This window comes from Buteo buteo, chromosome 2 (genome assembly GCF_964188355.1).
Source record: "Buteo buteo chromosome 2, bButBut1.hap1.1, whole genome shotgun sequence".
Taxonomy (NCBI): domain Eukaryota; kingdom Metazoa; phylum Chordata; class Aves; order Accipitriformes; family Accipitridae; genus Buteo; species Buteo buteo.
The window spans coordinates 59489137-59561225 of NC_134172.1; the positions used below are offsets into that span (position 1 = coordinate 59489137).

The window sequence follows — 72089 nt, forward strand, 5'->3', positions numbered from 1 at the left end:
TCTCGTTTGTAGGCTGCCTGAACTGGAGGGCTCGATCCACATCACAGTGGATGTGTCATTAATAGTGTTTTAATGACCTGCCTTGACCCTGTTTTTTTTAAGGTCTTTATATACAAAACTCTTTAGACCCCTGGAACTATTGGAAAGGTATAAATCTGTTAAAGTGATAAAAGAAAAACTATCTGTGAAGCGTACATAAAGAAATCTTTACTAACATCAAAGTTCTAGCAGGTATTACTTGTTACATTGATATGCTTTGCAATATGACAAAAAACTGGCTGATAAAAAAATGGATGGAGTATAGAAGAAAATATGTCTGCATATATAGTCTTAAATATAGATGGTTGGGTAGACAAATGCATCTAATGACACAAATATCAATTTTCAGAGACTGTATCTTAAGTGTTCAATCTATATCAATCTCTCCAAATACGCACTCAATGCTTTCCAGTGCATGTTCTCTATTAGATGATCCATGAACAGCATTAGACAAAATATCTTGTGCAAACTGAGCTCGAATTGATTCAGGAGAGGTCACTTTTGCCACTTCTGGATCGGTTGGACCCATTAGTTGCCTCCACTCTTCCACAGCATTTTCCTTTGTTAAGATCATTACCACCGATGGGCCCCTGTAAAATCAATATAAGGAAGCTCTTACACTATTCTGAGATGCAGATTTAGCTTTGACTTAGGAGGTACCATGAAGGGTTATGATAAGCATGACGCTATCTGAATTTTGTTAAACTGTTTAAAATTTAAAATTTGTTTCTGAGTGTTTTGTTTAAGACAATATCCTATATTTGAAAGCCAAAAAGATTATGATGATCAGCTATTTGGATTTGGACTTTTTGTCCTAAAAATGATTCTCGCCCAATCACTTCTGAAGCAAGACAATGCATACTGTTTTATCAACAGCTATACTAACAGTATTATGAGGAAGATATTTGTCCTACATGGGAAGAACAAGGATTCCATCAGAAGTTAGTTCTTTTTCTGAGATAAAAATCCAAAATAATAGTCACTATCCATAAGTTTGGAAAGAGTTTTAAATCCTCCTTTTAAAGGAAGAGCATTCTGTGCTAGAAGCCACTAAATTTGCCAGAAAGAGGGACAGAGTGCAAAATCCTTAGCCTGCTTTGGACGTAGCATGTTTTGTTGGCAGTGTAAATTCAAAGTTTCATGTACACTTACATATCTCCGTATTGTATAACAAGACACTTACTCAGTCATACATGTCACTAAATGTTCAAAAAAGGGTTTTCCTTTGTGATCCTTATAAAACTGTGTAGCCATTTCATGTGTTAAAGCTTCTTCTTTAATCTTTGAGATGGTAAATCCAGCCTCTTTAACTTTTTGCATAATATCATCTAGGACAGTAACAAGCAAACTCATTCTTGATTGAAACAGTTTAGATGAAAAAAAATTTTAAAAGTTTAGATGCAAAAAACCACCCCAACTTTAAAAGTTTCAGAAAATACTAGATGCTTTTTTTAAAAAAATCACCATCACCTATTAAAATTCTACTTACAATATCAAACAATCATGGACAATATGACAAACCCTGCAACAGGCCTCTAAAATATACAGAAACCATTGTCATTGCACTAATCCAGCTCTATGCAGGTGACAAACCCAGACTGTTATAAACTATACCAGTAGCACTCACTGTTGTTTCTCACATTGGACTGAATGTGGACTGTAGTTGTAATGCTCTATCACACACCAGCTGGCCTGCTAAAATCAATCTGGATTGTTCCAAGAGGGGGAGAAAGACTCACAAAAGCCAGTGATGAATTAACATTGGAAAGGCTACTGAAATTTGTTAGGAGAGAAAAGAAGAATGCCAAGAAGAGGCTTTGGATATAAGGTTTAAAAAAAGTGGCAGCAAAAATCTTTAAGGTAAGATTCCAAATTGTACAGAGTGTTCCTTTTACTTTGACCTTTCCTCCTCATTCCTATTGTCTAATGGCAAGTTAAACCAACGACAGGAATGCATCTAATTGAGCAATGACCCCTTTTGAGTCAGTAGAGATACCTGTCTGAAATAAGTAACATGAATTTGGAAAGCCTCTCTCTTCTTTGACTTGGAAGGATGCTAGGCAGCTACTTTGCCCAAGTACCTGGCTTTTAAACAGTTTAACTTAGCTCTCTCACTTCAATTCACTGCCATTCTTGTAAAGAAAGAGCTGAAGGCAGCTTAAGCAAAGAAATTTGAGATCTCAGTATGAATTATGCAAGCCCTATAAAAGCATTTCTCTATATGGAAAAAATATTTCAGAGAATGAAAAGAATGCATCTAACAGGATTTACTGCAGTGTACATTGGTAATATTTTGTAGAAAATACATCAGTAGACATAGCCCATACTTTCTAGATCACTTACCTTTATGCTTTTTAGCAGCTGCAGGTTTGATTAATGCCAAAGTGTGCTCCTGAGGGAAGAAGAACTGTAATTCCTTCTGAGCATCATCAGGTGTAGAACTACCATGCAGCTGAGCAATAGGTATGTTGTTGACTGCATACTTTGCACGTAAACTAAGTCATTAAAAGAGTGAAGTTACTTAAAGGAATAGCCATTTTAAGCTTTAACTATGACTAGCCTTAACCCAGTGAATATAAATTAATGTTGATCTGGCGACTTAAGTGCTTGATGATCTCTCTGTAGGAGTAAGAAGCCTTCATTGTCTACAAAAAGAACAATCAACTTTTTAATTAACGACCTGAAATACGAATACCTTTCCTCCCAGCTCTCATCTTGTTATAATTCCAAGATAATACCTGTTCTTTCTTAATGAAACAGCACTTCTGTCAACAACAGCTAAGATGACACCGCAGCAGTTTCTTAGAACAATACAATAAGCAGGTAAAACTAAGATGTCCGTTTATAAAGTGTGTAGGAGAAACTTAAGCCACAAATAAAATATTCTGCTGATGCAAAGTTTTCATTAAGCTGAGAAAATAAGCATCTGTTCTAAAAAATAATGGTACTATTTCAAGAAAAAAAAAGAATGAGATATTACCAATATTATTTCTCTGACTCAAGAGATCTGCTTTCACTTCAATACCCTTTTTTAAACTCAGCTTTTCATTGTGTTTAGCAGCCATTATTTCTGAAAAAATGCTATAGTTTCTATGCGTAATACAACACTTCTTCCAAGAAAAGCTTAACAAACTACAGAAATATGTATCAGTTCCCAGATGATGGCACTATAGCTACACCAGTTGGAGTGTGGTGTTCATTGAGATGAGGAATGTGAAAGTAAATTGGAAGCTGTGAATGATGGTTTACTATTTTAAGTATTACCTGTTTGGATTTTCCTTCATAGCCTCTTCAACAGTCTTTGGGCCTAATAAATCTCTCCAGTGTGCTACTGCATTTTCTCGTGTTAGAGCAAGTATAAGAGTTGGACCACTGTGAAATGGAAAAACTGGCATTAAAAAAAAATATGAAACTCTCTGTAATTTGTAAAAGTAATTTGATTATACATAGCCCAGGCTTGGAAAACGAGCTCTTATACTGGAGGATTTTAAAACCAATATCTGTTTAAACAGGTACAGTCTGATAAAAACTTATGGGGCTTAAACATGAATTTAAATTTCACAGTTACTGAATGTTACTACAACAGCAAGAATGTTATAGAATTGGGTTATGTCTTTATCATTAGACATAAAAATGCTGATCAGCTCCAAAGTTTTTGTCCCAGCCATATCCCAACTTCCTCTAAAGGCAATATCCAAACATGATTTATTTTTCCTCCCTGAGGAATCCAGCACACAGCCTGGATGAAGATTTCAGAGCTTTCCTACAGACAACCTAAATGCAGCCTTCCAGAGCGGAGCTCAACTGGTTTCACCAAATCAACGGAATTTGCTGCTGACTTTGACATCATACATACAGAGATGGAGTAGCTAGTAATTTTTAGAAACCTCATTTATTTACCTGCTGTATTTGGGAATTACCTCATCTGCAGTTGTCTGATCCTGTTTTCAGTTTTACTAAACTCTCAGATACATGGGTATCTTGTAGCCATGTATCATTCAGGCTAATTAGTCATTGTGAAAATTTCAGTCTTATTTATAGATCCACATTCTCATTATTCATTCAAAGTACCTGGTCATTTGCTCTAGAAGGACTGGGAAGTAGTCTTGATTTTCATGCTCTTTGTAGAATTCACGTGTTTGTTCTTCAGATAGGATTATTTCTTTCTGCATTGCTATTTTGAAGCCATCGTCCTTTATTCTTTGCAGGACAGAATCTGTTTAATATATTGAAATAATGCTAAATTGCATCCATTCATTAATTTGCACATTTGCGAAGAAATGACATGGGCTTTCCAAGTATAATGTTAAACTTTTACAGGTGAATGAATTTCCTAATTGAAGAACAGAAAACTAACTTCGAGCAACTGCTGGAGGGCTTCAGTAGTTGCCTGGACACTCAGAATGCTGATGCTCACCTTCTTAAGGCTTTCTCTCACTTCAGAAACCTCAGTAGGAACTCCTGACTGAGAAATATGATATGTGTTACTATCACCAAGGGAAGGTCTAAGGTTTGAATAGGTGGATATTCATTTAACTAAGTCTTACAAGACCACATGTGTAAGTAAGCAGTATTTGGCACAAGTCAAAAATGACTCTATAATTACCTACACTGCAGAACTGCTGCTCTAAGCACCATACTAGATAACAATCAAGAAAATAAATACACAAGGAAAGGTCAAGATTGTAGTCTTTAAGATCTCTGTGTATAGGTTATTTCAAGTACAGAGGTCCTCAAGTTATAAATAAAAATGCTATCTAGAATCTAGGAAGAAATGCAAATATATGCCCGAGAAAAAAAGTAAACTTTTTTGGATGGAGCTTCATGCAAATGGGGTAGATTTTTTGGTACAATCTGTAAAATGCTGTCTGTGTAGACTTGCCCTTGTGCAGCACTACCTTGTGCAGCACAGAACACCCTGGGTCAGATCTTTTTCACCTTTCCACTGATCTACTTTGGACCTGCCATACAAGAATAATACCAGCTACTTTATTATGGTGGGAAGTATGATCCCCTATACTATACTTTTAAAATGCTAGCTTCTCTGAGAGGTCTTCTAGAAACATTCCATCCAAATATACAATCTAAAGACATTCTTGAAAAATCAACCAAAGGAAGAAAATAGCATTGCCAATTACATTCTCAATATATCAAAAAACATTAACCATGTAACTTTTTTCCTGACAAAGATTACTGTTGACTTAATGCTAGGGAGACAATATAACCTAAGAGCATTTCATTAATAGAGTTAGAACTTTTAAAAATCAAAATATGAGACTTTTTCTGTACCCTAGATAGAAAATGTAGTTAACACTTACGTCGTCTTTCCTTTAAGAGAGAAGGTCTAATTAAGGCCAAAGTCTTTTCAACTTTTTGGTCTGTCCTCTTTATTCCAAAATTTGGGAAAAAAAAGGCAAGTTGTCTACTGGCATCTTCTACACTGTCTTGCACATCACATATATTTAATATACTCTCAGTTTCATGGGTTCCTTCCAACCTAATGAGACACAAAGTAATACAGCATTTAAGTCACTGCATGCATTGTGTTAACAGTTGACTTCTTGAAGACATACCTTCTTAAAGTTTAGTGAAACATAAGAATAGAATGCCAAACTAAGTTTTTATTAAATTCAGATTCATGACTAATGTTTCTGAGAAGATAATTATTAATCTTCTCAAAAAGTGCCTTGTCATGTGCTATGAAAGAGAAATCTCAGCCATGCAGCTTTTCTAATTCCCCTCTAGCTTATTCAAAATAGTCTCTCTGTTTCATGAGACAGAATTACTACTGACAAGTGTACAGTGTATCATGAATGATCAATAAAAGGATTGTGCTTAATTCATGTACAGCATGATCATAAAAATGATAGCACTACAGAATTGTCTTTAACAGAGATACTTCTCATTGTTACTTGCCTGTATTTCTAAGGTTTATTTCGCTATGTAAATACAGTCATTCTTGGCCACTTACAGAAAATGCAATATTCCCCAGTTGTACTAAATTAATGCAGAAAGGGATACAGCAGACATCAACAAAAATATCAATTATTATGGCAAGTTCTTTTCTGGAACAGTATTTAAATTCATGTTGCTTTAAGTAAATCTCTTGTCTAAATATAAAACTCGATCCAATATTTGAATTCTTGTGAACACTGTCTTTATTGTCTGATTCTGTGTATGCAACTATCATCCTCTTTAAAATTATCTACAAATACTTGGCATAGGAGAAAAACAGACATTTCAAAATACCATGGTTGTGAACAGCTAATCCTTACAATTTTTTATGCATCTTGGGAGGGGGAACAAAACCCCAAACCGTCCCACTTGTTTGCAGGCTTTTACAGAGTGGTCCCAGGGAGCACAGCACAATTCAGGTGTCCCCTGTCTCCCTTGGGCCACATCTACAGCTTCCCAGCATACATAGGAGTAAACATGGGCAATGCTGGCAGTCACTTTGTCTGGGTGAACTAGTATGAAGTGGAATTGCATGGACTACACCAGCTTTGAAGTGTAGCACTGTTCCCATTCAAGGCTAGTTCTGAAACAGCAAGAGATCAGTGCCCTTTGCTTGTCACCTTTACCTAGGAAGCATGGAGTTTCTATGTTCCCACAGGAACTGTGATTGCATGGCTAGTGGTGGTCCCATGAAGGACCAGGTGAAGAACTCTGCCTGCTCCCTGAACCCTGTGAACCAGAGGAACATGAGCGTCCATAAGAATGTGCCTTGGTTTATGGTGTGCTCTGAATGCTGTAACTGAATCACATATACACATTTTCACTGGGAGTTACCTGTCTGGCTTCTCAGCCTCAGGCTCATCAGGCACACTCTCACTCGATTGATGTAGTTCTTTCCAGTGAGGAATAGCATCAGTTGCTTCTTTTTTAGTGATTACCAAAACGTGGCATGGTCCACTCATCATGAATTGAACAAAATCATCAAAATCAGGCTAAAAAACATAATTTTCCCCCAATGACTTGCTGGAACTCTGAGTTTATCATCAGAAATGAGACAACCATCCTGTTCAAATCAACTCATAATTCCTGTTCTAAAATGGCATTCACATATATTACTCAAAACCCTGTCAAATTGTTTGGGAAGTTTTTTGATCAATCATTTGAGGCAACAACATTTTAAAATGTCTAAAACAAAATTAACTGAGATAGAAGTCATGGAACTACACTAAGCAAACACCACATGTTCTTCCAGGTTAAAATGCAAATGACGAGAGTGAAGAGAATGATCTAGAAATTCAATGTGCTCAAATGCTATGCTTGCAGTAGCACATATAGTGTGACACAACAAACTGCAATACAGTTCCATTAATAATTTTTGAAGCTAAAAATCATGTAGCTGGCTGTAAATATAGAACACTGAGATATTTGCAAGACATTTGTAGGCTTTTCTTTCATTCTCTTTGCTGTGTTCTTTTCACTCCCTTCAGTTTCAACCTTCAATCCTATAAATGTACATTTTCATCAGCAAATAACTTTTGAAGCTGTTGTGAGTTTTTAATATTTTTTCCTTGTATGTCACCTTTTACTTCAATATTGTGAATTTCCTCAAATATCTTTTCTCCTTTTAAATATTTGACTAAATCTTTTCTTTACCAGTCACCCTTATCTGACTGTGTATGATACATTTTTCCTTTAATAATACAAGTATGAAATATTCACATGTATGCTTTCAATTCATTGCTTTTCTCTTTCAATTATCTTCATACTATGCATACACTTAACCCATTTCACAAGATGAACAAACTCGAAAGATACAGAATAAAAGCAAGTACAAGAACATTTAGTATGACATATAAAGGGAGTGTTTATACTGTTGTGTCTTCAAAAGGACACTTGCTCATGTTAGAAGAAATAGATGTGGCTATTAGATTTGGCTGTCCTGGATCACCCGGCTTCATCATTAAAAAGAAACAATTTCTGCTTCCAGTTATATCTGAAGGTCTATTGCCTTGAGTCTCCATTCTGTTAAAACTGGCAGACTCTGGACCTTCAGCAAGCTTGCAGAGTATTAAATTGGAAATAATTTTGCCCACTGAGCACAAAGGAATCTATATTCTATTTTGTCACATTAACATAATTATTTTTCAGTCTAAAATTACACTTAAAGAATGGCAAGTAATTGGCTCCTCAATATGCATAGGGCCCTCTGGACCACTTCTTATAGTTCATAGTAGTTTCGTTATTCTACCTGTCCTGATGGAGATCTGCTGTGGTGTAGTCGTGCTGCCATGTATCAAGCATTGCATGCTTCTCTGTCTTTGTTCCTCCCACATCTCCCTCTATACCTAACTAATCTCACATTTGGCTGCTGTTGTCATGAAGATGACTTATTTTTACCTCCATTTCAAAACTGCCTCTGTCTAAACTACAATCCCAGCTTTGCCAAAACCAAGCTCTTCATGACTCCTTACAAGCTCTCCCTGTTACTTCCTTTCTAAACCATAGGGCAGCCATCTGGTGATTATTATCAGATTTCTTTTTTTCCTCTGGCTTCAGCAGGAACCATCTTGTCTCACTCTCATTCATTTGGAATGCCACAAGAACATTTTCCCAGCTCCTTTTGATTATGCCAACCCTTTCATTGATCCCTTCCATTGGTCCTTCTAAAAATATCAAACAAATTAGTTGTCTGCATACAATTCCAGCCTCTATGTTACACAGATCTTAAATAGGAGAAGGTATAAATATTTGCTAAGCAGCTTTATTTTTGTGATTCAGATCCTTCTGTAGAGTTAACTTTAGCTATCATACTGCCAAAGCACTTGACAGTATCCAGGTGATAGTTTGCTAGACCACTGCCATTTAGAGGTGACCAATATAATTTCATTGTTTTCTTGAACTTTCTGTCTGTTCTTAGCTATTTGTTGTCCCCTAATATAGGATAGGGCCAGAAGAATAAACGTCAATGGAGATGCTTTCTTTTTCTGCCTGTGCATGTGCTTATTCCTAGTACTACCCCATGATAAAAGCTGTAAAGAAAAAAACCCGTAATATATAGTGCCACTTATTTTCTGGCTGGAAGAGTACATGTCAAATAGATACATACTGTCATATAGATGACACTGGATTTTGGTAACGTGCTACATTTCAGCACTGAACAGCCTATGTTTAGGGCCATGACTAAGGGTCATACACATTCTAATAACAGAAAGGACTACAAAATCTTTTGGTATTTAATTGGAGTTCAGTTTAATTCAGTTGGAATGTTAGAGTGCTACCAAGCCATATTTTTATGAATCGGTAAGAAAAAAAGAGAGATACTACCTCCTTTTTTCTGATAATATCTGCCTTTTTCTGTGTACAAAGTCTACATTAATTCAGTTCTTCAACATACTAAAAATTCACAAGACAGAGATTTGCGAACACATATAGCTACAATTATATGTTTTACCTGTTCCTTTTTTTTTAGTTTTTAGTTTGTTTTTACCTGTTCTTTATTCCGGGCATAGAACACTCTGATCTGCTCTTCAGTTAGCATTTTCTCTTCTGCTGCTTCAATGTCAAATCCTGCATCTCTAATCTGCAATTATTCAGTTATTACTTGGTGGCATTTGAAAATGGATATATACAAAATCATATGTTATTGTAAATCTAAAGATTGATTGACTTTGGAAGCTATCTTAAGTTTAAAATTCTCTGAAATATTGCAAATATAACTGCTACATGTGCCTAAACTGAAGTTCCAGCTTTTCAAAGCACTTCACTAAATTCAGGATTATAATGCTCACTAAGTTAATGTTGGTGAAAAATACAGTGCAGTTCGATGTATGTATTCCTTCAGTAGTTAATAATCCCTTTTATTTAACATTGAATAAACTCATTTTAACCATTGTGAGTGATTAACATGCAACCACTTCTAAAAATGTTGTTATAACTGGTATTATAATCATAGTAGTCATATAAATCTGTACTTGTCAACAGTTGTTGTATTAGGCTAAACTACTTGGCTTTAGAAACAGCAAATAAACAAAAATGAAATTTATTTTATGATTATCAATTTTAAGTTACATTACTGCACTAAATTCAAGTATGTGTAAGAGATTGACACTTACATGACTTACAGCAAAATTCATAGTCCACTGGTATGAGGTTTATACCACATACCGATATTTAAACAACAAAGGCACTGCCCAGCCCCAGTACTGATCACAGGCCAATATTAATCTGCTTACCAGCACTTTGCTCTTTAAAAGCCCCTACGATGCTGCTGAGTGTTTCCAGACCGCCTTGACAAGGCTGAGTGAGGAAACAGTACGGGTACACACCTCATAAGGCAGTATAAAGGCAAAGCCAAGGAGCAGCTGCCCAGCTCCAGCTAAATTGCTTTCAAGCACAGCCTGCTTTTTTTGCCTTTACTGAGCTTCCTTCCTTTCTGGCCAAGGTAGAGTAATTTCAGAAACAACCTATACAGCGCTCCGGTTTTCCTTCCTGCAAAAGTCACTGGCCCTGCCATAATCCTTTTTAAAATTAGCATAATTTTATCTTGATATCTAGTGTTATGAGGCATATTCTTTAACAGAAACAGTGAGAAATTCCTGTAATTGCCATGAGCATTACTATTGTATCATATTCTGGAAAGCAAAAGAATTTTTCTTTCACTGTGTGATGGCTAAAACAAATACTGAATTCTTGGATGCACCCTGGCATACTTGCTGGAATCACATTCTCCACTGCAGGAACAAATATTGCACTACTGACAAATATTAGTGTACAATTACTAGTGCACATGGATTAGCCTTATCATCTACACGCATATATTGTCACATCTGTCTGCGCACACACTCTCTCTTCCATAAGACACTGATTAGTTGATTTTTGTGTGCCTACAATTCTTTAAGATGCTATGTGAAGAATTAACTTCACCACCACAATCTCTAGTTCTTGTTTCTATTGTGATATGAGGGAAAAAAGACACTTTTCTGTTTGCAGATTTCATGTGTCACTGGTCGGCATGGTATAAATCAAAGTCACACCTCATCTACTGACAGAAAATATTAAAGCAATAGTATCAATCTGGACACCATATTATTTCAGGGCAAAAGTATAATGCTTTTATCATCCTTATCAGAGAAGCATTAACAGATCTTGTTCTAAAGCCTGGGCATAAATTAGGATCTACTTAATCTTACATCTTGCTACTATGCATCTTAACTAAATAGGATGAATGAATCTTTTCAAATTCTGTCTACCTTTTGTTTAATTTCTTCTACGCGTCCCTTTAAGACATCATCAGGTTTTATAATTCCAACAGAATATCTGACTACTGCTTCTGGAAAAGGGAAAAAATCATGTGTCAATGAATACATTTATCAAAATAAATACACAACTAAATTTTCCATTAGTTACAAGTGGGTTTCTCTAAATAATTCTCCATTTTAATATTGAGATGGCCAAACAGTGGTTCCAAAAAATAAGGGACTCCAGAACTTAAAGCATGTCTTGGAGTGCAGGACCATCCTTGGCCATCCCTGGAATCCACATTCCTGATGAACCACTGGTGTTTTGAGTAATATGGTGGAGAAATGGTTTGCATGCAGCTAGGTGTGGTAGAAAAACTGCAGTTTGAGATGGATGCTTTGCCTATGGAGCTCTGTATGTACATGAGTAGAAATTTGGAAGGAATGAATATTACTAAGGAAAATTCACTAAATGAAAATCTGTATGAATATTGGATATTTCCAGTAAAATACACATTTCTTGTCATAGTAGATGTTTGTTTCCTTCCTTGTATTGGGGATGCTGAAGTAACACATGCTTGCTAACACAATCTAATGTTTAAAACAACAGGTGTTCCTGGTTGTAGACATACTGTTACAACATCCGTAGCATACAGATCCCTGCAAAACGACAGAAAGCGGTCAGAAGAGAACATAAACTACATCATCTTTGCAGAATGTGAAGTGTACAGTTAAGCATTAGAATGTAATTCAATCAGATCCCAAACACTGTAGAAGAACTTAATGATAGCTCTAACAGAAACACCAGGCTACTACTTTGTTTCCTATACTAGAAAACACTCATAGGCACCTGCATGTGGTAAGGAAAATATTCCCACAAAATGTCAGTGTAATATGGCTTCTGAAGGATCCCCTAACCTCAAGCTGAACCCAAGCTGAAAACTCTGTTCCCTGATTTTGTTGCACATTTAGGTTCCATTGATTAGTGTGAAGTCTGTATATACATCCTGAAGGATTTCTGATACTGTACAACTAGATCTCAGAGGGTTTATGAGAAAAAAAATAGGCTAAAGCTGAGGTCAGGAATATGTCACTTGAACCATACAATAAAGAAGGCATGAAGAGGAAGAAGGGACATGACTTAATCCACGACTGTGATCTAATGCCTTCTTACACGAAAAAAAAAGGCAAGATCAAGAAGAAGGAGAGGATTGAGGAGTTTATTCCATCTCAGTGTTGCTGAATGGCATTCTGTGTATACATGAAGTAGTAGGAAGCTTCAGTAGCCACAGATAACAATAAGAATAGAAAAGATGTAGGTCCCAGCTCATGACAAACCTGAGATAAATCATAGACATGAAACTCACAAACAGGTTGGTGCTTATTTTTCCATCTTTTTGGAACCTTATCTTACTATTGTGAATTTATGGCCATATGTAAGTCTGTTCTTTAGCTCTTTAATCTGGTGAAAGTTAATTAAAAATAATCTGAGATACAAGGCATGCCATTCCTTCACAGATTAACTCTTCCAATCCTCTCAGGTTGCCCCCATCTTGGTATTCCTGCAGAACATCCAAGGGTTAACAAACACCACCTCAATAAAAGTGCATAGCTAACACAGGGACTGTGTAGAAGTGACTTTCAGGCATTGGTTTTACACAAGAAAATTTCCTGGCACATAGCACTGCTGCTATGTGCCAGGGACCTGAAGTATGAAGGTTCCCAAAGAGGGGGTTGTTGTGGTTTAACCCCAGCCAGCAACTAAGCACCATGCAGCCGCTCACTCACTCCCCCCCATCCAGTGGGATGGGGGAGAAAATCGGGAAAAGAAGTAAAACTCGTGGGTTAGATAAGAACAGTTTAATAGAACAGAGAAGAAGAAACTAATAATGATAATGATAACACTAATAAAATGACAACAGTAGTAATAAAAGGATTGGAATGTACAAATGATGCGCAGGGCAATTGCTCACCACCCGCTGACCGACACCCAGCCAGTCCCCCAGCGGCCATTCCCTGTTCCCACTTCCCAGTTCCTAAACTAGATGGGACGTCCCATGGTATGGAATACACCGTTGGCCAGTTTGGGTCAGCTGCCCTGGTTGTGTTCTGTGCCAACTTCTTGTGCCCTGGCTGGGCATGAGAAGCTGAAAAATCCTTGACTATAGTCTAAACACTGCTGAGCAACAACTGAAAACATCAGCGTTATCAACATTCTTCGCATACTGAACTCAAAACATAGCACTGTACCAGCTACTAGGAAGACAATTAACTCTACCCCAGCTGAAACCAGGACAGGGGTGAAAATACTAATGATGACAGTCCGATATCTTAATTCCTTACAGAAGAAAGCTTCCCCTCCATTTGATATCCTCAATCCTAGCCTCTCATATTATTAACTCAATCAAAGGAAGGTCTGTTAGTGCTGGACATACCAGATTCTTAATCAAATAGCTAAAAAGACATTTGTTCTTTTTCTTTCTATTAACATTTCTAAAATAAATCAAATATATTTACCCTCAGGTACAGGCTCCTCAACAGTCTCTTCCGATGATTTCTCTTCTAGGAAAACAAGTTCATCTACCTAAAGTAATAGCAAATAGAGTAAAAGTACATCACCAGTGCAAAACTAAAGTCACCAAACAGATTGTCAGATCTTTACAACATTTTTAGTTTAACCTAAGATCATCTTTGCTACCCTGGAAAGCAGGCAATTCTAAGAAAGACCTTGGGTTAGCCTCATTTTCCTTAACTGAGCTACAGTTTGTTAAAGTTTCCTTTTACTGTAAGCAGAGTTCTTTGATCTCCATTTTCACTCAAAACAAGCAATAAGACATGATTATTTCCCATGTCTGTATTTGTTCCATATTATGTATTGCTATTAAGTTATATATGAAAAATACTTAGTCCTGAAAGAAAAAAGATGACTAGAATTTTATGTGTTAGTGACATTTTGTCCATCTCTCCATTCCTTGCATTAACAGGCTAACCTGTAAATTTCTTAAGCTTTTATAAAGTACCATTTAATGGAAATTTCTAAAAAAACCCCCCCTCACATATGTCACTTTACTGTTAAGAAAAAAACACAAAACATTAAACATTACCAAACCCACTATCACAGGCATTTAGAGAAACCATGTAAGTGTAATAAAAATACTCATTTATATTTAAATATCTGTTTTGTGAGTACCTCGTCACGTTCCTTCTGTCCAGCTGCAATTTCCCTCTCTTCTTGCACTAGCTCTGTTATTTTCTTACTTATAAGAGGAGCATTTACACCTCTCACTATTGTAATAATTTTGCCGTTCTGTAAAAGAGAAAATAATACTCTTGGTGAGTTCTCATCACTTAGTTTACACATTTATTTAAGTTTTGGAACATGCTATATCTCACTATTTTTTGCAGCAACAGGACTACTTTCTATGCCCAATGAAGTGAATACCAAAGCTACTACTGCCTCTAATAGTTGAGGATGAACCTTTCTTGGTTTACTTTCTCCCTTCCTTCTTCACCTAATTGTCCATGTTTATTTCTAGGCTCACCATTAACAGTACAGTCAGAAGTAAATGCAAATACAGAATTTACTAGCTCTTAATTTCCGTAACATGGAGTTTTCTGTCTTTTTATTTGTGTTACGTTTTTCAGTGGGTGCTCTACCGCATTCAGGCGCACCATACTGAAGCTAACTACTGGTGATCAAAGATACTGCTAACTTCACTTGGCAGCATTCAGATTCAAACCTGAAAGTGTCCCAAAAGTATCGTTGTTCTTGGCCCCTAGTTGTGGGAATTCAAATCGTAGCACCCTGAAGTCAAAAAACCCACCGCCTCCTAAGTGAGCAGTGTTCTACAGTGGTGTCCTAGCAGAACAATCCTCCTGTATCCATCAGTGAGAGATGATAAATATATTATTAATTGTTGCAATTGCACAGGTGTGAGAAATGCAATTTTATTTGTTTCTCTTAAAAACCTGAAAGTGGCAGGAAATGTAAAGTCTTTTTCCCTGAGGGAAAGTGTGCATAAAATGGTCATTTTGGTGTAGGCACTTTATGTGAGGCAACCCTGGAAAAAACTTACATGGATTTCTCACTAAGTAACTACCAAAACTGTGGCTACCACAAATCTTCTGTGGCTGTATGTGCAGCAGCCACAACAAAAATGTGCTCGAGAACCACAGATTTCAGCATGGGAAACAGCCTCAAGTAAACATCTGATGATATGATCCTACATACTGTAAAATGTAAAGATCTGATTTATACAGCTTCACATTTCTTTTTATTCTACTGAAAAATTAAAGCAAAAGTAGGCAGCACATTAAAAGAAACTAATGTGATGTACTTACAACACAAAAAAGAAAGACAGGTTCACATTTATTCCTAAATGGTTGCAGAGTTGGAATGCTGTCAGCCTCTGCCTGAAGTCAGATGAAAAAGATTATTTAAAGTGTGTATATGTATGCATATATATACATACAAACCATTTGGCCTGCAAGAAAACTGCAGTCTTATATACTTTGGTGTTGCACACTCAAACTGCAGTCTTAAACACAACTAGCAGTCCTTACGGCACTTGCTGGTGATGAAGAAAGAATGGGTTTGGTAGCATGGGATTGGCCTCCCTTCGTATTAGAGCAGCTAATCATGGAAAAATACCTTATCCTAATAGTGTTTTCCCATGTAGGTTACAATAACACACATAAATGAGGACGTAGTCCACACAGTCTTGATGGAAGAGGTTATCCACTGTATTAAGTTCTTTGTAATGTGGCCAACTGTATGAAAACGCTTGAGATTATCTCTGAACATAACTGCCTGCTTTTCTGTGTATAAAAAAATACATGTATTTTCCACAAAAAATGCCTTGATCAGGCAATTGAAAGTTTTCAGTAACATGAAAAAGGATGCGCTTGGTCAACATCTGGGAGGAACTGAGTTTGTGCAACAAATCGATCTACTTTAAATATGATGTATACCTCTGATTTTATACTGCTAGTGTAGAGGAATATTTTTACTACTGCAGTTTTGTGATAATTTATTTTTCAACTCCCCCTTTTTGTTCTCTTAAGAATGAAATACAAGGGAATATTTGGGGAAAAGATGTAACAGCATTTTTCAGGGATGTAAGAATTTTAAATGTGATAATCCATAATGTGGAGACTTAAAACTAAAAATCATATAGTCTGGCTTTTGAATGTTTCTTCAATCTTATCAAGGAAAACAAGTTGTGGGATATTGGCTCCCTTTCTATTATAGCTCCTTCCATATTTATTAACATTTCTATTCTACCTCTAAACAAAGTCTGGCGAGGAGATATGCAGAAGAAGAGGCAACCAGGCCAAAATTATGATGACTCAGTATAAGGACAGTGAAATGAAAGCTCTGTATATGCAGACAGATAAAAAGATATATTTAAAATAAAATGTAAATAAAGTTCCATACAGAATTCACATCCTTACCACCGCAAAATGCAACCCATCATCTTCACCAAACTCATTCTTCAGTTTTCTGAATAAATTCACCACAGCTTTGCAAGGACCACACCAAGCTTGATACACATCTATCACTAAAATGTAATAATTTGGAATTACAAAGAGCTGACTTGTGGAACTTATAAAAGGAGACACATTTATGAGTGTGTTGGAACAGTATTGGGAAGGCGTTCACATGCATCTTTCAGTCCTCTTCTAGTCAATGAATGAATGCATCATGAATACATCAATGTATTCAGTGGATACATCACGGTTTCCTCTTTTATTTCAATTATTTTTGACATCAACAACCTACTTCACAGTACTGTTTGAGATGATTAATCCAAACAGCTACATTTCTCTCATATTCCTTTTCCTTTTAATTTTTCTTTTTCTCTTTCCACTGTTGGTTTTCATTCTTATCTAGATCTGTATTCTACAGGATTTTTACCTCCCTGAGCCCATGCAGATCATTTCTTTCCCATTACTATTCTTCTGTGCATATGATCCCATTACAGGTTTGTTCCTTCTACCCAAACACAATTCCTAGGAGATCCAGGAGACATTGTTATTGGACCAAGCAAACTGAAAACGGGATAATACACATCATAGGACATGCGCTCTCAGGAATGCTGACCAATTAACTGCTAAGTACAACTGTACAGTACTAATTTAGTCTGTTCAAGATTTTAGTGAAAAACTTCCACAAAAGTGCCCAACCCCCTACCATACAGAATACCATATTGGAAAGGTATTTCTAAACATTGGTGCATAACAGTGGATAAAATAATGGATAATATGATTTGTGAAAAGTATTTAACATAGATGACAGTTTATATTCATAACAGAATATATAAATTTATAAATATATTAATATAGCCTTTCTTTAAGAGATAATATGGCACTAGTCTAGATTTATGACAAGTATCTGTTAAAGACGATATAACTATGAAAAACTGTACATATCTTCATGAGACATTGAACTGTACATATCTTCATGAGACATTAAACAGAAAATAGTAACTGTTAGTACCTACTACACCTCTTGTCAGCAACATTTCATCCCACTGGTTTTGATTGGTTATTATGGCCTGAAATAAAATGAATTGTCATTTTAATATCTTAAAAAGGCAGAAAAAAAATATCTATTAATCTCTAGAATTGTTCAAGTAATTAGGATGTATACCTGGAACTGGATTTCTTTCTTCTTGCCTGCCATTTCCCTGTGATTGTAGGAAACATATCAAAATATGAAGCACATTTAACAGTTTTTTAAAAGAACATGTGACATGCAGAACTGATTTATATGGTTTTCAACACAGCACTGCCTTCTGACTCCCTTAAAAATTAACACAACTGAAGCCCCTACAACAATGGCAGTTACACCCCACGACAGACTTCTGTGTAGCAATATACAATTTATTTGCAAAACCCACATAGCACAGGAAATAGAATAAAATTTAGTTTCTTAATCTGTTAGGGTCTGTTGTGGTTTCAGCCCAGCCAGTAACAAAGCACCACGCAGCCGCTCGCTCACTCACTCCCCTGGCCCCAGTGGGACGAGGAGAAAATATAAAGAAACGCTCGTGGGTCGAGACAAGGACTGGGAGGGATCACTCACCACTTATGGTCACAGGCAAAAGACAGGCTCAACTTGGTGAAGAAAACAAAATCAATTTAACTTACTACAAGTCAAAACAAAACAAGGATATTAGGAAGTGAACCCCAACCTTAGAACACCTTCCCCCAGCCCTCCCTCCTTCCCACCTCAACCCCACTCCCAGTTCTCTCCACCTCCTCCCTGCGGCGGCGGGGGAGACAGTCCTTTAAGAACATCTCCAACGTGAGTCCTTTCTGCGGGCCGACCTTCAGTCACAGACTGCTCCAGCGAGGGCTTTCCCACGGCGTCCTGGCCATCTTGGGGGGCATCCCCCTGCTCCGGCGTGGGCTCCTCCCCGGGCTGCAGGTGGGCTTCTGCTCCCCCGCTCCCCTCCACGGGTTGCAGGGGCATCAACCTAGTCCGGCGCACCTCCTTCCCCTCCTTCTTCACTGACCTTGGTATCTGCATCAGTGTTCCTCTCACATTCCAATCCCCCCACTCACTGCCGGTTCCCCTTCTTAAATCTGTTCTCCCAGAGGCACTACCACCGTCCCTGGTGGGCTCGGCCTTGGCCAGAGGAGGGTCCGACTTGGAGCCGTGGAAGCTTCTAGCAGCTTCTCACAGGAGCCACCCATGTGGCCCCCTCCCCCGCTACCAAAAAACCCCCCATGCCACACAAACCCATAACAGGGTCTTCAAAATCTTTTGTCCTCAACAATTTTTCAAGCTTATAATTACTCTGTTCAGAATGACCACAGGGACCTTGGATGGGATGACAGCTGCTGTAACAGTGGACTGTTTCAGAAAAATACTGATTAAAGAGCTTCAACTCTAATGACATCAAATCAGGCTTCCTATCTTCTGGGATACATGAAAAGCAATGACTTACATGTGTCCCATAACTAAACTCCCAAACTGAACCCTGATGCATTCATCATTCTGTCATTAATAAAAAATGTCCTTCATATTTTTATTATTTTTTTTAATAGATAATAAAGTATGAACTGGGCAGGAGAACTCTCAGTTAAGTTACATATGTCGAAGTTTGACTTCAACTTCCAAATAGAGCTTGACTGAACAATAAATGTTATCACTGCATCAGCAGATCAAGTGGCGGTTTCTGAAGTTCTTGATTAAGATGGTAGTCTTTGTCTTGGGGAAAATGAAAGTGTCACCATGAATTTGACCTCTACTCCCACTGGTAACTGACAAGTCAACCAGCAAATACGTCCAGAGTTTGAACTATCCTGGCATTCCCACTGGAGCTGCTGCCTTAAGATCACAGATTGAGGCATAGTGGCAAATGTGAGAACTCTTACCCTGATGCTTGTTTCACATTTCATCTAAAAATATTATTAAGAAATAAAATTTTAAATGCAGGCTTTCTTCAACTCATTTAAACCACGTAGCGAGACAGAGTCATTAGCATGGCATTAATTTCAGTCCTTTAAAGACTCTGAGGACATGATGCTAACTATTGAAACCACAGGGAACTGACAGATGAAAATATACCATATTAGTAGGAAATCTTCAGCAAAAGAGCATGTCTTTCAGTTACCTACAGTCACTGAGCAATAACAATCAATGCATTGCAAGACTAGATCCACAAAACATATACCGCATACATGACAATGGACTATACTTCCCAATTGGCCTACACATGCTCCCCAATTAAAAATGTGCAGTCATGCATTCTCAGATGGCAAACAAAAGCACTGTAGAACAGACACATGCTACTGTATGCAAATATTCAAATATACATGTTAATCTGGCATAGTAGCTGTATGAGACAGACATGTGAAGATACATGTGACATCTATACTTTCAAATAAAATTTTCACATAACACATTCTCTCAGTAATGCAGTCAGTATTATACTGATAAAACATGGACAAGCACATTTTCTCTGTTATCTATCATACTGGCAACATGCTTTGCCAACCTTGATACAAGGCATTTTGCTATCCACACTTCATCAAGTATGTGCAAATGCTACACCTCTTACCACACACTTTACAACCAAAACTGCTTCCTCGGACTATTCACATATAAAAATAGACCTGGGTGCACACTCAGGTACACTGTCAAACTGACATTCAAATATGCACATTTTTTGCAGATAGACATTTAATATTGTATTGTCTTTGTGTGGCAAGGTTTTGGTAGCGGGGGGGGGGGGGGGTTACAGGGGTGGCTTCTGTAAGAAGCTGCTGGAAGCTTCCCCTGTGTTCGAGAGAGAGCGAGCCCATACCAGCCGGCTCTAAGACGGACCCGCCGCCGGCCAAGGCTGAGCCAATCAGCGATAGTGGTAACGTCTCTGTGATAACATTTTTAAGAAGGAAAAAACTTGGGACAGGGGAAAACAGCCACCGGAGAGAGGAGTGAGAACAGGTAAGAGAAACAACCCTGCAGACACCAAGGTCAGTGAAGAAGGAGGGGGAGGAGATGCTCCAGGCACTGGAGTGAAGATTCCCCTGCAGCCCGTGGTGAAGACCCTGGTGAGGCAGGCTGTCCCCCTGCAGTCCAGGGAGGTCCACGGTGGAGCAGATATCCACCTGCAGCCCAGGGAGGACCCCACGCCGGAGCAGGTGGGTTCCCGAAGGAGGCTGTGACCCCATGGGAACCCTGCGCTGGAGCAGGCTCCTGGCAGGACCTGCGGATCTGTGGAGAGAGGAGTCCACGGAGCAGGTTTTCTGGCAGGACTTGTGACCCCGTGGGGGACCCACGCTGGAGCAGTGTGCCTCTGAAGGACTGCACGCCGTGGAAAGGACCACGCTGGAGCAGTTCATGATGGACTGCAGCCCGTGGGAAGGGTCCACGTTGGAGAATTTCATGGAGGACTGTCTCCTGTGGGTAGGACCCCATGCTGGAGCAGGGGAAGAGTGTGATGAGTCCCGCCCCTGAGGAGGATGAAGCGGCAGAAAATAACATGTGATGAAATGATCGTAAACCCTATCCCCATCCCCCTGTGCCGCTGGGGGGGCTTGGTATAGAATGTGGGAGTGAAGTTGTGCCCGGGAAGAAGGGAGGGGTGGAGGGAAGGTGTTCTGAGATTTGGTTTTATTTCTCATTACCTTACTCTGGTTGATTTGTAATAAATTGAGTTAATTTTTCCCCAAACTGAGTCTGTTTTGCCCGTGACGGTAATTGGTGAATGATCTGTCCTGTCCTTATCTTGACCCACGAGCCCTTTGTTATATTTTCTCTCCCCTGTCCAGCTGAGGATGGGGGGAGTGATAGAATGTCTTTGGTGGGCAGCTGGCGTCCAGCCAGGGTTAACCCATCACAAATATCTTAGCATAAACCTTCATACACATATATAAATGAAAATATCCAAGCACTTGTGAGATTTTGACATGCACCTGTGTATACGTACGTACATACAGACACATAGTTCTCTGTGCCTAAGCACTTGTGTATGACAGCGGGTCCCTGTGTGCTCCTAGGTAGCACTCTGATGGACTGTCTGCTCCCTACCCTTGAGTTCTATGAAACTGGATAAAATACAAAAAATCATGGGTGGAAAACGCTCACTGAGGTACATCACACCTCAGCTTGCACACCCATGCATGCCTGTGTGCTTCCACATTGCACAATGTCTTGGGTGCCTGCTCACCCCTGAGACGGGCCCACCCAGGAGCAGACGGGCACCCCCAGCCCCACGCCTGCCTGCACACCTTGTCCCTGTCCCAGACCAGCCGCTCACCCGGGGATAGCTGGCGGCTGCCCAACTGTCACCCCCCCAACGGCTCTAACGGCCTCCCCAGAGCCGTTACGCCGCCCCGGCCCCCCTCGCTGCTCAGTCTCCAAGGGTCGTTCTTCCCCTGTCACCCTTTTTTCGGCAGTCTGGGGCTGACACGGCCCCAAGCTGCGGGCATGCGGAGAGGGCACTGGGGAGGGAGCTGGGGGGAGCAGGAGTTGGAGGAGGCAGCACCATTTCCTGCACTGTTTTTCCCGTTTCTCTCCTCTAGGCAGAATCCAACCTTACCCTTTAAAATGTGAAAAAAATTAGCCTTGGAACCTAATTAGCAATCTGCCCTCACTCTGTCTTACTTGCAAATTGCGAGACAATGGGAACGAAAAGAGAAAATTTTCTGTGGAAGTCACAGTGACCAAAGGGGGGTCTTGAAAGCCAAATATCAGTGACCACTCGTGCTTACGGGCTATCAGTGCAGGTCTGTGACCACACTGGTTCAGAACAGAGTATCATTTTTCAGATGCAAGCTTGCATCTCAGCAGCCCCAAAAATCCACAGAAGGTAAAGGCAAAGTTCATTTGTACAGATGGAAAGCACAATTGGTCCAGAGTACAGTGTGGCAATTTTCAGATAAAACCAAACTCTTAAAGACATCCCAGCTGGTGAGAATTTCTTTGTGGAGATATAGGTTTAAGAATGATCGCAAATCGAATGTAGGTGTCTCTAAACTGTTCACATTTCACATATGCACATTGTTCCTGATTTATAAATTGTCCAGGCTTCCAATTTACTTCTGAAGCTCTACCCAGGCATACTACGTGCTGTTATGTGTATCTACCACATCTTAAGAAAACCTAGTTTCAGTGACTTTCTTGTCACTTTTCTTAAGCTTTCTGGGACTGCTTACCAAAGCATGACTTGCAAGGCCCCTTCTGAAGGGTTAATTTTATTTCCTGAAACTAAAATGAAGAAAAAAGTAGGGTAACAGCACTTAAAGGAGCTAGAATAGATGTTCTTTCTCACTGTTAAATCATCCCAAGTTGACAGATATTTGTTCTGCAGCAGTGTGAATGAGGCAACACGTCCACAGAGCTGCAGAAGTCTTCAGTGTTGAGGTTGTGCTATGCCCTAACAGCTTGGATTAGATCAATTAGGTGGCAAGATAGACTTTGCATTCAGATCAGAAATAATGCATTTATATAGCCCAAACTAAATCACTTCCTACCTTTTTTTACTAGAAAACTCTAGCTTTGGAACTAGTATAAACTCTGCATTGGCCTGCTAGGAGTGGGGGAGTGCCCACTGAATAATCTTTCTTTTCCTGCATGAAGTAGGAAAACAACTTTCGAAACCTTAATAGGCTTACAAAATTAGAAAGAACTACAAAAGATGAGATATTTAACCCACCTGCCATGTGGAAGTTAAAGCCCCAAAACATAGGCTATGTTTTTGGGGTTTCCTTTGCAAACTGCTAACTTCTTTATCCAGACCACTTTCTTCATGAACACCCACTTTTTTATATATTAGAAAAAAAGAAAGTCTTGAAGAGAAAAACTAGAATGAGGTAATGTTCATATACCAAATCTTAAAAGGCTGACGCAGCCTGTTCTTTAACTGCTCTGCTAGAATGGATTATATGTATGCTTTGGATATCACAAAATATTTAATGCAAAGGGATCTCATTCATAAATTTGGTATTTTAAAATACTGGACTTAAAACAAGAGGTTGATTTTCACTGCACCCATGCCCATCAACACATTGCAAAATTTAGAAGCAAGTATTAAGTGAAGATCAGAGCTGTGTCATCTGTGTGCTAATCAGCAGCTGGACCTCTTCCTCTTGGGTGTCATGCTGTGCATCCCTCTTTTTTTTTTTTTTGTGATCATCAACATTTCAGTGAGGAATTAGGTCTACATATTACTGTCTAGTAATCTTTGGGAAAAGGTATATGACTAATTGGGCGTGGGGTAGGAAGGAAAGGAAATTATATAGTAAGGGACTTGAAAAATATTTTCTCCAGCTTTTTGCCTTTAACCTCTTCCGTTCTATATACTTTGATCACATTGTACTAGTGTGAATTTATTTGGGGAATAACAGTCAATGAGTATTTCTTCTCTTGGTCCCTGGGATGATGTTTGAAACATCATATCTACAGAGACATGAAAGCAAGACTTTGATTGGAGGTTGTACCTGATTTCCATGTCACTTTTTTTTCCCCCCAGACAAAGGACTTTTTTCTGTCAGTGTTTTAGCTGCCAACTTAGGCAGTTTCAGTGCAGCTTGTTGATTTTATATGGCATTCTTCAGTAATAAACACTATAAAAAAACCTCTGCAAGTCTGCACTTTCAGAGGAACAAGTATAATAAAAAGGTGCTTCTTTAGGTTAGAGCATATAGTTCTGTAAAATTCTTAATGAATTTAATGATGTCATACTTAGCTTATCCAGACCAGAATTTTTGATGGTCATTATAAAAGGCATCAGAGAAATGGGGTTAGGAGTTTACTGTCTTTTTTTTTCTAAATCAAAATGATTCTGTAAGTATTCTGAAAATATGCAAACCAAATATGTAAACCAAAATGAGTTCATGATGGATGACTACGTAATTTTTCTGAGTAACTTTAAAACTATTTCACTCCATTTTGTGCATACCACTAGATTTCAGGTCTGCTCTTTGTCATGAATTGTTAATCATAGAATCATAGAATGGTTTGGGTTGGAAGGGACCTTAAAGATCATCTAGTTCCAAATGACTAACAGCCTTTTACAAAGTAATGAAAACCAGTTGTGGACATTGCTGAGACTTGTAACCCTTGAGACAAAACTAGAGATGGGTTTTCCCTGCAAGTCAGTCTTTTTATGTGCCCTAGTACATGCTCGGATGCCAGTCCCTATGTAGCTGTGATGACTACCTGCTAGCAAACGCCCTGGAGATCTTAATCACCTTAATTTATAATCTCTTGTCATCTCTTCTGTGGCTGCATAGTCCACATGCATGCCGGTGCTGCAATTTATTCAATCTGTGCCTTTCGCTTGCTAGATTTCCTGGATGTGTCCTGGTGTTCCTCCCGCCTCTCTGCCTGGATTGTCTCTAGGACTACTCATGATGAGAGAACATCTGACCTTCCCACGTCTTCTGCAGAACGGTTCTTAGCCTGACAGTGAAGCAATCTGCGTAACTTGAAAGCTGTGTGTGCATGTACTGGCTTTCTCTGCTTCAGCTGTAAGTAGACGATGGATCTGACAGCAGTGGAAGAGCGTTCTGATTTCTTGTACTGTTGTGGAAAACAAAGTATGTGAAATGGTGGACATTTTCATTTCTTGGAAACAAAAATAGCTGTTCAGAATGTTGCAAAACTGAAGGATGTGATGCTTGCTGCTGCATGGGCAGATCTCCATTGCACAGACTGTTGCTGGTGCAATAGTTCTGTGTGGTAGAACTATATTGCTAAACAAAGAAACAGCATAAAATAAATTAACAATCTAAGAAATTTTTCATAAGTACTTAATGTGACACACCAGCATGTATGCTCTCAAGGTGAGAGACCAGATGACTCCAAACCCAGGCAATTAGCTTCTAGGTGGCAGCTCAAGACTACTACAAGTTACAGTTGTGGAGGTTTGATGGGTAATTAATATTAGTTTTGCCCATAAATGGTAACTAACATAATGGAATTGACAGCTTGCTTTCAGGGAATGACCTGGCTCTGTCAGTGGTAGGTATATTCCCCTACTTTGCCCCGAAGACAACATGAATGATAACCTTAAAGGATGTTACTAATACATAAAGTTTTGCACACTTTGTACCACAAAAGAGAGGTTTATGAATGCTAGCGTGGAATATACAGAAAATGTGCAGATGAAAAGGAACTGAGAGAATGCAATGTTTTAGAAGTCTTGATAAATACGGGCATTAATCCTTCCAGCTGATGTGTCTATCACCTTTGGGACTTGGTGTTCTAGAGCAAGAAAAATCAGGAATGTTTTAGTCTACCTTTCCCTAGAATCTCAAAATGATGCGAATGACATCATGGTTAATAGTTGTGGATGTAGTACATGTGACAATGTATTTTCTAATGTCTTCCTTTGTTAAAGATTTATTTGTTTTTTGTAATTTGTGTATAAATATTTATATGTATTTGTCATTCCTTGTCCGTGTATTGGTTTGTCTTTGGGGTGTATGAAACATATTCAACATCTTACATACTCTTTTATAGAATACTAGAGTGTAACATTGAGTTCCTCCTTTGTAGCTATAATATGTGCCCACCCATGAACACAAGTGTGCCACAAGAAATAATAAGTGTTTTTCAACATCTCAAATAGTCATCAAAGAAACTGGTAACTCTGATCTGGATCATATCTAGGCCAGTTGATAACAGACTAGTAGTTTGCTCTCTGGCAGTCTCAAATACACTGATTCACCAGATCCATGTACAGTTTTCCATTACTCCTGTGCCCTGGTTAGGACTGTACTAAAAGAGAGATAGAGAAGACTGGTCTTTGCAACGGGATCTGGAAAGCGTAGGAAAGTGAAGATACATTGACTTGAAGCAGCTTCCTGTATATTGAAGAGCAAAACCTGTGATATCAGTAACAAAGATAGATTGTAACCGAGGTTCACTTAAGTGTTTTAAGTCAAAAAATTAACTGGTAAAGATATAGAGGTGGTTTCTAGTTTATCAAATCTAAAGACCTTCGGAGCCTAGTTGAAGGACGTCCAGAATAGTTAACACACCTGGACTGTACTCAGACCTCTCTCTATGTTTTATGGAACTCCAACTAGTAAAATCTTGTTGTGTATTCCTGTTTTGACTGGGATGTCTTCACCTGCAGAGACAGTCTGAACAGGTATATGTGAAAAACTGTAGCATATTCACGGTAGTAAGTCCCAGCAGGGGAGAAAAAATAGGGGATCAGACAACGGCATGATCTTGATACATTAAGGTGAGCACCAAAATATGCTTGAGGAAAGGTTTAGGTGTTTAGAAAATACCAGACCTGAAGATATGACAGAAAATTACAAGAATACTTGAACTGTGATGTAGTCCAAGCAGAATATGCTGTTACATTCCAGTCACAGGACAGGCTACTATCTGCACGGCTGTATTGGGTAGAAAATTTGAAGTGCTGTTCCTAACTAAGATAGGAGTAGAAATTAAACAACACAGTAAAATTGCCACTAAAAATTTTGCCAGAGGCTAATTGAGGTATGTTTTTGTGGCCATAATGAATAAAATATTCAAGAAGTTGGAGCATGATTTGGCTGCTGTAAGAGTTTGTTTTGGTTTTGTATTCAAATTCCCTACTAATTGGCACTACGTGGTCATTTAAAAGAAAAAGTAAGATAGTGGGTAGTTTATAAACAGGAAGGGCACAAAAGGCAGAGACAGTTGAACAGGTCACATTGAGAAGGCTAAATCTAAACAAAATTTTGTTAACTTGTTCTGACTCGAGTGTACTGAAGGAGTTGAATTTTTTTCAAGCTGTACTCATTCAAGCTTTTGTAGGAAAAAAATTATGCTGAGTTATTCTCTTTATTGACTTTTTCAGGCTCTGATCCAATTCATGCAAGTAAAAAAGACTATATATTTCTTAAAAAAATTGCTGTGTATCTGTTCTAAGCTAATAAAATTATTAGGAATAGAAAACAGGTCTTGATACAATGTCTGCAGTCATCACAACATTTAGCTGATGGTAGCCTTCAAAAATAGACACCAGTCCTTAGAATACTGCTGGTTAGAAATGGTGAATGCTGGTGTCACATTCAGAAACGTTTTAAATGGTAGATCCTGTTTCAAATGTCATTTTAACATTCAAGGCTTTATGCTGGTTCAGCTTGTTTAGTGGATGCCAAGTCCTGGCTTGTATGGAGCATGTATCTGCATATAGAAGTACTGCACAGGCCAGCAGTAGCCAAGCTTTCACCTGGCACAGACACTTTTTTCACTAAGGACTTTGAGGGATAAATGCCATATGCCTCCCCAGTATATGATAGAAGCATGAGAAAAACCACAAGTGATCATTTCTGTCATATGTTCCTGTGGATGGGAAAAGGAAATCTGGGGTTTGATCATATGTCGAACAGGGTGGTCATTGGGAGAGAGAGTAATAGTCACTGGTTAGCAGAAACAGAAAGTTTTTATGTGGCTGGTGATGTGTTTTTATCTATAGATGAAGGGTCCTGCTGGAAAAGGGTGATACGGTGCAAGCCTGTGGCTGGATGACTCATCCTATTTGTGAGCTGCAGCTTGGGTTTCTCCCAGGGTTTCCAATATAGCATGTGTTAGAGGATCAGAAATCACCTCTGAGTCATCTCAAAACCACATTTGCCTCTGCTGTCATGGTTTCCTTCCTGTGCTCCACCTGTACACAGTGCATGCGTACACTTCATGTGCATAGGAGATGCTCTCAGTTGTAACGATCACTATTGCACACAGCCCAAGTGCCAAACACCTTGCCAGTCCCATGGGCTTACCCCAGAGGTCGGAGGGGTAACAAACTTGTTTCCCCTGTATTGGTCTTGAACACAAAGACAGATAGGAAACATGTATATATGCTGTCGTGGTTTAGCTCCAGCTGGCAACTAAGCACCACACAGCTGCTCACTCACTCTTCCCCCGGTGTGATGGGGGAGAGAATCAGAAGGGTAAAAGTAAGAAAACCCATGGGTTGAAATAAGAATGGTTTAATAATTGTCATCAATGTATTGCAGGTGTTCCAGAGCTTCACCCTGTTCCAGTGCAGTCTGGATCAGTCCATGGCTAATGGTAGGGCTGTGTTTCCACTCCTGGGGCATTGATTCCAGGTGTACTGGATGCCCTTCCAAGTGAAAGCAAACTGTGGCTGGCACTCTGCTGCCGGGATTGAGAAAAATGCATTAGCCATATCAGTTGTGGTGTACCACCTGGCTGCCTTTGACTCCAGATTGTATTGAAGTTCTAGCATGTCCAGCACAGCATCACTCAGGAGTGGCGTGACTTCATTCAGGCCACAATAGTTTACTGTTAGAGAGTTCACTACACTCTCCATTCGATTTTCACACTGGCCATATGGAACTATTAAAGAGTGAGTGAGTCTTGCTGATCACTCCTTGGGTCTCCAGTTGATGAATCAGCTTATGGATGGGAATCAGGGAGTCTTGGTTGGTGCGATATTGCCACTGGTACACCATTGTGGTAGCAATTGGCACCCATTGGCACCCAGAGGTAATCAACAGCACAACAGGGAACATACACAGCAAGTAAGGTGTTACATAAACCAACTCTGAGAACAAGCACAACAACTCTGAGCACAAATAAACCAACATTGTGACCAGCGACTATTGAACTAATATAATGAATGCTTATAACAAATTTGTTTTAACATGCTCTGGTCAGATCTGTTGCAATCCCAACCATTTGAGCCCCATATTCGATGCCAAAGAGGACTGTCATGGTTTAACCCCAGCCAGCAACTAAGCACCATGCAGCCGCTCTCTCACTCCCGCTCCACCCAGTGGGGTGGGGAAGAGAACTGGAAGAGTGAAAGTAGGAACATTCATGGGTTGAGATAAGAACAGTTTAGTAATTGAAATATACTACTACTACTACTAATAGTAACAATAATAATAAAGTAAATTTTAATGAAAAGGAAGATAACAAAGAGACAAATAAAACCCAAGAAAAACAAGTGATGCAAATGAAAAATAATTGCTCACCACCAACTGACCGATGCCCAGCCTGTTCCTGAGCAGCGGCCCCCCCCGGGCCGGTTTTCCCCCTAGTTTACATGCTGAGCATGACATCATATGGCATGGAATATCCCTTTGGCCAGTTTGGGTCAGCTGTCCTGCCTGTGTCCCCGCCATCTTCTTGTGCACAACCCCCCCGGCCTAAAAAACTAAAACATCAGTGTGTTATCAACATCATTCTCTTTCTAAATCCAAACCACAGCACTGTACAAGCTACTAGGAAGAAAATTAACTCTATCCCAGCTGAAACCAGGACATATGCATTCATATATGCACTGCAAACTCAGCACGTGAAAATGTACACAGTAATTCCGTGTTCACAGATTGCTAACAGTTATGCCATCCCATATGCTGTTCCTAGTACAGATGGTAACGTGGCCTAAAATTTTTTTCCTGAAAAAAGGTTTCCGGGTGGAAAATGGTCCAACAATGAAATAAAGTAATTGGAGATCCACTAGGGAACCAAGGATTCATATTTCAGATATACTGAGGAAAGCTTATTTAAACTGCTTCCTGAGTTTTTTTTAGCATTGTAATTTCTATTTACCAGTCCTCTTTTTTTCTTTTTTTTAACAGTCAGCTGCTGCCCCCAGTGAGTTATCCTCACTGCTCAAGTTGGATGAACTTCAAGACCAAAGCTGATGAATTTCAATCTGAAACCCAACTGAAAGTTTATAACCTTTTCTCTTTTAATACACATTTTAGTTCTGGAGTTCCATGTGTTACTGATAATATAGTATATAAATATGTACTGATATATTTATATATCAGTACATGCTGATATAAATGCAATGATATGGTCATCATACCTATCTGGGAGAGGTTTGCTGATAATTTCTTTTAAATTATTCCCTCCGCTGTTCTATGTGTACAAAATCTCTACTGTGCTGCAGGCAGCTGTTTGATTCTTAAATGAGAGAGGTTCTAGCTTTATTTAAATGATGAAACAGGCTATAAAAATGGTAATCCCATTAAGAATAAGTAAATGATCTTCCAGGTATTCCCAAAATGACATATTAGTTTCAGCTTTTTGCTCTGTAAAACAGTACAGTAGTGTTATACTGTACATGTGTGTCTCAATTCAGTATTTTATAACTACATGTTAAACAGAACAGACCTATTTGTTTTATACAGCTATAAATCTATACTAGCTATAAATCTAGTTTTACCTTCAACTTTGAGCACATACAAGTTTTAAAATCTGATTGCACACATTTTTCACCTAAATTTATTCAATGTTCTCTATTACCTCCAGCCATTCAGTTAATATATCTCATAAATAATTTATAAGTTTTCATTAACTCAAGTTCAGAACTTTGAAACTTTTCCATCTGAATCTACTGCTAATTTCACTTTTGCCACTTTGCCCAAAGTGCAGAGAAGTACTTCAGTTACAGATGGCAGAAGTAAGTTTGTCTCTTGTATAAAAATTCTGATAGCTTTTCCTTTTTAATGCAAGTCAAGTGGCGTTATCTAACACAATAGAACCATCAAAATACCTAGAATTTTAAGTAACACACTTTCTGGATCCATAACATTTTTTTTCTCTGTGTCTCAAACTCATTTATAATTTCCAGGTTTAAATATAAATTACAAAATATTAATATTATATAACTTCATCTCCAAGACTAGTGTCCTATCACATCACTCAGCTTCACTTGTTTTGCTTCACTTGTATGATCCACATCAGACAGGAGTGGTGGCAGTGACCTGATGAGTTCAACACACCTTAATCTTGGAAGGTTGCTCGAAAGACAATATTTGATATTAAAAACAGCTGCCTGAAGAAGAATCTGAATTGCAGAAATTTCTCTTTGTTGAAGGCTTCCCAGTGACTTGGCCATGTAGCTAAACTGAAATGTTCCATAGAAGTTTTAAAACATTTTGCCTCTGTGTAGATGAAACCTGGCAGTAAAACACAGCCATAGCAGCAAGGTACAATCATACTGAGCGAAAACACACAGAGACGTCAGCTCAAGCCAAGGGAAAGCTCTTAGATTTTCTTGTTTTCCTTGTAATGTCTGCCCAGCATCAATTCTATATCATCACACTTTGATTGCGTTTTTACTAGTAAATTGAACCAGATGCACGATTGTTCCCTGGCATTGGGCTTTCTTAGTAAACCTGTAAACTCTTAGAATCATCGGTAAACTTGATGAATGGTCTCAGGAAAGTATTTATCCCTAACAGTCAGCACTTTCCTTAAACATCTCCTGCACATGGTGTGAGAGTTGGGGGGTGCTAGGGACCACTACTGTTTACTACTATGGACATGGCTGTGCTCGCTGTGACGTGGTACTCTGGACACGTCTCAACAAGCCTCAGTCCATGCTCTAGGTTCTACTGGACGTACTAATGACATAATATAAAAGATTCATTACTTTCCTTTTTGACCTCGAGTTGAAGAATGGCATGGGACTGGGAGGATGCCTACCTTTCTCCTAGACAAAGAGGGTCTGAGACAAGAGTGAGAGGAGTTCGGCTCCAGCCGGGACCCCTCGGGGACCACAAGAGTGGAGGTTCCGAGTTTCATGTCCTGTTTTCTCAAGACACTGAAGAAGACAGTGGTGATATTCAGGAGGACATAGGGCTGAAACCTCAGCCAGCTGCAGCTTGGCATATATAAAGTCACTGTGTTGGTCTGCAGCAGGTCTTCAGGTCCAAGGCCTGGGCTGGGAGGAGGGGATCCCAAGTATGCAGTCTCCAGCTCCTCTTTCGGCTGTGTGCCATTCTCCAGAAGCATCATGCCAACCTCCAAGAACAACCTAGGTGAGGGGTTCCTCTCTCACATGCTGACGTCCTGCTCAGACCATCCAGCTCAGCAATAGGATCTGGCCTGAGGTTTCCTCTGAAATAGGAAAAATGAGGTTTATGCCTTAATTTTTCTCATGGGAGAAAGCGGGGCTGAATACTGAGGAGGTTTAGAGACAGATGCCTGTGGATGTGAGCCAACACACGCAGAGGCAGGGAATATGCTGTAGCAAATGGGAGGGTGGAAGTAGGGAAAATCAGCAGCTCCTTCTCAGCTGAGAGTCTCCTATGGCAACAGCAGCAGATAAAATAGCATCAGCCAGAGCTTGCCTGCTGGCAACCAGACATGGTCCCCACTGGGACCTCCGCTCTCTATCATGCTTGGCACCAGGATGGCAAGTACGATAAAATAGTTACAGCTGTCAGCTGAGGTTGACTTTGGCAAGCACGTAGAGTGTGCGTGGGTCCATGCTTTCCCAGAGGCAGTAACTTTCATAGCCTGTCCCTTCTTCCTTTGCACATGGGGCTTCCAGGTCTCTGCCACGCTCTGGCACCCACCACAGACCACATCCTCGGTGACACAGAGCAAAAGACATAAACAGACAAAGACATAACAGAATAAGGAATACAGCCTGGCTTCATTTGTAGAGACAAGACTGCTTACCTAGGGAATGCCCATCTGTCAGGTGCAGCGCTGAAGAACAGTTCACAGGTAGAGAAGGTGCAGGTAAAGGTCTACACACTGAAAAAGGCTGTACGTACAAGGTCTGCCAAGGGTGAAAGACAAATCTAATCAATTTCAAAAATGTGAGCAGGATGGCTGCAAGGCTTTCATGGTTTGGTGCAGTGATTTATTTGAGTGCTGTGGTGAACTAGCCCTAGCCCAGAACCAAGTGCACCAGATGGCCTCATTTACTTTTCTGTCATTAGGTCTTGGGAGGCCAGTGGGGCTGGGATAGCTATTGAGGTGTTGGAGGTCCCAGGTTCTTCACTGTCATTTTGCCAGAAGGGTGGTGATAGTACATACAGTGTTCACCACACTGTTGTCCAGCCTGTGCCTCGGAGCTTATCAGTTCATGGTTATGTAGCCAAAATAGTGGCCTGTTGTACCCATAAAAGTAGAATCACATGAAGCAGGATTTAATTAACAATAGCTTGTTTTGAACTCAAATATAGGCAAACTAATATAACACAATTGGTGATAATATATAAGCATTTCTCTACTCAGTTGCCCAGTAAAAAATCCTCCTGCAATCACTAGAAGCAGGTGTTCGTGTGCCTTATGCTAATTATACAAGGCTCCAGTCCTGGTCTGTTAGATTTGTTATTACAGTGGCATGAAAATTTGTGGTGTGAACCAGAGTTAGGTACCAAATGTCCCACATTATGACGTAGAGTCTAAGCTTGGAATAAGAACAAAGTTTAAAATTTATCAATCTTCTAAGCATTCCTATGACAGAATTCTCTAAATCCCTAAATGATATACCTATACTCAGTCATATCAGTTATTTGCCCAAATGTGTATTCCTCTGAGACCCTGGATATCTGCATACTGTGATCTGAAGTAGCACATGGTCTGTGGCACAGGATCGTAGTGGGCAAGCAGCATCTGTGGCACTCAGACCTCATACAAACAGATGTCTCTGGGTGAGAGGAGGATGCCATTTCAGCCTTTGGAGAATGTTTTACTCTGGCAGCAGCAGAATGGTTAGTATAGCTGCTGACAGTGTCCATGAATCTTCTCCAATGGCCCCTGAGGCTTGCAGTTAAGGTTTGACAGACTCCTTGCAGAGACCACCAAAAGGAAACAGGAATTACACTGCACAGCTGGAGAGGCTACAATGAGCAAAAGACTGGTCAGCCTTGACAGCATGGTCTTGAGTGACACCCTCCATTGTGATGTGGTCTGTTGGAATTGTCCACTAACCAGTTGCATGCTGCCCAATAAGAGCCAGGGGTAGCAAGAGGCCATCAAGTTATCACAATGCTGTTTTCCACCAGGATGGGCTCCTGGAAGGTGGTGCTTTGGCATGCAGTGATTGGTGCCAAATCTTTGCATGGGGCCCCCAAGCTGACCCCACATGTGGAGGTCAGTGTGGAATTACTGGCAGGAACAGCTAAGTTTGTATTTTATGTAGAACTCACTTTTGTCAATCCAAAAGCAAACTTATTTATTTTACTAGCAAAAAAAAAATAATCCCATTACGTTGAAAATTTACTCAACAAATGCATTACCACATGGCACAAAAGCACATAACAGAATGATCTGCAAGATACTGGAAACTGCATCTGCCATGAGAAAAATAAGCCACTTACCCTGTATCAGTGAGATTGTTTTCTTCCCTCCTAGCTGGTGGAAGAGTCAGAGAAGTCACTGCACAAGTCATCTTCACCTGCACTCAGTTTCAGAAAGCCAGGAATTCTGTTAAGCAGTAGATTTAGGCATGAAATAATTTCAGTGACTGAAAGAAAAATAATTCCTGGAACACTATTGCTTGCCTAAAAAGTCTTTGCCTCTTCTCCCCTCTCCCCCCATTTTTCCAGATCTCTCATTCATCTGGTAACCAACAATTTCTTTTTTTTTTTTTTTCTGTCAGTCAGCTGGCTTTTGACATGACATCAGAAAGTTTATTTATCCTTTGAATCCTTTTCAGGGAAAAAGCTTGGCTTCTGAAAGGTAGATAAGACAGAATGCACGAAGTAAATGTATAGCTTGGGGTAATGTCAGTCTTTTACTTCCATCCATGACCAGAAACAGGAGGTTACTTCATTTCATTCACTCACTGCCTGATTCACCAGTGTGCTAGAAATATAACTTAAGGGTGCTGGCATTTAATAGAGACCTTAGCAACTGCAGCAGAGCAGCTTATCTGATCAGTAGGCACAACCCCCACTACATACCATTTCTGCAGAAATTTGAAACAGCATCTAGGAAATTTGACTTCCTCTGCACAGCATGAAAATATTAATTCTTTCTAACCTGTTGTTGATAGGTTTTGTAATTCTTAGTGATTAAGTAACCATTCATTATTAATTAGTGCATGTTAATTGTGTAATCTTCCTTGCAATTATAAGGGCCGTGAACCGTTTTTTGCCGAATTGTATAAAAATCTGACAGTCGCAGTTAGGGTGCACCATCTGTAGAAGTCACTGATGGGTTCCAGCTTGCTTTAGGCACTAACTTTCTTCATGCCCAGTGGAGGTTTACTTACTGCATCAACTAAATATCTTGAAAAAGAATCTGATGATTCATCTGGCTGCTCAAAACAATCCAAAGGACGTCATTTGTACCTCTTCTCAACCACAAATGAATGAGTAGAGAGAGGACATATTACAACAGAAGTACTCATTTCTTGTCTTGAGGTCTGCTTTCCATCATCTTAAATTGATCAGGATAATTTGTTATATATGGTTGGTTTGTTTGTTTTGATGAATTTTAAAAATATACATGGTTATAAAATCAAGTAATTCAAGGTAGCATTATAATTTTAGTTTGTGATTTACTACATGTCTTGGCTTAGCTATTTGTTTTTCAAAAGTATGCTTCTGTTTCATTAATTTTCTTACTCTTTTTTTTTAAAAATGCCATTTTTTTCCAAATGAAGACATTTTTGTTGAGTTTGCAAATTCAGAAATTAAGGTAAAAGCTGACACTTTGGGCAGCAAGCTCATGAATAAGCAGTTCCTTAGGAATAATGGGTTCTCTTCTAAAAATATATAGAATTGAATATCGCAAACATTGAAACTCCCAGTTTGGTGAATTAAGAAAGTTATCTTTACTCGGTTTGTTTTGGAAGCAGGAATCTGTGGTAACTATTTGTTCTATGTTTTCTTGTTGGTCAGTTGTTTCTGACTCTAGTGTTGTAATATAAATAAGTGCAGCAGTATATAACAATATATATTTTCAATCCATACATAGCTGCTGGGGAAAGGAAGTGAATCCCAAATGAGATCTTGAAAAGTACTTACTGATTTATTTAGAATAAAGTTCTGACCATAAAACAAGAAGGCCAGTTTAACTATGACCAAAATTCACACGAAATGGGGTACTGCCTATCTAATATGTATCTTATTCTTGCACAAATGAAAGATGTACATGTAATCCTCTTTACACGAGTAACACTCAGGACGTGGTCTACTTACCAAACTGATGCTTCTTTTCCTATGAACATTTGTGTTAAAGTCTGGACAAGTCCAAGAACCTCAGTAGATGAAATTAAGAACACTTAAGAAAAGTGAATAAATGCTCACTAGTTCCCAGTGAATGCTGGGCACTTGGATTTCATACCAGAACAGGCAAATTCCGTTCTTTCATGGAAAGTTGCATACTTTTGCTAAACTGTTTTGTATGTGAGACTCAAAAGATTTAGTAAAGGAGTAGTTATTTGCCACTTTTTCATGTCTCTTCTTTTTTACTTGACTCTGCATACACAGCAAATGTAAATTTTTGTGGCATAAGCAGCTATACCATCAGCATCTTTGACCTGCTTTTGATTAAATTTGCCAGCAGGTACTACTATAGCTTAATTTAAGGGGACCTGGAAACGTCCAGCACTGGCTTCTCGTACAATATGGTAATGATGTAAACCCTGTATTGCACATTTTAGAAAGGCAAATTAATTTGTTTCACTAGCAAGCAGCATATCCGTGATTAAAACTAAGTAAAGATACATTGTGAAGGCTGTGGCATAATATAAATGTAGTGTTCCCAATATTAATATGGAGGAAAGTTGTATATGAAATTTGTATATATGTGTACACAGTCAGAATGTAAACCTACAGGAAGGAAGCCATATTATTTTTCAACATTTGAAATTAAGTCAGAAAATCAGCCTTGAATTTTCTACTTTTTTCAGTCATGTCGTGTTCTTCCTTCCTGTCACTGATAGCTTTCATTCCCTCCACCTTGTCCTTTGCTGGAGCCGAAATACAAATTATTGCTTTAATGAAATAATTTATCCTGCAGGTTTCACAAGCGTGTTCTTTGACATGATTAGAGAAGTTGAATGAATACACTTTAAAATAGCTGCTACAACATTTGCATATCCTTTTGCAAACAAAAAGGATAAACTTGCCAACAAATGCTGACAAATACTGAAAAGGAATCATCTGTAATTTCATAATGTAGGGTCAATATGCATATACTTTTAAGAACAACATCCTGGAAAACGTGTTCATGTTACAAACTATATGCATATCATATGTCAAAAGTAATTATCTTGAACACCCTATTATATAAATGAAATAGAATAATTTGCAATCCATTAGATTAATTATGATTAGTGCCACTTGCAAGCTTTCTCTGTATCAAATCCCTCAATCATTTCTGGATAACTGAGATTTTCATCAATGTAATTTTCAACAGATGAAGTAACTAAACCAATTAAATGAGCCTGTTACGTCTCAGAATGAAGGTAGATATGTTTTGATTATCATCTGCTGCAACAATAGTTGCCAGAATTGCTAGAGATGCCTGGAGCATCGTGCAGCAATTCAGCTGTGCAATATGTGAATTACAGGTCCATTTCAAAGGTGCAAAGGTGTCTTCTGAGGGCAGCTTTATAAGTATGGTGCTTCTTAGCACCACAAGTTCATCACAAAGTTCAGCTGTATCACCATTAAAACCCCATGAAGGTATGCTTGGAAAACTTATCTTTTTCTTGGTGCTGAAATGTCATGTAGAAATCCTAGAAGTGTTACACAAGCATCAGATTGATTAAGCAGTGGATGGGCTAAGCAGAGTTGCGTCAACCACAGCAAGAAAGCTTTTGCACCTAGAGATAGATATGTTGCCTGATCTTCTTATTCTTTAAATGGTAAATTTCTGTCTCTGGTATATATTCAGACCTGCCTGAGCTCCTTAAAATAGTTTCAAGCCAATCTGAGATTTTATTCACTATTTGAACACTGTTTCAAGATGCTCTTGCAACTCTGGGAATGAGTTCTCCGCTGTAATAGAGTACAGCACTGAAGCAGACTCCATTACTGTGCCATAACATGCTTCTCACCATGATTTTTGTAAGGACACTGCACCAGCTCAAAAGTAGTAAGACTGATTTGTCATCCAGAATCTGGGGTAAGACAATAATTCCCTCTGAGTTAGGGATCTCTTGAAGGTCCTGCCAAGGATGATCAACTTCCCTGCTCTTTGTGTGTGTCCAGTGTTGGCCTGCCTGTGGCATTAGCATGGGAGGTAAGACTTTTCCACTATGGAGAACAAATAGAAAGACAAAAATATATTCTCAGTGAAGAAATAAAGCAGAAAATTATAGAAAGGCAGAAAGACAAATTTACTCCTGGTGATTTTCCAGTTAAAAATCCTTTCATCAGCTCCACTGCCTTCACTTACTGCATAGCAAGGAAGAGAGTGCTTTACCAAGTTTATTTTACATGGACTAATACTTGACTGATTTCACACATTTCAATATCTTTGTGTTTTGAACTACTAATTGCTTCTATTAGTTCTGTGTGATCATCCTTGTACCGTGCTGGGAGGCTTCATGTTTACACTCATACTGTACGCATGTTCTCATGCATTAAGCTCTCAGATTTAACAGTAAATTGTACATCCAAAAAGTCCCTTTGTACAGGCAGGAAAGTTTACCTGATGTTCCATGAAACTCAGTGTGGTGAGGTTTTAAATACTATATCATATTAAAAAGTTCCTCTTATGCCAAAATTAAGTAATTGCTGATTTTGGCCATGCAGGGAGGTGCAGTCAGACAGGCCCTGTCAGACGCTGAGCCACTTCTGTGTGCTAACACAGTGCTCTTTGGGCAGTTCCTGGTCCTTTAAAATGAGGACTCATGAGTGGAATATGGATGGTGTACCTCAAAATTACATGATAGTGGAGACACAAGCCTGGGTCTGGCAAAGAAGAAATAAACCTGTTGCTGTTCCTCTTATCTGCCTCTCTCCCTGATATTCAAAACTTACTTGTATGATGTTCATTGCATGAAGTTTCTTTCCTGATTTCATTTTTCCTTAGAAAAAAATTGATTTGTGAAAATGAATTAGTGTAGGGATCCCATAAGCATCTCAACAAAATTCCCTGATGGAAACAGCACCTGTGAACTTTCACTGCTGTCTCAGTAAAATGGTGACTTACAGTCCAGTGAGTCCTTCCCCAGCATCGGGCACCCTGGCTTTGTGAGTTCTTCTTCCATCAGAGGAAGGTGAGGAGATTTCTTCTATGTATGCCATCCAGAATGTTGAAAATTTCTAAATAAAAATATAATAAATTTTTGAAAAATCATAGGATAAAGTGAAATATTTCACCTATCATTGCCCCAGTTCATCCTGCCCAGTGTTTGTACCTTTTTTTTTTTTCTTTGTTATTGTAAAAGTAGGAAACAGTAAGACTGGGGAGTTACATGATGGGGTTAATACCAAAGTCTTGTGGTTATGAAACATTTCAGAAGTTTTAAAAAATTGATATAGTCTCTCCTGAACTGCTTGTAAGTTGTATTAGTACCTCAGCAGAATTGGATCCTGAAGAGAAATATGAATGGTGGAGGAGTGGAGTGAGGAAATGGTGACAGCTGACAGAACAGTAACGAGTTTGTACTAAAACTTCACACTCACTTTCTCCTACTGTTCTGAAGTGATAGACATGTGATATCATATAAACAGCCGAGCAGCAGTGCAGTTATCACTGCTTCTCCCTTCCTGCAGTCACTCAGATTCTTTCTTTAGAGACGTTTTGTCCTTGGAATAAGAACTGACTGGGAAAAGGAAAGAATAAAATGGGGTTTTTTTTAGTTTGCACCATCTAGGTGGATTCTTCAGATACACCTCAGGCATTTTGTTAAAAAACTTTATTACCTGGTATATAATTAACATACACTTTGGAATAATCTCCTTAATGGGACTTTCTCTTGATTTTTGTGTTCTCTGATGCTTCCTTCTGTCATACTTGTATTTTTCTAGAAAAGTAGGAATTTTGTACTAGCACATTTAAAACAACACTTGTACAACTGGTTAGAGTGGTTTAACACAAAACTAGCCTGCCTGCAATTTGCCACTACACCGTGGTGCTGATGTTTGCTGCCAGGCTGTCTGTTGCCAGAATTGGTAGATTATATGTTAAAGTAATATTTCTTTGGAGCTTCAGTTTTACCATAATCTTAACTGCAGAAATTACTGAACTGAATGGGATGTCTTGAGCTTACTCCCTAGAGCTGAGTGCAGTATGGAAACCTGTACTGGCAGCAGAAAGCCAGCAAGTGGCATTAACTGCATTGGGAGAGAGTGTCGGAGAGGGCGACTTCACAGGCAGCAGTTCTAGGAACTGGTAATGCGTGTCTCTCATAAATTCATAGATTATGTGTGATAATGCAACAGCAGTTTGGTACATACTCTGTGGATGTCACTCCCTTCTATGGCAAGATTGCAATTGCCTTTAAAGAAAAGACAACTGAGGTCAAAAAGTAATAGTCTTAATAGTAAGACTTGAGGAAATTCATAATCTTTTTTTTTTCTTCTTCTGTATGCTAGGGAAATCTCTCTATATATATCTTTCAGATGATAACACAGTAATTTCAAGAATAACTATAAAACCAAAATAAAACAGCAAAGTGTGGCTACTGTGTAAACCCGTACCTTTCTCACCCTTCCTTTTTCTGTCACAGAAGAAACTTGTTTTCAAATGTTGTTTAAAAAGATGCCACGGAGTGGCAGAGTCTTTTGTTTTTGTGGGGGAAACATTTCTTCTTCCTTTTTGTCTTTTTTTTTTTTCAGTCTGGGTGTATGTTAAATTTTGCTTTTCTCACTTCTGGATTATCTTTCAAGTATGAATTGTATTTTTATCATCCTTTCATACATTTCAGGTTCTGGAAACCATGCCGCCTCACAGGATTTCAAGCTGAGTAGTTGTAGTGCCTCACAGGATTTCAAGCTGAGTAGTTGTAGTTCACGTATGTGTACTTCTTGTCTTCTGAAGTTTTGTTTCAAGTCAAAGAATAAGTTATAACTCAAAGGAGGGTTTACTTTTTAAAGAAAATTGATCTTAGCCTGTTTTTAACTACAGGTTCTGGTTTTCATTTAAATCTTTATTCATGACTCACTGAAATGCTTCTTTTACTACTAACTACTTTCTGCATAACCAGGCTTTCTGTCATCAATCATATTGTCTGTTCAGTCAGGAGGGGAAAATGTAAAGAATAGTAATGCAGTAGCACTGATGTGCATTTTCAGAGCTTTAATAGGATAAGTGTCAGCACCGATGCACTTAAACATCACCTATTGCAGCAATACTGAAAAGTGGAGGAAGAGGACAGCCATGTTATTTGGCATTTATGTACGTATCTTATGCATGACCAACTTAGTAATTGCTCCCAAGTGAAAGCAAAAGTATATAAAGGAGAGGATTATGTAAAGTGAAGATTACTACTCTAAACACATCACTTAATAATCTAAAATTATGAATGGAAGACTACCTTTCTGTGAGGAAGGACAGAAAGACTGATGCAGACATGAGAATTTGCTGTGTACGTTTCTAGCTGATTAACATCATTTTGAAGAAGAGATGGAGCAGGGAAGGATTAAGTCCTTGAAGCAGCTCAATTACAACTCATCTCTGAGATTGTCATCTCGGTTTTGGTATTTGCTTTTATTTTTAAATATTGTTATGTCAGTAGTAGACTGGTTTCAAGCATACCCTGCCTGTACCTGCTATGCAACCTGTCGTGTGTTGTGATTAGTGACTACTATTGGAGAAATTGAGACTAAATTACATCTCTCCACCAGTTTCACTGTTATGTGATTAATATCGGTTATGACTTCTGCATAGCTTGGGTAACTCAGATCATTCCCCACAGATTTATCAGCATTGTACTGCCCAGTGTGACTCACTTACTGTAAATATTTCCAAAAGAATATAAAAAGGTCTAACAAGGTCATGAAAAGTGAATTGTAAAGCACTGAAAATTAGATCAGTTAGGCACTTTACAATGATTTGTGTAATGGGAAGTGCAGAAAGCTTGGGTGTTTGACCTGGGAGTGCCAGAGGCATGACCTATCAGTTTGGTTGTTAGAGCCAAGTATGGATGGAGATCAGGTGGGCAAAATATTTCCCTTATATTGCCAGAGGTACGTGTATTTTCCTCATACTGGGTTCCAGACATTAGGCAGAATAAGGAAGATATCTGGACTCTCTGAGTAGTGATAAAGATAGAATGGTGAGTTCAGGTGCTAATTCTCCTATTTATCTTAAACACCTATTTTTGAAAGGGATGAACTGCCTGCTGGAAGTACCCATCTCTTCAAGATGGCTGGCTTAAACTGTACAGATATCTTTTGGGTGGCCACAGCAGCAGTGAGTGACTTTGTGACAAATGGGAAGTTTAAACAGTGGAAAGACAAGGAGAGATAACACCAACCACAGCATGATTCATTACAGCCAAATGGAAAAAAGATTTTGTAACATTCTCTAATCTTTTTTGAAAACACTCTGTTAAATGTTATGCACTGCTACTCTTTTTCAGTGTGTGCTTTTCAAATAGAAGATTACCTGACATAATTGGTTTATGGTAGCTCTAACGGTGTGAGGGATATTCTCAATTCCAGGTGCTTTTTAGTGGTGTGTTGGCCTGAGGAAGCGCACAGGTGTCTGTGAGGGGTAGTGAGAGGCAATCTGTTAAGAGGGACTAAAATGTAGGAAGCACAGAAACTATCCAGGCAAATTTGAGAATGTCACTTGGTGGCTAGGTTACTGCCAAGGAGAAAACACATATGAAAGTCTGTAAGAAGCTTTCTGAGAAGCTGACAAGTGGGCAGACACATCTGAGCACCGTGAAGAAAGAAGGGAAGACAGTGCTCATGAGTAGTCCCACTTGAATCCCACTTGAGTCTTTCATGGCACTAAAACCAACAAAAAAAGTCATGATACCACCAAGTATCACAGTTCAGTTAAGCAGATTTGAAATTAATTAGGTCAAAAAGGCTTCTAATGGTGGCACATTTTGAGTCACCTAACGCAAATGATTACGATATCAAACATACAAAGAGGTTATTGGAAAATGTGTCTGAATTACTTGAGTTAATAATTGCATTGTTATGAAAGCTTCGTAACGTGGTGCTCTTCATGCTGTCATAGCTATTGCCTATGCACATACAACATTCTGCACAGTAAAACTAATGTGCCGCTTAGAGTGACAAAGCTGAAGCCTTTTTTCTTGTGACTTTACAGGAAAACCTACTTGATAAAACAGAAGTCAAGTCAAAAGAAAGAAGCGGTTATGTGGCGGGGTTTCCAGTTGTTACAGTGATTGTGCTCAACCTAGCTGCCAACCTTTTTAATGAAAGAACAGGTGTCATCAGGTGCTTGAGAGAAAGATGGCTGCATGCTGGACTAGATAAATCCAGAAATGTTACAGGCTACCTGCTGGAGAACTGCTGCAGGGCAGCAGATATTTCTTCACTACTGAAATTATTGTGGTGGGGGAGAGTTTGTTGGTAGCTTCTTCCTCATCAGCGAATCAAATTGTGCTTGTACCACTTCTGCATTACTTCCAGCTGAAGTAATTTCATGTTGACAGAAATTAAATGTTTTAAAACATATCTGTGAGCTTCTAATTTCCAGCAATATTACCAAACTGCCTATATTTTCCTTAGACAAACTCAGCATCTGGTTGATTTAGCCAATCTTCAGCCAAAGTTGGTTGGCTGGGTTTTTTTCTTTAGCTGTCTGAACTTGCTTCAAAGGAGACACAAAGTCAGATTCTTACATACCATCATGATATTGGCAGTTTTAGAGCCAGAGGCAAGGTATGTTCCTGTTAGAGACCTAGTTCAGTCTTCTGTTTTTGATCGAGTTTGACCCTTGCAACAACGCGTTTCATTTGTTGTGCCAGGTGAGCATACATCTGGGAAGCTCACAGTATGGTCAGTATCTTCCACAGCACAGACCCCGCAGCACAGAAGGCCTCGTGATGTTCACTCTGCTGGTGTCACCAGCCATGTCTGACAGAACTGTGAGGACATCTTGCATTTCTCAGTCTCAGTGGGTCAATATTAACCAACAGCCTCAATAGTCTCGACATGCCTCGCACTCACCGCTACCTGTTGTTCCAATACAGAGTCACCCGGGGCTGATTTAAGTCCTGTTTTGATTGGCACATGAAGAGATTACAATATGAAACACTATCAGTCCAAAGTAAGAGGTTCACCTACAGATGGCCCCAACACTCTTGTAAAAAAAAACACTTTGCATGTACTTTTGGAGGTGATTGTTGATGTGGGCTGCTCATATAATCTACACCAGTTCAGGATATTCAAGAATGCTGCCTGGGATGAGCAGCAGTGCCACACATCCTGAACAGCATCACTTCTTTCCCTGTAACAAGTAATCAACAGTCACTGCCATGAGTAAGTCTATAGTCTGCTGGCCACTATACGTGAAAGCATGAAAAGAAACTAAAGCCAAAGACTAATAGGGTTGTGAAACTCCCATGCATCAATTCCTGGTGAGAATTTGCTCGTAGGCATTGGATTCCTCTGTAGCTCTCAGAAGGTCCTGAAATTGTTCTTTCTCCACAACGAAAATTGGGATTTTGTTCTTGCTAATAAAAACTGTAGCACTGTCTTGGGACTCAATAAGATAAGCGCTGTTAATACTTTGTGCCATTTACTCATTGCTGACACCAGCACACTTACCAGGTAGACCTGCTGATTGCTTCCTTCCTGATGTAGAAGGCATGAGATCCAGTCCACCCAGCTTGCATCTGTGTTTTAGATGTAGTGAAACACTCTTGCAAAATGTCTACCTTCCCGGAACAATCGGTGGGGAGAGGTATGTGTGTTGGAACACCATGGGTAAAACTTCTACACCTCAGAACAGGTACTAGCAAAGTAACTTATTGGCATATTCTGCCTTACTTCTTTCAAGACATAGGTCTCCTTTCTGAGACACAGCAGCTTCACATGTAGAGGATGTCTACTGCGTCCTGGAATTTTGATAGACAGAAAGAGGAGCTCTAAGAATTAGAGAGGAAAAATTAAGAGCATTAGAATAGGACATGGATCATTACTGGTCCCTTCTTCCCATTGCTGGAACAGAACGATCATGCAGCTAGAACTGCTCAGGCTTTGGTTCATACTGAGGCAGTGCTGAGTTATGCAAGGTAGAACAGTGTGATACTAGTACTGCATGTACATCAGTAATATCCTTGCCTGATAATATTAGTTTTCCTAAATATCATTTACAATCATACTACTACCGTAATGCTGATACACAACATGGGAGAGTTTGGCAAAAGAAGAGGAGAAATTGCCTACAGCTCTGATGGATGGGAACAAGTGGTATTAATCCTGTAAAAAGTCTGCACCATTAATTCCACTGAGTGTCCTGAAGATTGGTTTTATGTGCATTTCCATGATGCCCACTGGTTTATCAAAGGACATGTAGTAACATACTCCATTTAAAAGTAATGAATCACAGAGTGACAGGACAATCTCATGGCATTGTGGTGTGGCACAATTACACCTCCGTGCAGAGGTTAATGAGTTCTTTCCTCTGAAAGTTTATACAGGTTTCGAGAGGCATACCACAGAGCAACTAACACAGTTGTTTAATGATTGCAAAACTGCGTCCTTGTGTCATTGTTGGGTCTATTTGAGATATTTCACCAGTGCTTGTTCTAAATCTGTGTAGAAAGGGTTTCTCGAGTTACCAGGTGTATTAATGGTATATTTTGACTGCTTGAAGTCTTACCATAATTTTTAATATACATTCACATAATTATTTTTCTGATCAGCTAGCATCCATCTCATTTAACGCTCTGAAAGTGTATTTTGTTGGTTCTGCTAGCTGCTTATAAACTCATATTCCACCGCCCTCCTTCACAGGAACAAGTGCGCGGCCATGTTCCACTGGCCAGCTGGCAGCACCTTGTGAAATGCTCCTACTGCAAGGACATTACTCACCAGAAAACAAAGGGTAGGGTTTATGCTTAGCAGCAAGCAATAGTGGATATCCTTTTCTGGTTTTGCAGGAGGAGGAGGAGGAGCTGATGATCCAAAATTGCTGGATTGCAGTTTTGTGTAGATTTTATAGGTGGGAAACCCTGAGGACTCTCTTCTAACTTATAAGCTCAGCAGGAAACAGCAAGCTCTAGCTTACCTAGATATGTGCTAGAAGAGTGTTTCTAAAGTCCAAGGATTGTGGCTTTACAGCCTGGTGACTGGCAGAACCTGCACCTATTAGATGACTTTTTTTTGGCCAGACGACATCCAAGGCCCTTACCCCTCCCTGGCTCCTCACATTACTCCTGTATCGTGATGCCCCAGGCAGAGGCATCCCGGGCACATCGCTGTGCCCCACTGGGGTGGAAGTGCCTCCATGACACTTCAGCTGTAGCCTTCTCTGATGGCAGCAGCTCAGGGAAACGTTGGCATGAGGAGATAGTCGGGTGGCTGACAGCCTGTTGCCTGCTGGTGGGAAAGCCAGGATGCTTTGATCAGACTCCCACTGGCTCATGCAGTGTGGGTGTGCAGGAACAGAGGTGAGCTGAGAGCTTTTTCCCAGGAGCTATTCTATGAGGAGCTAGCCACTGCAGAAATAGCTGTAGAGGATGTATTGCTTTCTTATTAGACTATTATTCTATCTGATCAGACAGGATCTGATTAAACAGATTTTATTCTGTCTGATAATGACAGAAGAGCATTTCTTTTTAACCAAATTCCTTTTCAAGCTCTGTGAGCAGTAGTAAAAGAATAATTCTAGAAGAAAACTAACAGAATTGGATATTGTTATACTTAATTATAGAGATATTCTGTTTTGGGGTGACTTCAGAGAACAATTCAACTTCTGCAAGTGCCATCTGTGGGTTTGGTCTGCTAAGACTCTCCTAAAAATGCCTTTCATTTTTTCCCTAGCAGTTCACCTTCACCATTGCTTTGTGTTCCTGCTTATTTCAGCCATCTCTGTTTATCAGCCAGCAATGGTTGTTTTGCTTTGACCCATCAAATTTTGTTAGCTTACTCCAGACATCTTTTTGAGCTGCCTCTTTTGTTTCTTTGTCTTTTTATCTATTTCTCTCTTATACTCTCTTAACTTCTTTGTAATTTTAAATAATAAATAAGCAAATCATTATGAGTTACACATGTCCTTCTTCTCCCATTCTCCCTTGCATTTTTTTGTCTTGACTTATAATGGCTTGAGTTTTGCAATTGAGCTATTTCTGGTTTTTAAAGCCTAAGATTTTGTTGTTGTTGTCTCAGTTCTGCAGACTTCTCAGAGTTCCTTTGTTTCCTCTACATGGTTCTAATCTTGCTCTAATGCTTCACATTCAGATAGTGCTGTTGTGAGATTATTTTGTAAATGATTCTGATATTTATACAGTGTGTGCTGTCAGAGGAAGCCGCCATTAACACTGCTTAGATATTTCAACAAAAAGCCCCTGCTTTGGCACAAAGATTGTCTCATGAATCAGAGGGCTGTGTCTATTCCAGGTATACAATACAGGTCTTAGAACGAGGCTATTAAGGTGAGGCGGTTGCATGGTGGGAACCTTAAACTGCAGATGCCCCTGCTGCGGACAGACACCAGGCCTGGTGAGAGGGTTTTTTACCTAAATAAGCTTTAAAGCTGTTTAAAGCTTCTGGAAAGTGATTATAATCACAGCATAACTTCGGTTTAAGTCAGTGGTTCTGAAACCTTACACTTTCTAGTCTCCTGATGCTAGAACTTGGCTGGCAACAAGTCAAATAAGTTAAGCATTAAGGTCATCAGTAACAGACTAGCTCAAGTCTAGAAATCTGGAAAAATTACACTGAACTTTCTCGTGCTCAGTGAGTTTTCCCACCCACAAACATAAACCCAGTATTTCACTAAACAGATGAGAAGAAAACAGGCAATGAGGAGATGAACCATGCACCATATGATACCAAACTGCTCCTTCCTTAAAGAGGAGTAAGAACTACTTACAAAGAGCTCTTCATTCAGCTATCGCTGAGGAGCCACACACTAAATGCATGGTAAGTTGTAAGCTGTGACCATCTGTTGTCACGCAAAAAGTGTGACATAAATTGTACAGCGATATTTTGTTCATCAGCTTATGTGTTGCCTAAAATGTTAGAAAGTTGTAATTAATCCAGTAGTAACTTTTGCTAATGTTATTCTTCTCAGGGAGTTAGAGGGTAAAATTTCAAGGGGAAGGGGAAGTTTGAGATAAAAAAGACTGGCAGCTTTCAAGAACCGTTTGTCTGAAAATGTATTTCTCCTTTGAAGAGTTCTAGGGGTTAAGAGGAAAGATTATTAGTAATTAGGAAAAGTGCCTTTTTAAAGCTAGAAATGTTTTTAGGGTAACTGTAGAGGGTAGCAGCAGAGCTAAAGCAGGAGAGTGCCTGGTGACTTCTGTTGCACAGGCTGTTTACGGGACAGGCTCCACCAGCCTGTGCACTGACATTTTGTGCTTTTACAGCAGAGCCAGAGGACAGTGCGAGAGACACCAGGAGCAGCAGATGAGTCATCTTGGTGTTCCTCATTGTGGAAAAGCCTCTTCCTGAATTTGTTTCTTCATTTGCTCCCTCCACGATACACAGGCAGTCAGCTGGTTGGGTTAAGCTTTGGGAAAGAAGGCTGGTATGACAGTGCCAGGGAGAAAATAAAGTGTGGAGCTTGTGAAGATTCTCCTTTATTTCCAGTTGCTTTTGCAATTTTGGGGAGAGGAAGTTTTTTTTCCAGTGGGTAGCCTTTTTACATGAATGTGCTGGTTTTCATATTGCAAAATTTTAGAGGGGGTTTCCACAGAGAAAGGATATGAAGATGGAAGAAGAATTGGTATAGGAAGAGGTTTTATTAAAAAAGGTGGCTGAAGGATTGTTTATCATATCTTTGAGTAAATATTAGTGGCATACTGATGGAAGACTTGTCACTGGATTTACTTAGCGTACGATACTTCTGCCAAGCAGAGTATGAAATGAAAGCAGCATGTATTTTTATGCTATTGGTTAATATCATATAAAGGCTCTACCTTATCGTAGTAGGGGTTTATTTTCTTGTTAGATAGATTAATGCAATTTATTACCATGGAGTATTAGAACTTACATGGTGCTCTATGCAACGATAGCATGTCTTGGGTAACACAGATCATCCTTGCCAAGTATTCAAGAGAAATTATGAACGGAAGAATCAGCATGCAAGGCAAATGCCTTCTAGTCTGTCTCCTGCAGCCTTCTTTCCTCTGAAACATTCATCATCTCCCTCCTTGCTTGCCAGGACCCAAAAGCAGGTAGCTACTTTCTTCTTAGCACAAAGGCAGAGCACTGGGAATCAGCACCATGACTTCCCTTGGCAGAGAGAAAATTACTTCATCTGGAGCCCAACTTTCTCCCTCTTCTGCTGTGTGCAAGTCTGGTGCTTCACAAGTGACATTCACCGGCTTGTAAGCCTCTACATGTACCGCAGTGCTCCTGTGTGGTTTTCCATAAATGTTCATATACATCTACTTGAAGCAAAAGAGCCTCTGCAGGTGGGGATGCAATCTCAGTCCCAAGCAGGTCAGAAACTGGGACATGAGGGGTACGCTTGATGGTCTAAAGTGAGGAGAGACAGCTAAGAAGCACAAGGAAGAAGAACAAGGCTACCAAGGAGCTGATTTCACTGCGTGCACAATGAATGTATTTGCTGAGGACTTCACATCCTTTTGGAGAGAAGTTCCTGAGACTGGTTGGGAGCACACTGGGTAGATCAAAACATGAACTCTTTCAAGAGTCCAGGTAGAAGCTGTGGAATCTAAAGATTCAGAAATGGGATTGCTCAGTGCACCTGATGTTGAGTGGTCAGACTTCTTCTTCCCTTGAACTCCTGAAAGTTTGTGTTCTCTATCTGCTCAACACAAGAAATCTTCTTACAACTGAGGGATAGGTGAAGCAGTTCACTGGCAGCTCCTTGCCTTGTCTCTTGTTCTGTTCATATAATGACAGGGAGTAGATGACCGTAAGCAATTACACTCATCAATGATGGCATTTAGAAATTACATTTTTTGCTATTAACTTGCCATTGCATTGTATGGTTTCGGTGATGCAGCTCTTTCATCCTGTACAGTGTCAGCATCTTCCTCCTGAGCTATGGCTCCTTTGATTGTCAGTCTGGTCACAAAATTGTCAGCTGATGAACAAAATATCTCTGTACAATTTATGTCATACCCTTTGTGTGACAACAGATGGTCATGACTTACCATGGATTTAGTATGTGGCTCCTCACCAACAGCTGAAAACAGTGTAGTAAAGAAGACATGAAGAAATTGTGGGTTTTACTGGCCATTTGTATCTTTGCCGGGTTTTTTTTAAATTATTTTTTTTCCTGTTTCTGTGAGTTTAGTTTTTTCTGATATTTGTTCTCTGTATAATAATCATTGCTATAAACACTGCCCTCCTGTAGCTCTTCTGCAATATTTTCATCCATGCACTTGCAGATAAAGTAATTTTCAACACAAAATTCCTTTCATAAGTTTACCCACATGTGGTTCTGCTCTGTATGCCAGATAGCTGCTCCATGGCGCATGGTGGCACTCAGAACCCCAAACCAGAGTGTATCTGATAAAAGGCAGGAACTGTATTTTGTTTTTAAGTTTAGGATTGCAATGGAAAAAATAAAGAGACAGTTGTGAAAATGGTTGTTCAGAACAAGGGCACCCTGATGCATGTGAATCTTAGGCTTGGGGACTGACCCCTTTATAGCAAAGAGCCAGCCTGAAACTCAGGGCATCTGGATAGCCAGGACAAGGGATTCAGACTCAAACTGAAAATACAAGACAAAGTACAGCTTTAACCCTGAATTCTGGGCAGAGTACGTGAAGTGAACAATTTCATTATTCATGGGGACAATGTTGGTCTGTCCGTACCCCACGCACACTCTGTAAGTGTGCCATCCCCACACCATTCTCCCCGTGACCTCTTACAGATCGCTTTCTTTAGTTCATATTTCTGTAACTGCAAAGGAAATGATCTTTAACTGTTGCCGACAGGAGGATGGGGATTGTAAATCGTAATGAACTTCCTGCTATGTACGGGTTGGGCAGCTTGAGCCATCTGAGGCAAATAGTGTTACTTAATCATCCTTTCTTTTTCCCCATCAAAATCCGTTAGTGCTCAGGTTGCCAGTGCTTGAGTGGAGAAAAAAAAAAAGAAGGGGAGTGTGCCTTTGTTTCCTCCTAATGTATCTGTTCCTTCTGTTTGCTTACAGTGAGGGGTATGTCCACCTGACAGCATCATCAATATGACCTTTCTCTACAAGCAGGCAGAAGGAACAGATGCGTCAGAAGGAAATGGAGACTTTTTTCCATTTACGCATTGCTGTTCTGGATACTAGCAGATATGAATGAAAAAAAGACATGCCCGTTGTGCAGTTTGCCTGTGAGTGGGCTCACATCACCCTCAGCACTGTTTAAAAGGATATGACTGGGTTAGGTAGAAACAGGCTACCTTTAAGTAACACTGTAGTTGTGACAGCAGTGAGCACACTAGTTTTTGATGGTAAGAATCCTGTTGCTCCACCTATAGCTTTCTGTTCTCAAACTAACTTAGGAAGTCAGGTGTACAAATGGGATTTTGGTTTTGTTTTGTTTGCCTGCTCTTTTTACACAGAACTTCATGCAGAGAACAATAACAGAAGATACATTTAGCAGTTTGATATTCTTTCCTTCAGAATGTCTGGGGATTTTCCCAGTGTTCATTTGATGGCATTAAAAATGAATGGGATGACTAAATGGTTTACAATTTTACATATTCAGTTCACCTGAAAACAATTACTAATGTGTATAATTATCTCCAGAATTACTTGGATCATGCAAATGGCATTCAAACCAATCATTTTAAACTGTTTTCCAGGAGATGTGTCATTACATAATTCATAGTAAGAATAGTACCCTACAATCTGAGCTCAATATTATTGCCCTCTCAGAATTTACTTTTCAGATTATCCTCCTGGAGAGTGGTAAATTTCTATTTTAACCAGTTTTTAGAGTGCTTCCAGATCTCAGTGGGGGACTGGGTATTGAATACAGCTTATCTTTATCACTTTAATGTGAGTCTTAGGTATAACAACACTGGGATCAATGCTGAATCCATTACCCTCTGAATTAAGAGGATCATACCGAAACCAGTGAGCAGTTTGACCTCATATGACTGAGCCCTAGCCAGTGAGAGAAGGTACAGAGAAAATGGTCAAGCATTAAAAAAAAAAGAAAAAGGAGCTTAGATTAAAATGCAGGAAAGCTATAAATCAGTGGTGAAGGCCAAGCGGCAGAGAGGAGTGTGGTTCATGGATAGGGTTAAAGAAAGTCACTGTTGGGTTGAAGCAGGAGTGGGGATATGGTACGATCTGGATGGTACTGCAAGCACTAGAATGAAGTTCTACCTGAAGCCGTGGTGGAAAAACTGTTGCAGTTTTTAATAACTGTGAGAAGAAGCTGAGGCACAAGCTGCACTTCACTTTCCGTACTTTCCCTCATTGCAATGGTTAATAATAAAGGTTGTTTGGCTGTGGCTGCAAGGAAGAAGCACCACGGACACAAATTTTGGCTACACACAATTTTCTGGCAATGGAGGGGCAGGGGTCTCACTGACAAGCAGTGTGTGATGGGCTGACCCTAGCCAGCAGCTGAGCACCCACAAAACTGCTCTCTCAGTCCCTCCACCCCCAGCAGGACGGGGCAGAGAATAGGAAGAACAGAAGCAAAATTTGTGAGTCGAGACACAGACAGTTTAATAGGTGAAGGAAAGAGAGAAAAGCAAACAAGAAGCAGGAAATAATTCACCTCCCACAAGGACATCAAGGCCCAGCCAGTCCACGAGCAATCGCCACCAAAGAAGTCAATCCCCTCTCTTCTTCTTCTACCTCAGTTTGCATTGCTGAGCACAACGTCACACGGTACAGAATATCCCTTGGGCTCAGATGAGTTGTCCCGCCTGTGTCCCCTCTGAATGTCTTGCCTACTCTCAGCCTACTCGCTGCAGGGCAGAGTGGGAGTGAGAGAAAGCCTTGATGCTGTGCAAGCATAAAGCAGTAGTCAAAACACTGTGTGTTATTAGCACTGTTTTAGCCACCAATCCAGAACACAGCACCGTACAGGCTGCTATGAAGAAAGTTGACTCCGTCCCAGCCGGACGCAGTGCAGCCAGCGTGCAATCCCGTGGTACCCAAGCAAGGCAAGCAGAGCACGTCCAGTGACAGCCAACAGTCAGCAGTTACCAGACAACTGTGAAGGGCAACACAGCTTCAGCATCGTGCCGGGAAGTCAAGTCAGTGGGCCAGGGTTATTTCAGCAAGGTACGCAGCAAGGCACAGGTAAAAAATGTTGGGCAAAAGGCAAGGGCAAGGCCACTGAGGCATGATTTGTTACCATAGCTGAAGACACGCATGTAATTTCCCTTTTCCTCTCCCAAACTTGCATGCCATTATGCTGGACTGCTAGATTATCAGCAGACTCACAAGCAACACCAGATGACTCTGATTTTTGCCTTGTAAGTCATCTTGGAAACAGTGGTCAGTGAGAATAGGCAGTGATACAGGACCCTTCTTCGAGTAACAGTTTTTTTATTTAGCCACAGAGTCCAGTAACCAGAAGGGAAAAACAATATACTTCTTGCCCCACCTACAGCTTTGCCAGTTTTCCTAAAGACTTTGGTAGATCTGACTTACCCCAGCTCTTTCTGGAAAGCAGAGGTGCAAATGTCTTCTCTGCAGGCCCTGCCTCTTGCCTTGTTACCCTCAAAACTCTCCTGAAGTACCAGAGCTTTATTTAAGCTTTTTCACCTTGAGGCACCCTGATGGACCCCCTTACCAGCTAAGTATGCTGCATCCAGCCTGGAGAAGGATTTGACAAGCCTCTGGTTTGTGAGCTATTCACCCATTTTAGAGTTTGTCCCTTTGCATTTCATCTCTGCAGTATTGTATTGTACCTCCAGCTGCCATCTTTGAAAATCATGGGCTGAGCAGACTGTATTGTATGAACAGGAGTGGAGTTGGTAACACTAGAGGAAGCCGTAAGGGCAGGATTTTCAGAAGACTTCAGGGCTTGCTGCTGGTCCCGTAGACAACTTCCACTTTTTAAAAGAGGCAGAAAGGATCCTGGAACCATCAGGAGTTTTCAACAAAGTTTTTTTTATGGAAATGTAAAGGCAAAAACATTTATTCAGAATTGACAAAGCAGGCATAAGCTCTTTCGTTCAAAGAAATGTCATCAATCTGAAGCATCACTAGCATTACTTTATAGGTGTAACTTTTTAACCCTCTCAAATCAACTTTTGACCTGTTTGAATCCAGGGATCATAGTACTTCTGTTGCAAAGATTGCCAGACTAAAAATGATGGCAACTTATGGGGCTGTGAAGGAGGAAGCATACCCTTGTGTGATTCATGGGAGTCTGGCGTGGGAGAAATCTGGCCTCAAGCTATTGAGATGCAGCAAGTGACAGCAAGACCTTCAGCAGAAGGGTTAGAGACCTTCTGCACTGAGCAGAACAGGCAGAATGCAATCTTGAAAACGAGCTTTTACATAATGAAGATAAAACATAGATTCCCAGAATGGATGTGCTTCCCAAAGAATATAATCCGTCTAATGGAGAAAATACATATACTCCAGCACAAGTTTGTATACACATACATGAGCATATGGTTAATTGATTGAGCACAGTTCAGTTAGTTTGTTCTAGTTTTGCTTTGTTACATGTGCAAATGGAAAAAATATGGCACCTGATAATAAATCAACAGGCAACTGAAAATGACCAGACATCAAAGGTTTTTTGAAGGCTGATAAAATATTTCCCTCTCCTAGAGAGCAGCTGATCCTTCAGTAAAGGACAAGACCCCTGTATTTGAATTCCAGAACCAGTTATGGGACCACAGTAACTTGAATTTCTTTGGCTATAATGGACCTAAAGGATAACAGCCACAGATCCAGTCCTGAAGGGAGAGTGACATAAGGCACAAGGTTTGAAACCTGTGGCCTGTTCCACTTTCACTCACTCTAAATGTATAATTACCACAGTTCAGTGAGCTGCTTGTGGTTTTGCAGTGAAGCAAGTAAAGGTGAAGTTGTGAGAATGATAAGTGTTTTCATATAATTTAATTTAATATACACTTTGTATAAGTGAAGAAAAGAAGGATTGTGCTGAAATATGCTACTACAATATTTCATTCATAATCTGTTTCATGCCTTGAATACTTTTTATTTGCATAGAGTTCATGTCCCTGCTATCTAACATCACTAGCACAAATATCCTGTAAAGGAATTTCTTTCTTCCCTCTCTTCCGTTCAGTATCACAATTGCCAGAAGAACTTGTTAGACCTTCAGAATGGACAACTTATTGGCCACAGTGTGTTGTTGTTACTGAGACACTTTAGACACTTTAAGGAAAAATATAGAAAGGAATGGATACTTTGTGTTGTAATTGTTAGAGAGGAACAACCGAGTAAAATCTTAATGAAGCTTCAGGGCATGACTCTTATGTCAAAGACTAAAGTAAGACTCATGCGTCTGCCTTCAAGAGAGAAGATAAAAACCAGTAGCTTCTGAAAGATTGATCTTACTAGCCAGATAATGCTACAGACCAGTACAGCCATGCTGAAAACTCAGCTGTCTCCCTAGCTCAGCAAAGTCCCGACACAGTTTTATTTCTGCCAAAAGCCGGGTTTGACACACTGCAGCTGGATTTCCTAGTAGTTCACAGTTCAGTGGGCTATTCCTGCTATGAAACACAACATATCCAAGCAGCACATTGTTGTTAAAGCTAAAAAAATTTCATTGTATAGGAGTAGTTTATGGTCCTTATCCAAGTGGCAGTTTTGGATGTAATATACTCTGAATACATGATGAGGCATAAAGCACACTAATGTTACCAAGATGAAGAAGAAACTCTTTGCCTGAGCCCTGAATTCCACATGGGAGTTGATGTCAGGCCAGTATTTCACAGCCAGTCTATACATCACAGACAACTGGACTACAGTGAGCACAGCACAAACTGCCACCAAAATCCCAACCAAGCAGTAGTTTATGATCACCATGTGCACCTCTTGTATCTCCTTGTGGAACTGAAAGCATTCTGAGGAGAGGTATGTCCTAGAGGTGCCATAGTACGAGAGAAGAACGGGAGTGACCACCAACGCTCCCACCAGCCAGACAGCAGCCACCCCGGTTGTAGTGTAGCACTTCCTAAACTCGAGTCGGAAGAGGCGTGTTATGATGATAGCCACGTAAAACATGAAGGTGGTGTACATGTGGAGGTAGATGATGGCGCTTGCCATCTTGCAGGCAAACGTCCCGAACTTCCATTCCTGTAAAATGTAATAGCTGAGGCGGAAGGGGATGCTGAGTAGCATAAAGGTGTGCAGCACCAGGAGGCTGCTGATGATAATGGTCATCACAGATTGTGGTCTCCTTTGAAACAACTGGTGGGACATCATGATGACCCCAAGGGTGCCACCAGCCAGGTCAATGATGTACAGGGCTATAAGAATGGTGCGGAGCTTCTCTGAGGTGTCCAGCAGTGTCTCGTTGGAGGAATGGTTCTGCTGGGTTACACTGCTGTTAGGCATCCTCCTAAGATCCTCTTTCAAAGGTTACTGAAAGTGAAAAATGGGAATTTTAAACACAGATATGTTTTCTTTGTTGCTTCCTTTATTGTTAACTACAAAAAGTCACAGAATCATGTAGGGACATTTTACTGAACTGTGTTTGAAATGATGTTATCCCATGTAGTATACAACCTTGTAAGTGTTGTCATACTGTATATGACAGCAATAACCCATGACTCTCAGTGTTAAAACCACATTTTATATAATTATGAGTGAGTTTTTAATTTACTAAACTGCATTCTAGGATTTTTTATTATTATTATTTGCCTCTAGATTAAGCCATTTGAAATAGCAAAGGCACTGTCTGTAAATTATACAAGTTTAATCTGCACTACTGTTAGAAAGCTAAAATTGAGGGTGGGAAAAATACTGAAATGTGAAGAGGTTGTACCTATAATTTGTGGGTACTTTATGAAGACACCTGAGCCATCTTTTTAGCATGTTGCTGGATGAGTGCAGGACACCCATAATGCAGCAACAGTTTCAGTTTCTAGATACATAGAACGCACTGAAAATAAAGATCTGCAGATGAAAATTCAATTTCTTCTTGCTTTAGCTCTAAGTCTTTTTGCTACAGAATTTCACCTGAGCTACTCTACTATGAAAAGTGAAGAAAAGCTAAAAATGAATTTGGGAACAATCTTCTGAAAGATAAAATCCTATTGGCACTTGTTGAACATAGCCACATACAGCTGCATTCTTATTTAGACTTACGGCAAAATGTGGACTGTTCGGTTGTTTGGGCTTGCATACAGATTTTGGTACAAGTATATGGGGATAGCATACAGGTTACATGCATACTTTGCTAATGAAATCTGTCCTTACCTTACAAAGAGTTTCAAAAGAGCAAAGAGCTGAAAAATGGCCTTTTAAAAAAGCAGTGTCTTCTCCTTCTGATTCCTTTGAAGTTTGAAATCAGTAAACTTGTTTTAATCGGCAATTCTTAATTCTGTTGCATTCATCTGTAAAATGATAGACTGCAACTGCAAAACATTTTCAGAGAAACTTCTTATTCATCAGGCAAAGCATCTTTAGAAGGCCATTGGAGTGTTGTGTCCAAGACTGATAGAAACCTTTCTGTTCGCTCCCTTTTAAAATGCATGATCTTAGAAGCATTTAAATGGTTAAAATTGTATACCCGCCTAATATTCCTGAGACAGGCATGAGAAATTTGCTTTCCCAGAAACTTTGCTATAAGAAAAGTTTCACAAGCTTTAAGATGACTTTCTGCTCTTAACACAAATTCCTTTTCCAACGTATATTGTTAGCATTTCAGCTTGGCTTTAAGAAGGTACAATCTTTTTGTTGTTATAAACAGCATAGTTATAGCCTAGATGCCAACATTTTATATTACTCAGAAATAGATTATGGTTTTTTCACTATTTATAGAAGTAAAATACTTAAATTTTACCTTATAATCTCTTATTTTTGTGACTTTCCCCTTCTTTGCCATTTCACACATCCATAGCACATGGCATATATAACCAGTATGAAAAAAAGAGCCTTTGGTATTACTGTGTGACCAAAAACAGTTGAGGGTTTTCTCAGCCCACACACAGGAAGGCACAAGCCTTTTTCTTGCTTTACTGCGATAGCGATCACATACGTTTGACATCTAATACTATCTTGTTCATGCAGTGAGAACTGCTGAAAAGCTGCTGAGCTGTCAGACCATCACTGTGCTCGGACATGTAGGACAGACAGACCCACAATTGGTTAGTTTTAAAGTTCAGATGGGCAGTGGTTCCCTGAGCTGTATGACTGCTGCAAGTTATTGGGCTTTGGTACTAAGCAAGTAAGAAATGCCACTGAACAAGTGACGAAATATGCAGCTGAGCAGAGGATTTTTCATTATAAATGCACTTTTGCCCTGAACTTGTTTTATGTTTAATAATTAAGCTAAATGTGCAAGAATAACAACCGTTTAGCAGAGTTAAGAAAAGATTTCACTCTAACATGCTATTAGATCTTCAAGAATTCAGAGGAGATTACTCACTGTTTAAATATTATAAGTAAAATAAGCTTCAGAGATATATGAAAAGTGACTTTAGTGTTCCTACTGTTAAAAAAAAGACATGCAGAGGCCAGCAGCACTTGAAGATTATGTCTGAACTGCAGGCATGAATGCTGACCCCAAACCATATCATTAGTATAAGGTAGCTCACTAAGAAAAGGAAAGCACTGAGTCAGGGTTCTTCTAGAGACATAAAAAAGCAGTTTCTTGACTAGACATTAAACAGAAAAATGTTAGCCCAGTTTATTTTTCAATTAGAGTTCTAGACCACAATCAGAGTCATCAGTACTCAAACACAAAAGGACAACACACAAGGTTTTGTGAGCAATAACATAAAAACAATATTCCAGCAGGGCTGAACTAGGATTGCTCCCGCCATCATGCAGTCATCCTCTGCTGTGGATGTGAGGATGGTTCCCTCCAAGAGGCTTCTCTCCTATTATTAAGTACAGTCATTAGGAAGAAAAAGATGTGAAGGAGTAGAAGTATTAGAAGTAAAATAAATACAAAGACTCTAAAAACCAAGGGCACTGAAAGTCAGGGAGAGAAACAGAAAGAGCTGTGAGGCTGAGCAAGAATGTGGAGACAGCAGTCTGTGAGACATTCTCAGGAGACTGCATATACTCATGGGCTTGGGGTAAGAGAAATATGCAATTGCTCCAGCAGACAGAGCACTGAAGGACAACAGCTACGTGAATAATGGTACTTACCAGGTGTGGTTCCAGCATCACTTAATCCCACATAAGGACAGGCTGCTGCCTGACAACAGTAGCAACAGAGTTTGGATGGCAAAATGATCAGCTCGTTCTGCAGAAATGCACAGGAAGGTAGGGAACAGCCTGGGTGTCGGACACCGATGGTTACAATGGGTTAGAGTGATCATGAAACTACATCCACAGCCTCTGGGTAAAGCAGGGAAATGCCTGCAGCCTTGTGCTCTGTCCACAGGACCTGAAGCTATCCACAAAGCTTGAACCACCAAGAAATAATGCAGAAGAGACATGAAGAAACTGCATTGCTTAAATGGCTGCTATGTGACAGCCGGCACTCCAGATAAAGCCAAACCAGGCTATGAGATCAATTGCTTTGCACACTCTATTACCTTGCTGAGGTAACAGAGTGCCTTTTTCTGAGCTCTTTGGATGTAAAGAGATGCCAAAAACCCTGCAAAGGTGTTGCATAGATAATTCTCTTGTCACCTTGGGGAGGGCACCATTGGCGGACGCTGAAGCTGCTGGGTTTCATACCTCTGAGTTGCTTTGTCCTTGAAATGTTCCTTGAAGGTTGTGTTGAAGCTGTTCCGTGTGTTAACATTTCATGTTCTATTAAAAAAAAACCAAAACACCTCACCTCAGCTCTGTGATCTAGGTCTTAAGTTTTAGGTTAGTTTCTCATTTGGGTACAAAAGGAAATTGAGTCACATCAGCCTGTTCAAATGAACTTTCAGAACTTGCTTTTGCTTCTTACTTTGTCAGCACATAGTTTGCCTTGACCAGCAGCAAGAATAAAGGTTGAAAGAGAAATGCATATATACTCATCAGAGATCCAGGTCAAGACTAGCACCACAAATAGACTTTAAGGAAGGAAAGAACTGGGCATGTCTGGTTCAACATTGGGAGAAACAGAAGACAAAGAAGAAAGGTGAAGGTTTAAATTATTAAGAAGAGAAAATGAAACAGAAGGAGAAGCAACAGCTGAGAGAAGAAGAACAAGGCCTGTTGGATGTTCAGACATGGGATGAGTCTCCGTGGAAGTGCCACTGACTGTGCCTATGCATGGGTGTAGCAGATTTCCTTTAAGCAGGGGCTAGATCCACAGCAGAACTCTAAGTTCTTGGTTTCATTTCATTTCTGCATGATTTCCTCTGCTTTCTGTGTCACTTTGTAAGAAAATTTTATGCTTGCCAGTCAGTATAATAGCAACCAAGGTTTCACATATGAACTTGAGAGCTCCATTCTCTCCAGGAACAACCATAAAACTGTGCTACTTTGTGTTATTGGACAGGTTTTCAGTTTTAGCTACTTTCAACCTAGGGTCATAATTGCTGATAATTTCAATTATTTATTAACATTAAACCTTCTATTGCTAGTGACTTATAAGAACTGAGCTACATATAGGTCAGAGTCATAAACAACAGTAAGGTAGGGAATACCTGTGTTACATTTTAGCATACTGTTTTTTCTGTGATTGCAGATGCAATCACAGTTCTTGCTCTGTCACTCCCGCTCTGTTAGACATGAGTCACAGGTGCTGGAAAGTGAGCAAATCATAGTCCATGGTTAGTGAACTTGCAGGATAATTCCTTTAATTTGCAAATCCCACTGACCCATGCGCATGAGGAATTTAATAACTTCAACTAGTAAATGGTCAACAAGGTTAGCAGGAGATTTGAGATTCTTGGACTAATCTTTTACTTACTTTGTTGCAGGTTTGCTTGAGAGGTTTCTCAGGCTTTGTTTGTCAGGATGGAAGAGGCTATTTGGCTTCTCTGTTTATTAGAAATAATAACATAGTTGCCTCAGTCATACCTATCTAATATGCCTCAAAAGTAGACATTATGGTTTATATAAGTAGAAGTAATATATCATGGGTTTCTGTAGAGGAATTTGGCAAAGTATATCAGAGGCAGGCTATGACTTGTTTTTTGAAACAAAACTTATTTCTTGGGTTTGGTGCAAGGAGATGAGACTTATTATTACAAGTTCAGGAGCTTGTCATTATTCTCCTGTGCTGGTACATACCAGTTTAGAGGTAAGTTAGACAATTTATGAATATCCTACTATTTGGTCTAGTTGCCCTCCAAAACCGGTAGAGGTTATTGCTGCTGTACATGATTCCAGAAAATTGATAATGCTGGCTTTAAAATGCCGTTGTACTTGGGGCAGCTGCAGAGCGCCACATGTGAGTCAAGGATCTGGCACTGACAGCATAACCCTTTCCTGGTCTCAAACACTTTCCTTTCTTCTTGAACACGCTGCCACCCATTCTCCTTGTCAAACTTAATTCCCTTTGTTTTCAGCCCCACAGCTTTTCTCAGAACTCTGTGTTTCTAGGGCTAGCCACACACAATGCAACTTTACCCCATTTTTCATGTTCTTCTGCTTGATAAATAGTCACAACCACAGAGCCCAAATTTTTCTTTCCTGATACTAATATGCAGAATTAACAAGCCTCTGAGGGAATTAGATCCCTGCAACAAATGTTTGCTTGACACAGAGCTGGGCAAGGCTTAATGTTTATTAAACTAAAAAGCAATTAGAAAGAAAACACATAAACCAATTAACTTATGTAGGAAAGCAGAGATCCTCACTGCACTGATAGCAGTTTTCAGTGAGTTACAGGAAGCATGGAGGATGCCCAAAGCACAGCGATGGCGCTTTCAAGATGGGATGAAGAGGTTGGTTTTGGGCAAGGCTTAATGTTTATTAAACTAAAAAGCAATTAGAAAGAAAACACATAAACCAATTAACTTATGTAGGAAAGCAGAGATCCTCACTGCACTGATAGCAGTTTTCAGTGAGTTACAGGAAGCATGGAGGATGCCCAAAGCACAGCGATGGCGCTTTCAAGATGGGATGAAGAGGTTGGTTTTGGGTTGTTTTTCCAAATTCCCATTGATCTTAAACTCCCAGAGATCTTGCAACTGTGCATTTGTGACCATGTCCTACAAAAATGAGCCTTACCTTTACTGAGGAAAGTTTCCCATTTTTCTGGAAGAAAGGCGCTGCTCATGTTCTGGATGGAGTTGCAGAGAGAGCACTAGAAGACAGGGACTAGGACTTTGAAAATAAAAAATGTTTGCATTTGTCAGGAAATTAGTTTATAATTTGATGATTCTAGAGGCGTCACCCAGTTTTGTCAAAACACACATCCCAAAAAAGCACATTTACTAGAAAACCAATGACCAAAAAGGATTTTGAATCAGCTTTCTAGAACCCCACCCATGAGCAAATCAGAAAAAATGGGTTAGCATTTATCTTTACTGGGAGGGGGTGGGAGGAGTGGGAATCAATATCAATAGTGTGAATTCTGAGATATAAAAGAAGTTTAATATCAGTATGAAACAGAAGATCTAGAGCATCTCCAATATATAGTGGTAATATTTCATGCAATTCTCAGTGATGAAAACTGTACTGGTTGTCTAAGTAGAAGATTTTTTAGTTCCTATCACTAAATAGAGATTCAAATACAAAACCTATGTTGCAGGCTACCAGCCTTTTACGATTTAATTTCCTGTGGGATTTCCAAAGATGCCTAGAGATGCAAGAGTGAGTTTGAAATTTGAATATTTCAGCTAGTGGATGCCACCGCAGAAGTTGCTTTCTTCAAGCCCCTGGAAGAAACGACAGGGCCAAGGTTTGTAAAACCTGCAGTGGGGCAAATCCACAAGCAGAGGAAACTCCAAAGCTGAGGCCATTTGTGCAGTGGACTAAGTCCTGTATTTACAAAAACTGACTCTCTCACCCTCAGAGTGCCTTGTCCATAGCATAGCCACCATTTGCAGAAGAAAATACAACAGAGAAAAAAGCAGTTCTTCAACACTCAATGATAGAAGTGGCTTAGGAAGCAAAGCGTTGTGCAGGCAAGAATAATCTGAAGATATTTAAAAAGAGATGATCATCATGTCTTTAAAGTATACCTCCTCTCTGCCCTGCCTTGGAAAAGGTTGTGTTGACTTCTTCAGAGATGCCAGTAGCAACCGGGAATGAACCTATGTGCTGGCCAGTCCATCACCTGTGGTAAGACCAGCAGTTCCAGCAGACCCACACATTTCTCAGGACAGAGTTGTCATTTTATATTCTAACCACAAATATCACTGGCATCATCAGATCTGGAAACTCAATGGTTTAATGAAAGATTGCCAAAGTTACCGAAAAAACTTACTCTACTGGGGTATCTCTCTAGGTCTCGGGTTTCTCTTGGGTCTACAGCACCCAGTTCTTCCTCTTTTCAGGAGGAGGTTGCAGACTTCTTAAATGACAACAGTGATTACCCCAGCTGCTCTGACTTAAATCCAGACCAGCACTTCTGCTCCTTCTAGTGCTATAATGATAAGTAGTGACCGCAGCTTTCTTACAGAAGGCTATTTCTTTACAGGAAACAAAAAATGGCCTTTAAGAGGAAAGACATTTAAAACAGTAAAGCAGACTCTATGCTTATTTAGATCTTACCCAGCTTTGCTATTTGCTGAAATGTGAGGAACCGTTACTTGAGAGCATGTCCCAAAGCAACTCAGAAAGGCTTTTTGCTCACTATATCAGATAATATCTTTAAAGTTCTATATATTATACATATTACTAAATAATTCAGCCACATTCAGCACTTGGAAGATGAAATAACAATGTAATTTCTGCTGCCTTTTTTCTAATTGGTAAATCTCTGTGCTTCCATTATACATGCTGTTTGCAGGAATGAAATAAAATGAATGCCATGCCGTATGTCTGTTTATACACCATACCCTCAACACATGGCAAAGAGAATATGTACAACCAATCAAAATGCTTTCATACTAAAATGATCACGATCCTAAGTACCATCAAACTGTCTACATCAATTCTTTCAACAGCTTTCACTGTTTCTTTGTTTTCTCAGTTCAAGGATTTGAGCAATTACTGTAATTGTAAGAACATTTCTACCCTAAAGCATAGATGGGCCATGGAGCTAATTAACATACTTAAAGCTAACTCTGTGAAAATCACATATGTGATAGGTTCCAAATGAACTGTTTAGCAGAGTCCTGTTGGACTTATCTTTCCATTGTAACAAAAATAGATTGTAGAACAAGAGATTGGGATGGAGGGGAACATTTAAAATGAAGTGATTGTCTTAATTGCTTTTCTTTCAACCACCAGCAGTTCTTAGAAGTGAAGGATGGGAGAAGCCTTTGTTAATGAAGAAGACACAGGGAGGAAATGAGTTTTGTATGTTCAACCTGAGGTTACTTTATAAAATCTTATACTCAACTACCAATCATTTTTGACTGACTGAAACTCAAATGAGTACAAAATGTCACAAGCTTGAAACTTGAGTATTTTAATGCATCAGTTGCCAACTGAAGAGAGGCATGGAGAGAGGGAGTCAAGAGCAATGAGCAAATCCTTCTATTCCTAATATTGTCCCACTGTAGGCAATCAGTCTTGGCTTCAAAGAGGTAGGAGAGGGCTACCTTTAAAAGCAGAAGGGGATCTTTAGGTTTCAGCAATTACCTCCCTTTGGGGGTAAAGGCAGCTTGTCTTCTGGTGCTTTTACTCCACTTCCCATGGGAGCATGCAGGGGTTACTGGGTGGTCAGTGCTCCTGAGCTCCAACAAGATTCTTCTGTCTCTGCTTATGGCTTGAAAGTCTCTGAGCAAACATGGTGGAGCAGAGATTAAGAACCTGCTGAACTTCATCCAAAAATTCAGTAGGGGTACATCCCCAGATCTAGGAATAGCCTTAAATCCATGCAGTCCAGCACAAATATAACACTTGCTAGTGATGCACTCCTTTCCCAAAGAGCAGAGGGAAAGACCGAGGCCTGTGGATGAAGAGGACAGACTGCCAGAAGCACCGTAGCTCTTAAGCCCAATGGGAGGGATAAAACCCTCCATGATGTTTAGAGATTGAGGAGAATGTTCAGCCCCAGGGACAAGGACTAGAAAAGGGGGGTAGAAAAGTCCTTAGAATCAGATAAGACAGCTGAGAAACGCTCAACAGTTTAAAAAAGGAAAAGGTAAATCAAAATAAAGTTGAATAGCAGGGCTAGCAAAAATAAGTTTGCTAAAGAAAGGAGAACTTTGCCTCTTTCATCCCCACGTACAGCAGGAACCAGGATTTGACAGTGCCCACATTGGACTGCTGCAATTCTGAAAAGGCATCTGTGGTAGTACGCATATGGAGGTTCATCCACAGGGTAAATATTCATTCTGGAAAGAATTAAAACGAGAAGCTGATGTTTCTTTAATCACAGCTGGTGGGCTACTAACATCCTTGCAAACCTGCCCGACTAATTTCCTATTGTGCAGTGACAGTGTTGTCAGCTGGCTGTTCGTACAGACCTCAGAGGGTACAAACCTTTCTGTAGGGAGATGCAGTAATCTGGACTGCGAAATAATTGAAAGGGCCTGAAGTCCTTGCTCAGCTCCCATTTTAAATACCTGGAATAGGGCTAGCTCAAGCCAACTCAGGTTTTATAAATCATAATGCTTTTAGATATGTTCCCTGAATACCTTTGAGATAAATAGAAGCCAAAAAAACAGCACAGGCATTTCTCTGCCTTATCTACTATTTCTTTCTCACTTGGAGGTCCATTCCCTGTTCATATAAAAGCCTTCTGGGTGGTACTGGCCTTAGCATCCTACAGCTGCCTTCCAAGGATGACAGAGCAGGCGGCTGTTTCCCCAGGGCTATCACTGACCCACGCTGCAGATTTACTGCCCATAGTGTTTTGCTTGCAGGATAACTGCAGCCACACACACACCTGCATGAGGAGATTTTTCCATGATCCAAATACCACACTTATTTACCTACTCCCACCACAGGTAACATGCCTTCAGCAGCTATTTACTCACTATGAGAAATAAGCTCAGGAGGAAAATTTTCTTTTCAAGAGGTCATACTTTTCCTCTAAGCAAATCCTGACCTCTTTGGAGATTTATTTTATTCAAATCTGAGAGAGAGAAAAAGTTGCCTTAAATATGATTAATAATTTGATCTAAATTGCAGACGAAATTCAGGAAGGGAGTTTACCTATGTGTTTCAAAGGTACATAGATGGATGTGTTTCAGTTGTACATTTTCAATGTACAAAATAGCAGAAATAATTGTAGCAGAAATAATCGTAGTAGAAATAAGCATCTTTAAAACATTATGTTTATCTGCAAAGCTGAAGTCCTAATTAATCTAAAAATTCAAAGTTACATTTCTTTGCATCAGAAGATGTAAACTCTCAAAAATAAATCCAGGGATTATGTCCTCAGTTCAAAGGAGGACAGTGCAAGAGGCAATTAACGCTTTTACTTTTTATTCTTTTTTCACTAAGCATGGTTCTAGGCATGACTGTCAAACTGTTGTTAGCCAGCATCAACCAGTTGTTACCTATGAGAATCTAAAAATTAATTGATTTTAAAGGTTGCTTGTTAGATCCTCCTGATACTTGAAAACCCTCCTGATTAAAAAGTGAATAAATAACAGTTTTTTCCTGTTTGAGCCTTGGGGATTTTTTCTTTGCATGTTCAAATTTAACAGTTTGAATAAAAATAAGGTTGTATCAAAATCCAATTTTATTTTCTAAACTAAAGCTCTTTGGTGCAATCCAAACTACCAGTTTAAGGAATTTTACAGTCTTTTAACTCCTTCTTTAAAAATGTGGCTTAAATTCTGAAGTGTGGTGGGTTGATCCTGGCTGGCAGCTAAGCCCCCACCCACTCACTTGCTCAGTTCCCCCAGAAGAAAGGGGGAGAGAATCAGAAGGGCAAAAGAAGAAAACTCATGGGTCAAGACAAAGACAGTTTAATAAGTGAAGAGGAGGGGTGGAGGAGGGAAAAAAATAATTAAGTGATGCAAAAACAATCATCACTCACCACCGGCAGACTGATGCCCAATCAGTTTCTGAGCAATGGCTACTTTGGAAAAAACTCTGCCCCTCCGAGTTTTACTGCTGAACATGATGTTATATGGTATGGAATATCCTTTCAGTGAGCTCAGGTCCACTTTTCCAGGTGCACTCCCTCCCCATCTCTTGCCCACCCCCAGCCCACCAGCTAGAGGGGCAGACTGGAAAAGCAGAGAAGGCCTCAGTGCTGTGCAAGCACAGCTTAGCAAGAGCTAAAACACTGATGTGTTATCAGCACTGTTTTGGTCACTAATCTAAAACACAGCATGGTACAGGCTGCTATGGAGAAAATTAACTCCATCCCAGCCAGACCCAGTGCAGAAAGGAAAAATGCAATTTTGAAGCAAACAGTTGAAACATTCTGAAAATGTAACAAAATATGAATATTTTCAAAAAGAAAGCTTTTGTTTGGAAAAATTAAAAAATAAAATTTTAAAAGAAGTATGTGAGATGGGTTGACTCTGGCTGAACGCCAGGTGCCCACCAAAGCCGTTCTATCACTCCCCCATCCTCAGCTGGACAGGGGAGAGAAAAATATAACAAAAACTTGCGGGTCGAGATAAGGACAGGAGAGATCATTCACTAATTACCGTCACGGGCAAAACAGACTCAGCTTAGGGAAAATTAACTCAATTTATTACAAATCAGCCAGAGTAAGGTAATGAGAAATAAAACAAAATCTCAGAACACCTTCCCACCACCCCTCCCTTCTTCCCGGGCACAACTTCACTCCCGGATTTCTCCACCAAACCCCCCCAGCGGCACAAGGGGGACAGGGATGGGGTTTACGGTCATCACACGTTATTTTCTGCCGCTTCACCTCCTCAGGGTGAGGGCTGATCACACTCTTCCCCCGCTCCAGCGTGGGGTCCCACCCACGGGGTCAGTCCTCCACGAACTTCTCCAACGTGGGCCATTCCCACGGGCTGCAGTTCTTCACGAACTGCTCCAGCATGGGTCCTTTCCACGGTGTGCAGTCCTTCAGGAGCAGACTGCTCCAGCGCGGGTCCCCCACGGGGTCACAAGTCCTGCCAGAAAACCTGCTCCGTGGGCTCCTCTCTCCACAGATCCGCAGGTCCTGCCAGGAGCCTGCTCCAGCGCGGGGTTCCCACGGGGTCACAGCCTCCTTCGGGAACCCACCTGCTCCAGCGTGGGGTCCTCCACGGGCTGCAGGTGGATATCTGCTCCACCGTGGACCTCCCTGGACTGCAGGGGGACAGCCTGCCTCACCAGGGTCTTCACCACGGGCTGCAGGGGAATCTCCGCTCCAGCACCTGGAGCATCTCCTCCCCCTCCTTCTTCACTGACCTTGGTGTCCGCAGGCTTGTTTCTCTTACATGTTCTCACTCCTCTCTCCAGCGGCTGTTTCTCACTCTCCCAACTTTTTTTCCTTCTTAAAAATGTTATCACAGAGGCGTTACCACTATCACTGATTGGCTCGGCCTTGGCCGGCGGCGGGTCCATCTCAGAGCCGACTGGTATGGGCTCGCTCTCTCTCGAACACAGGGGAAGCTTCCAGCAGCTTCTTACAGAAGCCACCCCTGTAACCCCCCCCGCTACCAAAACCTTGCCACATAAAACCAATACAGTATGTTCAGAAACTTTTCTGGAATGTGGATTAATCCAGAAAACAATCTTTCTAAGGTGCAATTTTCATCTGAATGAACCATACTTACTTACGTAATAAGGACTTAATATTTTTGCAAAAGCATCTGTCTCTAGTAGCAAAAAGCCCGCTTACTGCTTGTAGAGGAAGGCAGGGGCAGAGTGGGGTGAGTTACAAAGGCTTTGGTCACCGGAAGATGGGGCATATCAGGTGGGCGAGGACCTCAGGTGTAAGGGTCAAACACAGCTTTGAAGGACCACTGAAGAGGGGCTGGCAGGAGTAAGTAAGTGGCAATCAGTTAGAAGCACAGCTCCTCAGTGCTGGGTCTGATATTCTTCAACATCCTCACCACGAGCTGCATAACAGGACAGAGTGTTGCATATAACACCAAATGGGAGGGAGCAGAAATATGCCAGAGATCAGGGTTGCTGTTCAGAGGGACCTCAACAGACTGGGGGAATGGGCCAGCAAGAATCTTACAAGGATATTAATAATAATTTGAGGGTGGTGCAGCTGCGGGCCAGGAGCCCAGAGAAGGTATTCAGATTTTCTGTCCTTAAAGATTTTCAAAACACAGCTAGACACAGTCCTGGGCAGCCTCATCTAACTTTGAATTTAGCCATGCTTTGAGCCAAGGATAGGACTAGATGACCTCAAGAGATCTCCTATGATCTATTTTTACCTATGATTCTGTGGTTTTAACTCATCTTAATACTGCAGAAGTCAATCTCCCTTCCACATCTTTACTTCATGTTCACAGCCTTGCGAAGGTTCAAGTTACTAAATCTGGTTACTAAATATAGTAACTAACTTGCAGCAATTATTAATGTGGAACATTTAGTAACACAAATCTAAATTAACATTTGCTCCTACACACATTCTGACCTCCAGGACAAGATTTTGTCCTTGCTATTATTTTATCAGCTCAGAGTTTTTCTGTTATAGCAAAAATACACCTTGACATTAAAATACGTGAAACCACTTGCCCTGGTTTCAGGTGGGGTAGAGTTAATTGTCTTCCCAGTAGCTGGTACAGTGCTATGTTTTGAGTTCAGTATGAGAAGAATGTTGATAACACACTGATGTTTTCAGTTGTTGCTAAGGAATGTTTAGTCTAAAGTCAAGGATTTTTCAGCTTCTCATGCCCAGCCAGCAAGAAGGCTGGAGGGGCACAAGGAGTTGGGAGGGGACACAGCCAGGGCAGCTGACCCAAAGTGGCCAAAGGGGTATTCCATACCATGTGATGTCATGGCCAGTATATAAACTGGTGGGAGTGGGGACGGGGGGATCGCTGCTCGGAGTCTAACAGGGCGTTGATCAGCAGGTGGTGAACAATTGCCCTGTGCATCATTTGTATATTCCAATCATTTTATTATTACTGTTGTCACTTTATTAGTATTATCATTATTAGTTTCTTCTTTTTCTATTCTATTAAATCTTTCTTATCTCAACCCACGAGTTTTACTTCTTTTCCCAACTCTCTCCCCCATCCCACTGGGTGGGGGGTGAGTGAGCAAGCGGCTGCATGGTGCTTAGTTGCTGGCTGGGGTTAAACCACGACACCACTTTGGTCCAACATAATTATTATTTTTTTCATTTTCACTTCACCAGTAACTGCAGTGGTTTCACACTCCTACACATTTTTGTAAAAAGTGTTGTTATGGTGATGTATTTCACATGCTGTATTTTTCCATATGCCTCTGTTACCACTTTTTTTTGTGTCCCTTGTATAGTTATCAGTATGCCCCTGAGTGACCAGTTTGGGGCATTTAACCAAGGAACAGCTGAGATTTTTTCTTGCAGATTCATTTTTGTCTCACAGCTTGGCTTTACTTATTTGTCCATGAACCAACTGCTTGCTGTCTCATTCCGCTTGTCAGGTCTTTCATCTGTTCTTGTGATTTTGCTGCTTCCTGTACTTCATATTCATTGAGGTGAAAAGTTTGCTGGTGTGGTTTGCCAGCCTTGTTTATCCTCCACACCTCACTGCTGCATTACAAAGAGCTAAATCTCTCCTAAAGCACCCGAGAAGGCTCAGCCTTTCAAATTGCTTAATTGACTGAACATTAATACTGCTCAGTGGAAGAGGTATCAGCTTGGGTTTGCAGTCTGCTATTAGTGGTGGACAGAATGAGAAATCCACTTCACGTGTGATTATTTTTTGTTATTTTTTTGTGACTGAGTTTCCAGGTCGATTGTTGTTGAGACAAAGTAAAATGCATGAAAGTGTGCAATATCCACTCAGCAGCCCTTAAAGGAGCATACTCTGAATATCAGAGCAGCGTTACAGTAAATTGCCTTTTTATTTATTACAAGATTACATACAGAGGGGATAACAGCAGAGCTAACGACACTGTGCATATATATGGGTTACATTAGTAATGAGAAACAGCTACGCTAATTAACTCTGCTCCCTAATGAAATTACACTCATGCAGTGAAAGATATTTATAATAAAGTCAATACTAAACCAAAGTATATCAGTTTCTAATTCCTTCACTATGGCAGGGTGGCATAAACAACATCATGAGCATCACGGAACAGTAGTCATTGACAGAGAGGAACAGGGACTTGGTGTTGGTAGGCTGAGGTTGTTCCAGTTTCCACCAAAGAGAACCATAGCTTCCTTCCTTCACCCCTTCCTCTCCCCCAGACATGCAGACTGGTAAATTAGTGAACTGTTATTTCTCACTTTTTAAGCTAGTTTTGGAAAAATAACTTGACACATTAATTTGCACATGTAAATTCCTTAAAAGCAACGTAAGCTCAAAATGTAAGCTTAAGTAGAAGAAATAAAGCAGCATTTTTTCCCACTGAGTTCACAA

At 40.0% G+C, this 72089-nt stretch overlaps 2 protein-coding genes across 2 annotated transcripts; both read right to left on the reverse strand.

Moving 5' to 3' along the window:
- Nucleotides 1–312: 312 nt before the first annotated feature.
- Nucleotides 313–17916, reverse strand: NME8 (NME/NM23 family member 8). Its single transcript, XM_075022526.1, has 15 exons — nt 17884–17916; nt 17731–17788; nt 16686–16792; nt 15573–15644; nt 14422–14538; nt 13749–13815; nt 11244–11323; nt 9482–9574; nt 6829–6986; nt 5358–5536; nt 4111–4255; nt 3304–3411; nt 2383–2534; nt 1223–1367; nt 313–629 (listed from the first exon to the last, which is right to left on the reverse strand). The coding sequence occupies exons 1-15, from the start codon at nt 17914–17916 to the stop codon at nt 407–409; spliced, it is 1737 nt and encodes a 578-aa protein (XP_074878627.1). The 3' UTR covers nt 313–406.
- A 38235-nt stretch (nt 17917–56151) lies between these two features.
- Nucleotides 56152–59914, reverse strand: LOC142028684 (putative G-protein coupled receptor 141). Its single transcript, XM_075022527.1, has 2 exons — nt 59779–59914; nt 56152–57042 (listed from the first exon to the last, which is right to left on the reverse strand). Exon 2 carries the CDS (start codon nt 57013–57015, stop codon nt 56152–56154), a length of 864 nt encoding a protein of 287 aa, XP_074878628.1. The 5' UTR covers nt 57016–57042; nt 59779–59914.
- Between the last annotated feature and the right edge of the window lie 12175 nt (nt 59915–72089).

What these genes read in the sequence shown, in the direction of transcription:
- NME8 (XM_075022526.1), bottom strand. Translation starts at nt 17,916, where the DNA reads ATGGCAGGCAAGAAGAAAGAAATCCAGTTCCAG. An exon ending in TAGAAGAAATTAAACAAAAG is followed by an intron (nt 9,575 to 11,243) that starts GTAGACAGAATT and finishes GAATAATTGCAG; the next exon opens with ATTAGAGATGCAGGATTTGA. An exon ending in GAGGCTGAGAAGCCAGACAG is followed by an intron (nt 5,537 to 6,828) that starts GTAACTCCCAGT and finishes GTGTCTCATTAG; the next exon opens with GTTGGAAGGAACCCATGAAA.
- LOC142028684 (XM_075022527.1), bottom strand. Translation starts at nt 57,015, where the DNA reads ATGCCTAACAGCAGTGTAACCCAGCAGAACCATTCCTCCAACGAGACA.